Source organism: Bombus fervidus, chromosome 1 (assembly GCF_041682495.2).
Source record: "Bombus fervidus isolate BK054 chromosome 1, iyBomFerv1, whole genome shotgun sequence".
In the NCBI taxonomy this organism is placed as follows: domain Eukaryota; kingdom Metazoa; phylum Arthropoda; class Insecta; order Hymenoptera; family Apidae; genus Bombus; species Bombus fervidus.
The window spans coordinates 2,022,749-2,094,837 of NC_091517.1; positions in this window are offsets into that span (position 1 = coordinate 2,022,749).

A 72,089-nucleotide genomic window follows, 5' to 3' on the forward strand; every position below is an offset into this window, starting at 1 on the left:
ATAACGTTATACGTTATAAGGTAATAGTATATAACGTTATACGTTATAGCGTAATGCTGCATAACGTTATACGTTATAAGGTAACATTATATAACGTTATACGTTATAACGTAATGCTACATAACGTAATACGTCATAAGGTAACAGTATATAGCGTTATACGATATAACGTAGTGCTACATAACGTTATACGTTATAACGTGGTGCTACATAACGTTATACGTTATAAGGTAAGAGTATATAACGTTATACGTTATTACGTAATGCTACATAACGTTATACGTTATAAGGTAATAGTATATAACGTATAACGTTATAAGGTAACAATATATAACGAAATACGTTATAACGTAATGCTACATAACGTTATACGTTATAAGGTAAGCGTATATAACGTTATACGTTATGGCGTAATGCTACATAACATTATACGTTATAAGGTAATAGTATATAACGTTACACGTTATAACGTAGTGCTACATAACGTTATACGTTATAACGTAATAGTATACCACGTTATACGTTATAACGTAATGCTACATAACGTTATACGTTATAAGGTACTAGTATACCACGTTATACGTTATAACGTAATGCTACATAACGTTATACGTTATAACGTAATAGTATACAACGTTATACGTTATAACGTAATGCTACATAACGTTATACGTTATAAGGTAAGCGTATATAACGTTATACGTTATGGCGTAATGCTACATAACATTATACGTTATAAGGTAATAGTATATAACATTACACGTTATAACGTAGTGCTACATAACGTTATACGTTATAACGTAATAGTATAAAACGTTATACGTTATAACGTAATGCTACATAACGTCATACGTTATAAGGTAATAGTATATAACGTATAACGTTATATGGTAACTATATATAACGATATACGTTATAACGTAATGCTACATAACGTTATACGTTATAAGGTAACAGTATATAACGTTATACGTTAGAACGTAATGCTACATAACGTTATACGATATAAGGTAATTGTATATAACGATATACGTTATAACGTAGTGCTACATAACGTTATACGTTATAAGGTAAGAGTATATAACGGTATACGTTATTACGTAATGCTACATAACGTTGTACGTTATAAGGTAATAGTATATAACGTTATACGTTATAACGTAGTGCTACATAACTTTATACGTTATAACGTAATAGTATAGAACGTTATACGTTATAACGTAATGCTACATAACGTTATACGTTATAACGTAATAGTATACAACGTTATACATTATAACGTAATGCTACATAACGTTATACGTTATAAGGTAATAGTATACCACGTTATACGTTATAACGTAATGCTACATAACGTTATACGTTATAAGGTACTAGTATACAACGTTATACGTTATAACCTAATGCTACATAACGTTATACGTTATAAGGTAATAGTATACAACGTATAACGTTATAAGGTAACAATATATAAGGATATACGTTATAACGTAATGCTACATAACGTTATACGTTATAACGTAATAGTATACAACGAAATACGTTATAACGTAATAGTATACAACGAAATACGTTATAACGTAATGCTACATAACGTTATACGTTATAAGGTAATAGTATATAACGTTATACGTTATAGCGTAATGCTGCATAACGTTATACGTTATAAGGTAACATTATATAACGTTATACGTTATAACGTAATGCTACATAACGTAATACGTCATAAGGTAACAGTATATAGCGTTATACGATATAACGTAGTGCTACATAACGTTATACGTTATAACGTGGTGCTACATAACGTTATACGTTATAAGGTAAGAGTATATAACGTTATACGTTATTACGTAATGCTACATAACGTTATACGTTATAAGGTAATAGTATATAACGTATAACGTTATAAGGTAACAATATATAACGAAATACGTTATAACGTAATGCTACATAACGTTATACGTTATAAGGTAAGCGTATATAACGTTATACGTTATGGCGTAATGCTACATAACATTATACGTTATAAGGTAATAGTATATAACGTTACACGTTATAACGTAGTGCTACATAACGTTATACGTTATAACGTAATAGTATAAAACGTTATACGTTATAACGTAATGCTACATAATGTCATACGTTATAAGGTAATAGTATATAACGTATAACGTTATATGGTAACAATATATAACGATATACGTTATAACGTAATGCTACATAACGTTATACGTTATAAGGTAACAGTATATAACGTTATACGTTAGAACGTAATGCTACATAACGTTATACGATATAAGGTAATTGTATATAACGATATACGTTATAACGTAGTGCTACATAACGTTATACGATATAAGGTAATTGTATATAACGATATACGTTATAACGTAGTGCTACATAACGTTGTACGTTATAAGGTAATACTATATAACGTTATACGTTATAACGTAGTGCTACATAACGTTATACGTTATAACGTAATAGTATAGAACGTTATACGTTATAACGTAATGCTACATAACGTTATACGTTATAACGTAATAGTATACAACGTTATACATTATAACGTAATGCTACATAACGTTATACGTTATAAGGTAATAGTATACCACGTTATACGTTATAACGTAATGCTACATAACGTTATACGTTATAAGGTACTAGTATACAACGTTATACGTTATAACCTAATGCTACATAACGTTATACGTTATAAGGTAATAGTATACAACGTATAACGTTATAAGGTAACAATATATAAGGATATACGTTATAACGTAATGCTACATAACGTTATACGTTATAACGTAATAGTATACAACGTTATACGTTATAACGTAATGCTACATAACGTTATACGTTATAAGGTAATAGTATACCACGTTATACGTTATAACGTAATGCTACATGACGTTATACGTTATAACGTAGTAGTATACAACGTTATACGTTATGGCGTAATGCTACATAACATTATACGTTATAAGGTAATAGTATATAACGTTACACGTTATAACGTAGTGCTACATAACGTTATACGTTATAACGTAATAGTATAAAACGTTATACGTTATAACGTAATGCTACATAACGTCATACGTTATAAGGTAATAGTATATAACGTATAACGTTATATGGTAACAATATATAACGATATACGTTATAACGTAATGCTACATAACGTTATACGTTATAAGGTAACAGTATATAACGTTATACGTTAGAACGTAATGCTACATAACGTTATACGATATAAGGTAATTGTATATAACGATATACGTTATAACGTAGTGCTACATAACGTTATACGATATAAGGTAATTGTATATAACGATATACGTTATAACGTAGTGCTACATAACGTTGTACGTTATAAGGTAATACTATATAACGTTATACGTTATAACGTAGTGCTACATAACGTTATACGTTATAACGTAATAGTATAGAACGTTATACGTTATAACGTAATGCTACATAACGTTATACGTTATAACGTAATAGTATACAACGTTATACATTATAACGTAATGCTACATAACGTTATACGTTATAAGGTAATAGTATACCACGTTATACGTTATAACGTAATGCTACATAACGTTATACGTTATAAGGTACTAGTATACAACGTTATACGTTATAACCTAATGCTACATAACGTTATACGTTATAAGGTAATAGTATACAACGTATAACGTTATAAGGTAACAATATATAAGGATATACGTTATAACGTAATGCTACATAACGTTATACGTTATAAGGTAGTAGTATACAACGTTATACGTTATAGCGTAATGCTACATAACGTTATACGTTATAAGGTAATATTATATAACCTTATACGTTATAACGTAATGCTACATAACGTTATACGTTATAACGTAATAGTACACAATGTTATACGTCATAACCTAATGCTACATAACGTTATAGGTTATAAGGTAATAGTATACAACGTATAACGTTATAAGGTAACAATATATAAGGATATACGTTATAACGTAATGCTACATAACGTTATACGTTATAACGTAATAGTATACAACGAAATACGTTATAACGTAATGCTACATAACGTTATACGTTATAAGGTAATAGTATATAACGTTATACGTTATAACGTAATAGTATACAACGTTATACGTTAGAACGTAATGCTACATAACGTTATACGTTATAATGTAATAGTATACAACGTTATACGTTATAACGTAATGCTACATAACATTATACGTTATAAGGTTATAGTATATAACGTTATATGTTATAGCATAATGCTACATAACGTTATACGTTATAACGTAATGCTACATAACGTTATACGTTATAACGTAATAGTATACAACGTTATAAGTTATAACGTTATGCTACATAACGTTATACGTTATAACGTAATAGTATACAACGATATACGTTATAACGTAATGCTACATAACGTTATACGTTATAAGGCAATAGTAGACCACGTTATACGTTATAACGTAATGCTACATAACGTTATACGTTATAAGGTACTAGTATACCACGTTATACGTTATAACGTAATGCTACATAACGTTATACGTTATAACGAAATGCTACATAACGTTATACGTTATAACGTAATAGTATACAACGTTATACGTTATAACGTAATGCTACATAACGTTATACGTTATAACGTAATAGTATACAACGTTATACGTTATAACGTAATGCTACATAACGTTATACGTTATAAGGTAATAGTATACCACGTTATACGTTATAACGTAATGCTACATAACGTTATACGTTATAACGTAATAGTATACAACGTTACACGTTATAACGTAATGCTACATAACGTTATACGTTATAACGTAATAGTATATAACGATATACGTTATAACGTAATGCTACATAACATTATACGTTATAAGGTTATAGTATACAACGTTATATGTTATAGCATAATGCTACATAACGTTATACGTTATAACGTAATGCTACATACCGTTATACGTTATAAGGTAGTAGTATACAACGTTATACGTTATAACGTAATGCTACATAACGTTATACGTTATAACGTACTAGTATACAACGTTATACGTTATAACGTCGTGCTACATAACGTTATACGTTATAACGTAATAGTATAGAACGTTATACGTTATAACGTAATGCTACATAACGTTATACGTTATAACGTGGTGCTACATAACGTTATACGTTATAACGTCGTTCTACATAACGTTATACGTTATAACGTAATAGTATGCAACGAAATACGTTATAACGTAATGCTTCATAACGTTATACGTTATAAGGTAATAGTATATAACGTTATACGTTATAGCGTAATGCTACATAACGTTATACGTTATAAGGTAATATTATATAACGTTATACGTTATAACGTAATGCTACATAACGTTATACGTTATAACGTAATAGTACACAACGTTATACGTCATAACCTAATGCTACATAACGTTATACGTTATAAGGTAATAGTATACAACGTATAACGTTATAAGGTAACAATATATAAGGATATACGTTATAACGTAATGCTACATAACGTTATACGTTATAACGTAATAGTATACAACGAAATACGTTATAACGTAATGCTACATAACGTTATACGTTATAAGGTAATAGTATATAACGTTATACGTTATAACGTAATAGTATACAACGTTATACGTTAGAACGTAATGCTACATAACGTTATACGTTATAATGTAATAGTATACAACGTTATACGTTATAACGTAATGCTACATAACATTATACGTTATAAGGTTATAGTATATAACGTTATATGTTATAGCATAATGCTACATAACGTTATACGTTATAACGTAATGCTACATAACGTTATACGTTATAACGTAATAGTATACAACGTTATACGTTATAACGTTATGCTACATAACGTTATACGTTATAACGTAATAGTATACAACGATATACGTTATAACGTAATGCTACATAACGTTATACGTTATAAGGCAATAGTAGACCACGTTATACGTTATAACGTAATGCTACATAACGTTATACGTTATAAGGTACTAGTATACCACGTTATACGTTATAACGTAATGCTACATAACGTTATACGTTATAACGTAATGCTACATAACGTTATACGTTATAACGTAATAGTATACAACGTTATACGTTATAACGTAATGCTACACAACGTTATACGTTATAACGTAATAGTATACAACGTTATACGTTATAACGTAATGCTACATAACGTTATACGTTATAAGGTAATAGTATACCACGTTATACGTTATAACGTAATGCTACATAACGTTATACGTTATAACGTAATAGTATACAACGTTACACGTTATAACGTAATGCTACATAACGTTATACGTTATAACGTAATAGTATATAACGATATACGTTATAACGTAATGCTACATAACATTATACGTTATAAGGTTATAGTATACAACGTTATATGTTATAGCATAATGCTACATAACGTTATACGTTATAACGTAATGCCACATACCGTTATACGTTATAAGGTAGTAGTATACAACGTTATACGTTATAACGTAATGCTACATAACGTTATACGTTATAACGTACTAGTATACAACGTTATACGTTATAACGTCGTGCTACATAACGTTATACGTTATAACGTAATAGTATAGAACGTTATACGTTATAACGTAATGCTACATAACGTTATACGTTATAACGTGGTGCTACATAACGTTATACGTTATAACGTCGTTCTACATAACGTTATACGTTATAACGTAATAGTATGCAACGAAATACGTTATAACGTAATGCTTCATAACGTTATACGTTATAAGGTAATAGTATATAACGTTATACGTTATAGCGTAATGCTACATAACGTTATACGTTATAAGGTAATATTATATAACGTTATACGTTATAACGTAATGCTACATAACGTTATACGTTATAACGTAATAGTACACAACGTTATACGTCATAACCTAATGCTACATAACGTTATACGTTATAAGGTAATAGTATACAACGTATAACGTTATAAGGTAACAATATATAAGGATATACGTTATAACGTAATGCTACATAACGTTATACGTCATAACGTAATAGTATACAACGAAATACGTTATAACGTAATGCTACATAACGTTATACGTTATAAGGTAATAGTATATAACGTTATACGTTATAACGTAATAGTATACAACGTTATACCTTAGAACGTAATTCTACATAACGTTATACGTTATAATGTAATAGTATACAACGTTATACGTTATAACGTAATGCTATCTAACGATATACGTTATAACGTAATAGTATACAACGTTATACGTTATAACGTAATGCTACATATCGTTATACGTTATAACATAATAGTATACAACGTTATACGTTATAACGTAATGCTACATAACGTTATACGTTATAACGTAATAGTATACAACGTTATACGTTATAACGTAATGCTACATAACATTATACGTTATAAGGTTATAGTATATAACGTTATATGTTATAGCATAATGCTACATAACGTTATACGTTATAACGTAATGCTACATAACGTTATACGTTATAACGTAATAGTATACAACGTTATACGTTATAACGTTATGCTACATAACGTTATACGTTATAACGTAATAGTATACAACGTTATAAGTTATAACGTAATGCTACATAACGTTATACGTTATAAGGCAATAGTATACCACGTTATACGTTATAACGTAATGCTACATAACGTTATACGTTATAAGGTACTAGTATACCACGTTATACGTTATAACGTAATGCTACATAACGTTATACGTTATAACGTAATAGTATACAACGTTATACGTTATAACGTAATGCTACATAACATTATACGTTATAAGGTTATAGTATATAACGTTATATGTTATAGCATAATGCTACATAACGATATACGTTATAACGTAATGCTACATAACGTTATACGTTATAACGTAATAGTATACAACGTTATACGTTATAACGTTATGCTACATAACGTTATACGTTATAACGTAATAGTATACAACGATATACGTTATAACGTAATGCTACATAACGTTATACGTTATAAGGCAATAGTATACCACGTTATACGTTATAACGTAATGCTACATAACGTTATACGTTATAAGGTACTATTATACCACGTTATACCTTATAACGTAATGCTACATAACGTTATACGTTATAACGTAATAGTATACAACGTTATACGTTATAACGTAATACTACATAACGTTATACGTTATAACGTAATAGTATACAACGTTATACGTTATAACGTAATGCTACATAACGTTATACGTTATAAGGTAATAGTATACCACGTTATACGTTATAACGTAATGCTACATAACGTTATACGTTATAACGTAATAGTATACAACGTTACACGTTATAACGTAATGCTACATAACGTTATACGTTATAACGTAATAGTATAAAACGATATACGTTATAACGTAATGCTACATAACATTATACGTTATAAGGTTATAGTATACAACGTTATATGTTATAGCATAATGCTACATAACGTTATACGTTATAACGTAATGCTACATACCGTTATACGTTATAAGGTAGTAGTATACAACGTTATACGTTATAACGTAATGCTACATAACGTTATACGTTATAACGTACTAGTATACAACGTTATACGTTATAACGTCGTGCTACATAACGTTATATGTTATAACGTAATAGTATAGAACGTTATACGTTATAACGTAATGCTACATAACGTTATACGTTATAACGTGGTGCTACATAACGTTATACGTTATAACGTCGTTCTACATAACGTTATACGTTATAACGTAATAGTATACAACGAAATACGTTATAACGTAATGCTTCATAACGTTATACGTTATAAGGTAATAGTATATAACGTTATACGTTATAGCGTAATGCTACATAACGTTATACGTTATAAGGTAATATTATATAACGTTATACGTTATAACGTAATGCTACATAACGTTATACGTTATAACGTAATAGTACACAACGTTATACGTCATAACCTAATGCTACATAACGTTATACGTTATAAGGTAATAGTATACAACGTATAACGTTATAAGGTAACAATATATAAGGATATACGTTATAACGTAATGCTACATAACGTTATACGTTATAACGTAATAGTATACAACGAAATACGTTATAACGTAATGCTACATAACGTTATACGTTATAAGGTAATAGTATATAACGTTATACGTTATAACGTAATAGTATACAACGTTATACCTTAGAACGTAATGCTACATAACGTTATACGTTATAATGTAATAGTATACAACGTTATACGTTATAACGTAATGCTATCTAACGTTATACGTTATAACGTAATAGTATACAACGTTATACGTTATAACGTAATGCTACATATCGTTATACGTTATAACATAATAGTATACAACGTTATACGTTATAACGTAATGCTACATAACGTTATACGTTATAACGTAATAGTATACAACGTTATACGTTATAACGTAATGCTACATAACATTATACGTTATAAGGTTATAGTATATAACGTTATATGTTATAGCATAATGCTACATAACGTTATACGTTATAACGTAATGCTACATAACGTTATACGTTATAACGTAATAGTATACAGCGTTATACGTTATAACGTTATGCTACATAACGTTATACGTTATAACGTAATAGTATACAACGTTATACGTTATAACGTAATGCTACATAACGTTATACGTTACAAGGCAATAGTATACCACGTTATACGTTATAACGTAATGCTACATAACGTTATACGTTATAAGGTACTAGTATACCACGTTATACGTTATAACGTAATGCTACATAACGTTATACGTTATAACGTAATAGTATACAACGTTATACGTTATAACGTAATGCTACATAACGTTATACGTTATAAGGTAAGCGTATATAACGTTATACGTTATGGCGTAATGCTACATAACATTATACGTTATAAGGTAATAGTATATAACATTACACGTTATAACGTAGTGCTACATAACGTTATACGTTATAACGTAATAGTATAAAACGTTATACGTTATAACGTAATGCTACATAACGTCATACGTTATAAGGTAATAGTATATAACGTATAACGTTATATGGTAACTATATATAACGATATACGTTATAACGTAATGCTACATAACGTTATACGTTATAAGGTAACAGTATATAACGTTATACGTTAGAACGTAATGCTACATAACGTTATACGATATAAGGTAATTGTATATAACGATATACGTTATAACGTAGTGCTACATAACGTTATACGTTATAAGGTAAGAGTATATAACGGTATACGTTATTACGTAATGCTACATAACGTTGTACGTTATAAGGTAATAGTATATAACGTTATACGTTATAACGTAGTGCTACATAACTTTATACGTTATAACGTAATAGTATAGAACGTTATACGTTATAACGTAATGCTACATAACGTTATACGTTATAACGTAATAGTATACAACGTTATACATTATAACGTAATGCTACATAACGTTATACGTTATAAGGTAATAGTATACCACGTTATACGTTATAACGTAATGCTACATAACGTTATACGTTATAAGGTACTAGTATACAACGTTATACGTTATAACCTAATGCTACATAACGTTATACGTTATAAGGTAATAGTATACAACGTATAACGTTATAAGGTAACAATATATAACGAAATACGTTATAACGTAATGCTACATAACGTTATACGTTATAAGGTAAGCGTATATAACGTTATACGTTATGGCGTAATGCTACATAACATTATACGTTATAAGGTAATAGTATATAACGTTACACGTTATAACGTAGTGCTACATAACGTTATACGTTATAACGTAGTAGTATACAACGTTATACGTTATGGCGTAATGCTACATAACATTATACGTTATAAGGTAATAGTATATAACGTTATACGTTATTACGTAATGCTACATAACGTTATACGTTATAAGGTAATAGTATATAACGTATAACGTTATAAGGTAACAATATATAACGAAATACGTTATAACGTAATGCTACATAACGTTATACGTTATAAGGTAAGCGTATATAACGTTATACGTTATGGCGTAATGCTACATAACATTATACGTTATAAGGTAATAGTATATAACGTTACACGTTATAACGTAGTGCTACATAACGTTATACGTTATAACGTGGTGCTACATAACGTTATACGTTATAAGGTAAGAGTATATAACGTTATACGTTATTACGTAATGCTACATAACGTTATACGTTATAAGGTAATAGTATATAACGTATAACGTTATAAGGTAACAATATATAACGAAATACGTTATAACGTAATGCTACATAACGTTATACGTTATAAGGTAAGCGTATATAACGTTATACGTTATGGCGTAATGCTACATAACATTATACGTTATAAGGTAATAGTATATAACGTTACACGTTATAACGTAGTGCTACATAACGTTATACGTTATAACGTAATAGTATAAAACGTTATACGTTATAACGTAATGCTACATAATGTCATACGTTATAAGGTAATAGTATATAACGTATAACGTTATATGGTAACAATATATAACGATATACGTTATAACGTAATGCTACATAACGTTATACGTTATAAGGTAATAGTATATAACGTATAACGTTATAAGGTAACAATATATAACGAAATACGTTATAACGTAATGCTACATAACGTTATACGTTATAAGGTAAGCGTATATAACGTTATACGTTATGGCGTAATGCTACATAACATTATACGTTATAAGGTAATAGTATATAACGTTACACGTTATAACGTAGTGCTACATAACGTTATACGTTATAACGTAATAGTATAAAACGTTATACGTTATAACGTAATGCTACATAATGTCATACGTTATAAGGTAATAGTATATAACGTATAACGTTATATGGTAACAATATATAACGATATACGTTATAACGTAATGCTACATAACGTTATACGTTATAAGGTAACAGTATATAACGTTATACGTTAGAACGTAATGCTACATAACGTTATACGATATAAGGTAATTGTATATAACGATATACGTTATAACGTAGTGCTACATAACGTTATACGATATAAGGTAATTGTATATAACGATATACGTTATAACGTAGTGCTACATAACGTTGTACGTTATAAGGTAATACTATATAACGTTATACGTTATAACGTAGTGCTACATAACGTTATACGTTATAACGTAATAGTATAGAACGTTATACGTTATAACGTAATGCTACATAACGTTATACGTTATAACGTAATAGTATACAACGTTATACATTATAACGTAATGCTACATAACGTTATACTTTATAAGGTAATAGTATACCACGTTATACGTTATAACGTAATGCTACATAACGTTATACGTTATAAGGTACTAGTATACAACGTTATACGTTATAACCTAATGCTACATAACGTTATACGTTATAAGGTAATAGTATACAACGTATAACGTTATAAGGTAACAATATATAAGGATATACGTTATAACGTAATGCTACATAACGTTATACGTTATAACGTAATAGTATACAACGTTATACGTTATAACGTAATGCTACATAACGTTATACGTTATAAGGTAATAGTATACCACGTTATACGTTATAACGTAATGCTACATGACGTTATACGTTATAACGTAGTAGTATACAACGTTATACGTTATGGCGTAATGCTACATAACATTATACGTTATAAGGTAATAGTATATAACGTTACACGTTATAACGTAGTGCTACATAACGTTATACGTTATAACGTAATAGTATAAAACGTTATACGTTATAACGTAATGCTACATAACGTCATACGTTATAAGGTAATAGTATATAACGTATAACGTTATATGGTAACAATATATAACGATATACGTTATAACGTAATGCTACATAACGTTATACGTTATAAGGTAACAGTATATAACGTTATACGTTAGAACGTAATGCTACATAACGTTATACGATATAAGGTAATTGTATATAACGATATACGTTATAACGTAGTGCTACATAACGTTATACGATATAAGGTAATTGTATATAACGATATACGTTATAACGTAGTGCTACATAACGTTGTACGTTATAAGGTAATACTATATAACGTTATACGTTCTAACGTAGTGCTACATAACGTTATACGTTATAACGTAATAGTATAGAACGTTATACGTTATAACGTAATGCTACATAACGTTATACGTTATAACGTAATAGTATACAACGTTATACATTATAACGTAATGCTACATAACGTTATACGTTATAAGGTAATAGTATACCACGTTATACGTTATAACGTAATGCTACATAACGTTATACGTTATAAGGTACTAGTATACAACGTTATACGTTATAACCTAATGCTACATAACGTTATACGTTATAAGGTAATAGTATACAACGTATAACGTTATAAGGTAACAATATATAAGGATATACGTTATAACGTAATGCTACATAACGTTATACGTTATAACGTAATAGTATACAACGAAATACGTTATAACGTAATAGTATACAACGAAATACGTTATAACGTAATGCTACATAACGTTATACGTTATAAGGTAATAGTATATAACGTTATACGTTATAGCGTAATGCTACATAACGTTATACGTTATAAGGTAATATTATATAACGTTATACGTTATAACGTAATGCTACATAACGTTATACGTTATAACGTAATAGTACACAACGTTATACGTCATAACCTAATGCTACATAACGTTATACGTTATAAGGTAATAGTATACAACGTATAACGTTATAAGGTAACAATATATAAGGATATACGTTATAACGTAATGCTACATAACGTTATACGTTATAACGTAATAGTATACAACGGAATACGTTATAACGTAATGCTACATAACGTTATACGTTATAAGGTAATAGTATATAACGTTATACGTTATAACGTAATAGTATACAACGTTATACCTTAGAACGTAATGCTACATAACGTTATACGTTATAATGTAATAGTATACAACGTTATACGTTATAACGTAATGCTATCTAACGTTATACGTTATAACGTAATAGTATACAACGTTATACGTTATAACGTAATGCTACATATCGTTATACGTTATAACATAATAGTATACAACGTTATACGTTATAACGTAATGCTACATAACGTTATACGTTATAACGTAATAGTATACAACGTTATACGTTATAACGTAATGCTACATAACGTTATACGTTATAACGTAATGCTACATAACGTTATACGTTATAACGTAATAGTATACAACGTTATACGTTATAACGTTATGCTACATAACGTTATACGTTATAACGTAATAGTATACAACGTTATACGTTATAACGTAATGCTACATAACGTTATACGTTATAAGGCAATAGTATACCACGTTATACGTTATAACGTAATGCTACATAACGTTATACGTTATAAGGTACTAGTATACCACGTTATACGTTATAACGTAATGCTACATAACGTTATACGTTATAACGTAATAGTATACAACGTTATACGTTATAACGTAATGCTACATAACGTTATACGTTATAAGGTAAGCGTATATAACGTTATACGTTATGGCGTAATGCTACATAACATTACACGTTATAAGGTAATAGTATCTAACATTACACGTTATAACGTAGTGCTACATAACGTTATACGTTATAACGTAATAGTATAAAACGTTATACGTTATAACGTAATGCTACATAACGTCATACGTTATAAGGTAATAGTATATAACGTATAACGTTATATGGTAACAATATATAACGATATACGTTATAACGTAATGCTACATAACGTTATACGTTATAAGGTAACAGTATATAACGTTATACGTTAGAACGTAATGCTACATAACGTTATACGATATAAGGTAATTGTATATAACGATATACGTTATAACGTAGTGCTACATAACGTTATACGTTATAAGGTAAGAGTATATAACGGTATACGTCATTACGTAATGCTACATAACGTTGTACGTTATAAGGTAATAGTATATAACGTTATACGTTATAACGTAGTGCTACATAACGTTATACGTTATAACGTAATAGTATAGAACGTTATACGTTATAACGTAATGCTACATAACGTTATACGTTATAACGTAATAGTATACAACGTTATACATTATAACGTAATGCTACATAACGTTATACGTTATAAGGTAATAGTATACCACGTTATACGTTATAACGTAATGCTACATAACGTTATACGTTATAAGGTACTAGTATACAACGTTATACGTTATAACCTAATGCTACATAACGTTATACGTTATAAGGTAATAGTATACAACGTATAACGTTATAAGGTAACAATATATAAGGATATACGTTATAACGTAATGCTACATAACGTTATACGTTATAACGTAATAGTATACAACGAAATACGTTATAACGTAATAGTATACAACGAAATACGTTATAACGTAATGCTACATAACGTTATACGTTATAAGGTAATAGTATATAACGTTATACGTTATAGCGTAATGCTGCATAACGTTATACGTTATAAGGTAACATTATATAACGTTATACGTTATAACGTAATGCTACATAACGTAATACGTCATAAGGTAACAGTATATAGCGTTATACGATATAACGTAGTGCTACATAACGTTATACGTTATAACGTGGTGCTACATAACGTTATACGTTATAACGTCGTTCTACATAACGTTATACGTTATAACGTAATAGTATACAACGTTATACGTTAGAACGTAATGCTACATAACGTTATACGTTATACTGTAATAGTATACAACGTTATACGTTATAACGTAATGCTATCTAACGTTATACGTTATAACATAATAGTATACAACGTTATACGTTATAACGTAATGCTACATATCGTTATACGTTATAACGTAATAGTATACAACGTTATACGTTATAACGTAATGCTACATAACGTTATACGTTATAACGTAATAGTATACAACGTTATACGTTATAACGTAATGCTACATAACATTATACGTTATAAGGTTATAGTATACAACGTTATATGTTATAGCATAATGCTACATAACGTTATACGTTATAAGGTAGTAGTATACAACGTTATACGTTATAGCGTAATGCTACATAACGTTATACGTTATAATGTAATATTATATAACGTTATACGTTATAACGTAATGCTACATAACGTTATACGTTATAACGTAATAGTACACAACGTTATACGTCATAACCTAATGCTACATAACGTTATACGTTATAAGGTAATAGTATACAACGTATAACGTTATAAGGTAACAATATATAAGGATATACGTTATAACGTAATGCTACATAACGTTATACGTTATAACGTAATAGTATACAACGAAATACGTTATAACGTAATGCTACATAACTTTATACGTTATAAGGTAATAGTATATAACGTTATACGTTATAACGTAATAGTATACAACGTTATACGTTAGACCGTAATGCTACATAACGTTATACGTTATAATGTAATAGTATACAACGTTATACGTTATAACGTAATGCTATCTAACGTTATACGTTATAGCGGAATAGTATACAAGGTTATACGTTATAACGTAATGCTATCTAACGTTATACGTTATAACATAATAGTATACAACGTTATACGTTATAACGTAATGCTACATATCGTTATACGTTATAACATAATAGTATACAACGTTATACGTTATAACGTAATGCTACATAACATTATACGTTATAAGGTTATAGTATATAACGTTATATGTTATAGCATAATGCTACATAACATTATACGTTATAAGGTTATAGTATATAACGTTATATGTTATAGCATAATGCTACATAACGTTATACGTTATAACGTAATGCTACATAACGTTATACGTTATAACGTAATAGTATACAACGTTATACGTTATAACGTTATGCTACATAACGTTATACGTTATAACGTAATAGTATACAACGTTATACGTTATAACGTAATGCTACATAACGTTATACGTTATAAGGCAATAGTATACCACGTTATACGTTATAACGTAATGCTACATAACGTTATACGTTATAAGGTACTAGTATACCACGTTGTACGTTATAACGTAATGCTACATAACGTTATACGTTATAACGTAATAGTATACAACGTTACACGTTATAACGTAATGCTACATAACGTTATACGTTATAACGTAATAGTATACAACGTTATACGTTATAACGTAATGCTACATAACGTTATACGTTATAAGGTAATAGTATACCACGTTATACGTTATAACGTAATGCTACATAACGTTATACGTTATAACGTAATAGTATACAACGTTATACGTTATAACGTAATAGTATACAACGTTATACGTTATAACGTAATGCTACATAACGTTATACGTTATAACGTAATAGTATACAACGTTATACGTTATAACGTAATAGTATACAACGTTATACGTTATAACGTAATGCTACATAACGTTATACGTTATAACGTAATAGTATACAACGTTATACGTTATAACGTAATGCTACATAACGTTATACGTTATAAGGTAATAGTATACCACGTTATACGTTATAACGTAATGCTACATACCGTTATACGTTATAACGTAATAGTATACAACGTTATACGTTATAACGTAATAGTATACAACGTTATACGTTATAACGTAATAGTATACAACGTTATACGTTATAACGTAATGCTACATAACGTTATACGTTATAACGTAATAGTATACAACGTTATACGTTATAACGTAATGCTACATATCGTTATACGTTATAACGTAATGCTACATAACGTTATACGTTATAAGGTAATAGTATACCACGCTATACGTTATAACGTAATGCTACATAACGTTATACGTTATAACGTAGTAGTATACAACGTTATACGTTATAACGTAATGCTACATAACGTTATACGTTATAACGTAATAGTATACAACGTTATACGTTATAACGTAATGCTACATATCGTTATACGTTATAACGTAGTAGTATACAACGTTATACGTTATAACGTAATGCTACATAACGTCATACGTTATAAGGTAATAGTATATAACGTATAACGATATATGGTAACAATATATAACGATATACGTTAGAACGTAATGCTACATAACGTTATACGATATAAGGTAACAATATATAACGATATACGTTATAACGTAATGCTACATAACGTTATACGTTATAAGGTAACAGTATATAACGTTATACGTTAGAACGTAATGCTACATAACGTTATACGATATAAGGTAATTGTATATAACGATATACGTTATAACGTAGTGCTACATAACGTTATACGATATAAGGTAATTGTATATAACGATATACGTTATAACGTAGTGCTACATAACGTTGTACGTTATAAGGTAATACTATATAACGTTATACGTTATAACGTAGTGCTACATAACGTTATACGTTATAACGTAATAGTATAGAACGTTATACGTTATAACGTAATGCTACATAACGTTATACGTTATAACGTAATAGTATACAACGTTATACATTATAACGTAATGCTACATAACGTTATACGTTATAAGGTAATAGTATACCACGTTATACGTTATAACGTAATGCTACATAACGTTATACGTTATAAGGTACTAGTATACAACGTTATACGTTATAACCTAATGCTACATAACGTTATACGTTATAAGGTAATAGTATACAACGTATAACGTTATAAGGTAACAATATATAAGGATATACGTTATAACGTAATGCTACATAACGTTATACGTTATAACGTAATAGTATACAACGAAATACGTTATAACGTAATAGTATACAACGAAATACGTTATAACGTAATGCTACATAACGTTATACGTTATAAGGTAATAGTATATAACGTTATACGTTATAGCGTAATGCTACATAACGTTATACGTTATAAGGTAATATTATATAACGTTATACGTTATAACGTAATGCTACATAACGTTATACGTTATAACGTAATAGTACACAACGTTATACGTCATAACCTAATGCTACATAACGTTATACGTTATAAGGTAATAGTATACAACGTATAACGTTATAAGGTAACAATATATAAGGATATACGTTATAACGTAATGCTACATAACGTTATACGTTATAACGTAATAGTATACAACGAAATACGTTATAACGTAATGCTACATAACGTTATACGTTATAAGGTAATAGTATATAACGTTATACGTTATAACGTAATAGTATACAACGTTATACGTTAGAACGTAAAGCTACATAACGTTATACGTTATAATGTAATAGTATACAACGTTATACGTTATAACGTAATGCTATCTAACGTTATACGTTATAACGTAATAGTATACAACGTTATACGTTATAACGTAATGCTACATATCGTTATACGTTATAACGTAATGCTACATAACGTTATACGTTATAAGGTAATAGTATACCACGTTATACGTTATAACGTAATGCTACATAACGTTATACGTTATAAGGTACTAGTATACCACGTTATACGTTATAACGTAATGCTACATAACGTTATACGGAATAACGTAATAGTATACAACGTTATACGTTATAACGTAATGCTACATAACGTTATACGTTATAAGGTAATAGTATACCACTTTATACGTTATAACGTAATGCTACATGACGTTATACGTTATAACGTAGTAGTATACTACGTTATACGTTATAACGTAATGCTACATAACGTTATACGTTATAACGTAATAGTATACAACGTTATACGTTATAACGTAATGCTACATATCGTTATACGTTATAACGTAATAGTATACAACGTTATACGTTATAACGTAATGCTACATAACGTCATACGTTATAAGGTAATAGTATATAACGTATAACGATATATGGTAACAATATATAACGATATACGTTAGAACGTAATGCTACATAACGTTATACGATATAAGGTAACAATATATAACGATATACGTTATAACGTAGTGCTACATAACGTTATACGTTATAAGGTAAGAGTATATAACGTTATACGTTATTACGTAATGCTACATAACGTTATACGTTATAAGGTAATAGTATATAACGTATAACGTTATAAGGTAACAATATATAACGAATTATGTTATAACGTAATGCTACATAACGTTATACGTTATAAGGTAATTGTATATAACGATATACGTTATAACGTAGTGCTACATAACGTTATACGATATAAGGTAATTGTATATAACGATATACGTTATAACGTAGTGCTACATAACGTTGTACGTTATAAGGTAATACTATATAACGTTATACGTTATAACGTAGTGCTACATAACGTTATACGTTATAACGTAATAGTATAGAACGTTATACGTTATAACGTAATGCTACATAACGTTATACGTTATAACGTAATAGTATACAACGTTATACGTCATAACCTAATGCTACATAACGTTATACGTTATAAGGTAATAGTATACAACGTATAACGTTATAAGGTAACAATATATAAGGATATACGTTATAACGTAATGCTACATAACGTTATACGTTATAACGTAATAGTATACAACGAAATACGTTACAACGTAATGCTACATAACGTTATACGTTATAAGGTAATAGTATATAACGTTATACGTTATAACGTAATAGTATACAACGTTATACGTTAGAACGTAAAGCTACATAACGTTATACGTTATAATGTAATAGTATACAACGTTATACGTTATAACGTAATGCTATCTAACGTTATACGTTATAACGTAATAGTATACAACGTTATACGTTATAACGTAATGCTACATATCGTTATACGTTATAAGGTAATAGTATACAACGTATAACGTTATAAGGTAACAATATATAAGGATATACGTTATAACGTAATGCTACATAACGTTATACGTTATAACGTAATAGTATACAACGAAATACGTTACAACGTAATGCTACATAACGTTATACGTTATAAGGTAATAGTATATAACGTTATACGTTATAACGTAATAGTATACAACGTTATACGTTAGAACGTAAAGCTACATAACGTTATACGTTATAATGTAATAGTATACAACGTTATACGTTATAACGTAATGCTATCTAACGTTATACGTTATAACGTAATAGTATACAACGTTATACGTTATAACGTAATGCTACATATCGTTATACGTTATAACGTAATAGTATACAACGTTATACGTTATAACGTAATGCTACATATCGTTATACGTTATAACGTAATAGTATACAACGTTATACGTTATAACGTAATGCTACATAACGTCATACGTTATAAGGTAATAGTATATAACGTATAACGATATATGGTAACAATATATAACGATATACGTTAGAACGTAATGCTACATAACGTTATACGATATAAGGTAACAATATATAACGATATACGTTATAACGTAGTGCTACATAACGTTATACGTTATAACGTAATAGTATACAACGTTATACGTTATAACGTAGTGCTACATAACGTTATACGTTATAAGGTAAGAGTATATAACGTTATACGTTATTACGTAATGCTACATAACGTTATACGTTATAAGGTAATAGTATATAACGTATAACGTTATATGGTAACAATATATAACGATATACGTTATAACGTAATGCTACATAACGTTATACGTTATAAGGTAACAATATATAACGTTATACGTTAGAACGTAATGCTACATAACGTTATACGATATAAGGTAATTGTATATAACGATATACGCTATAACGTAGTGCTACATAACGTTATACGTTATAAGGTAGGAGTATATAACGTTATACGTTATTACGTAATGCTACATAACGTTATACGTTATAAGGTAATAGTATATAACGTATAACGTTATATGGTAACAATATATAACGATATACGTTATAACGTAATGCTACATAACGTTATAAGTTATAACGTAATAGTATACAACGTTATACGTTATAACGTAATGCTACATAACGTTATACGTTATAAGGCAATAGTATACCACGTTATACGTTATAACGTAATGCTACATAACGTTATACGTTATAAGGTAATAGTATATAACGTATAACGTTATATGGTAACAATATATAACGATATACGTTATAACGTAATGCTACATAACATTATACGTTATAACGTAATAGTATACAACGTTATACGTTATAACGTAATGCTACATAACGTTATACGTTATAAGGCAATAGTATACCACGTTATACGTTATAACGTAATGCTACATAACGTTATACGTTATAAGGTACTAGTATACCACGTTATACGTTATAACGTAATGCTACATAACGTTATACGTTATAACGTAATAGTATACAACGTTATACGTTATAACGTAATGCTACATAACGTTATACGTTATAACGTAATAGTACACAACGTTATACGTTATAACGTAATGCTACATAACGTTATACGTTATAAGGTAATAGTATACCACGTTATACGTTATAACGTAATGCTACATAACGTTATACGTTATAACGTAATAGTATACAACGTTATACGTTATAACGTAATAGTATGCAACGTTATACGTTATAACGTAATGCTACATAACGTTATACGTTATAACGTAATAGTATACAACGTTATACGTTATAACGTAATAGTATACAACGTTATACGTTATAACGTAACGCTACATAACGTTATACGTTATAACGTAATAGTATACAACGTTATACGTTATAACGTAATGCTACATAACGTTATACGTTATAAGGTAATAGTATACCACGTTATACGTTATAACGTAATGCTACATAACGTTATACGTTATAACGTAATAGTATACAACGTTATACGTTATAACGTAATAGTATACAACGTTATACGTTATAACGTAATAGTATACAACGTTATACGTTATTACGTAATGCTACATAACGTTATACGTTATAAGGTTATAGTATACAACGTTATATGTTATAGCATAATGCTACATAACGTTATACGTTATATCGTAATGCTACATAACGTTATACGTTATAAGGTAGTAGTATACAACGTTATACGTTATAACGTAATGCTACATAACGTTATACGTTATAACGTACTTGTGTACAACGTTATACGTTATAACGTCGTGCTACATAACGTTATACGTTATAACGTATTAGTATACAACGTTATACGTTATAACGTAATAGTATACAACGTTATACTTTATAACGTAATAGTATACAACGTTATACGTTATAACGTAATGCTACATAACGTTATACGGAATAACGTAATAGTATACAACGTTATACGTTATAACGTAATGCTACATAACGTTATACGTTATAAGGTAATAGTATACCACGTTATACGTTATAACGTAATGCTACATAACGTTATACGTTATAACGTAATAGTATACAACGTTATACGTTATAACGTAATGCTACATAACGTTATACGTTATAACGAAATAGTATACAACGTTATACGTTATAACGTAATGCTACATAACGTCATACGTTATAAGGTAATAGTATATAACGTATAACGATATATGGTAACAATATATAACGATATACGTTAGAACGTAATGCTACATAACGTTATACGATATAAGGTAACAATATATAACGATATACGTTAGAACGTAGTGCTACATAACGTTATACGTTATAAGGCAAGAGTATATAACGTTATACGTTATTACGTAATGCTACATAACGTTATACGTTATAAGGTAATAGTATATAACGAATAACGTTATAAGGTAACAATATATAACGAAATACGTTATAACGTAATGCTACATAACGTTATACGTTATAAGGTAAGCGTATATAACGTTATACGTTATGGCGTAATGCTACATAACATTATACGTTATAAGGTAATAGTATATAACGTTACACGTTATAACGTAGTGCTACATAACGTTATACGTTATAACGTAATAGTATAAAACGTTATACGTTATAACGTAATGCTACATAACGTCATACGTTATAAGGTAATAGTATATAACGTATAACGTTATATGGTAACAATATATAACGATATACGTTATGACGTAATGCTACATAACGTTATACGTTATAAGGTAACAGTATATAACGTTATACGTTAGAACGTAATGCTACATAACGTTATACGATATAAGGTAATTGTATATAACGATATACGTTATAACGTAGTGCTACATAACGGTATACGATATAAGGTAATTGTATATAACGATACACGTTATAACGTAGTGCTACATAACGTTGTACGTTATAAGGTAATACTATATAACGTTATACGTTATAACGTAGTGCTACATAACGTTATACGTTATAACGTAATAGTATAGAACGTTATACGTTATAACGTAATGCTACATAACGTTATACGTTATAACGTAATAGTATACAACGTTATACATTATAACGTAATGCTACATAACGTTATACGTTATAAGGTAATAGTATACCACGTTATACGTTATAACGTAATGCTACATAACGTTATACGTTATAAGGTACTAGTATACAACGTTATACGTTATAACCTAATGCTACATAACGTTATACGTTATAAGGTAATAGTATACAACGTATAACGTTATAAGGTAACAATATATAAGGATATACGTTATAACGTAATGCTACATAACGTTATACGTTATAACGTAATAGTATACAACGAAATACGTTATAACGTAATGCTACATAACGTTATACGTTATAAGGTAATAGTATATAACGTTATACGTTATAGCGTAATGCTACATAACGTTATACGTTATAAGGTAATATTATATAACGTTATACGTTATAACGTAATGCTACATAACGTTATACGTTATAACGTAATAGTACACAACGTTATACGTCATAACCTAATGCTACATAACGTTATACGTTATAAGGTAATAGTATACAACGTATAACGTTATAAGGTAACAATATATAAGGATATACGTTATAACGTAATGCTACATAACGTTATACGTTATAACGTAATAGTATACAACGAAATACGTTATAACGTAATGCTACATAACGTTATACGTTATAAGGTAATAGTATATAACGTTATACGTTATAACGTAATAGTACACAACGTTATACGTTAGAACGTAAAGCTACATAACGTTATACGTTATAATGTAATAGTATACAACGTTATACGTTATAACGTAATAGTATACAACGTTATACGTTATAACGTAATGCTACATATCGTTATACGTTATAACATAATAGTATACAACGTTATACGTTATAGCGTAATGCTACATAACGTTATACGTTATAACGTAATAGTATACAACGTTATACGTTATAACGTAATGCTACATAACATTATACGTTATAAGGTTATAGTATATAACGTTATATGTTATAGCATAATGCTACATAACGTTATACGTTATAACGTAATGCTACATAACGTTATACGTTATAACGTAATAGTATACAACGTTATACGTTATAACGTAATGCTACATAACGTTATACGTTATAACGTAATAGTATACAACGTTATACGTTATAACGTAATGCTACATAACGTTATACGTTATAACGTAATAGTATACAACGTTATACGTTATAACGTAATGCTACATAACGTTATACGTTATAACGTAATAGTATACAACGTTATACGTTATAACGTAATGCTACATAACGTTATACGTTATAATGTAATAGTATACAACGTTATACGTTATAACGTAATGCTATCTAACGTTATACGTTATAACGTAATAGTATACAACGTTATACGTTATAACGTAATGCTACATATCGTTATACGTTATAACATAATAGTATACAACGTTATACGTTATTACGTAATGCTACATAACGTTATACGTTATAAGGTAATAGTATATAACGTATAACGTTATATGGTAACAATATATAACGACATACGTTATAACGTAATGCTACATAACGTTATACGTTATAACGTAATAGTATACAACGTTATACGTTATAACATAATGCTACATAACGTTATACGTTATAAGGCAATAGTATACCACGTTATACGTTATATCGTAATGCTACATAACGTTATACGTTATAAGGTAGTAGTATACAACGTTATACGTTATAACGTAATGCTACATAACGTTATACGTTATAACGTACTTGTGTACAACGTTATACGTTATAACGTCGTGCTACATAACGTTATACGTTATAACGTATTAGTATACAACGTTATACGTTATAACGTAATAGTATACAACGTTATACTTTATAACGTAATAGTATACAACGTTATACGTTATAACGTAATGCTACATAACGTTATACGGAATAACGTAATAGTATACAACGTTATACGTTATAACGTAATGCTACATAACGTTATACGTTATAAGGTAATAGTATACCACGTTATACGTTATAACGTAATGCTACATAACGTTATACGTTATAACGTAATAGTATACAACGTTATACGTTATAACGTAATGCTACATAACGTTATACGTTATAACGAAATAGTATACAACGTTATACGTTATAACGTAATGCTACATAACGTCATACGTTATAAGGTAATAGTAGATAACGTATAACGATATATGGTAACAATATATAACGATATACGTTAGAACGTAATGCTACATAACGTTATACGATATAAGGTAACAATATATAACGATATACGTTAGAACGTAGTGCTACATAACGTTATACGTTATAAGGCAAGAGTATATAACGTTATACGTTATTACGTAATGCTACATAACGTTATACGTTATAAGGTAATAGTATATAACGAATAACGTTATAAGGTAACAATATATAACGAAATACGTTATAACGTAATGCTACATAACGTTATACGTTATAAGGTAAGCGTATATAACGTTATACGTTATGGCGTAATGCTACATAACATTATACGTTATAAGGTAATAGTATATAACGTTACACGTTATAACGTAGTGCTACATAACGTTATACGTTATAACGTAATAGTATAAAACGTTATACGTTATAACGTAATGCTACATAACGTCATACGTTATAAGGTAATAGTATATAACGTATAACGTTATATGGTAACAATATATAACGATATACGTTATGACGTAATGCTACATAACGTTATACGTTATAAGGTAACAGTATATAACGTTATACGTTAGAACGTAATGCTACATAACGTTATACGATATAAGGTAATTGTATATAACGATATACGTTATAACGTAGTGCTACATAACGGTATACGATATAAGGTAATTGTATATAACGATACACGTTATAACGTAGTGCTACATAACGTTGTACGTTATAAGGTAATACTATATAACGTTATACGTTATAACGTAGTGCTACATAACGTTATACGTTATAACGTAATAGTATAGAACGTTATACGTTATAACGTAATGCTACATAACGTTATACGTTATAACGTAATAGTATACAACGTTATACATTATAACGTAATGCTACATAACGTTATACGTTATAAGGTAATAGTATACCACGTTATACGTTATAACGTAATGCTACATAACGTTATACGTTATAAGGTACTAGTATACAACGTTATACGTTATAACCTAATGCTACATAACGTTATACGTTATAAGGTAATAGTATACAACGTATAACGTTATAAGGTAACAATATATAAGGATATACGTTATAACGTAATGCTACATAACGTTATACGTTATAACGTAATAGTATACAACGAAATACGTTATAACGTAATGCTACATAACGTTATACGTTATAAGGTAATAGTATATAACGTTATACGTTATAGCGTAATGCTACATAACGTTATACGTTATAAGGTAATATTATATAACGTTATACGTTATAACGTAATGCTACATAACGTTATACGTTATAACGTAATAGTACACAACGTTATACGTCATAACCTAATGCTACATAACGTTATACGTTATAAGGTAATAGTATACAACGTATAACGTTATAAGGTAACAATATATAAGGATATACGTTATAACGTAATGCTACATAACGTTATACGTTATAACGTAATAGTATACAACGAAATACGTTATAACGTAATGCTACATAACGTTATACGTTATAAGGTAATAGTATATAACGTTATACGTTATAACGTAATAGTACACAACGTTATACGTTAGAACGTAAAGCTACATAACGTTATACGTTATAATGTAATAGTATACAACGTTATACGTTATAACGTAATAGTATACAACGTTATACGTTATAACGTAATGCTACATATCGTTATACGTTATAACATAATAGTATACAACGTTATACGTTATAGCGTAATGCTACATAACGTTATACGTTATAACGTAATAGTATACAACGTTATACGTTATAACGTAATGCTACATAACATTATACGTTATAAGGTTATAGTATATAACGTTATATGTTATAGCATAATGCTACATAACGTTATACGTTATAACGTAATGCTACATAACGTTATACGTTATAACGTAATAGTATACAACGTTATACGTTATAACGTAATGCTACATAACGTTATACGTTATAACGTAATAGTATACAACGTTATACGTTATAACGTAATGCTACATAACGTTATACGTTATAACGTAATAGTATACAACGTTATACGTTATAACGTAATGCTACATAACGTTATACGTTATAACGTAATAGTATACAACGTTATACGTTATAACGTAATGCTACATAACGTTATACGTTATAATGTAATAGTATACAACGTTATACGTTATAACGTAATGCTATCTAACGTTATACGTTATAACGTAATAGTATACAACGTTATACGTTATAACGTAATGCTACATATCGTTATACGTTATAACATAATAGTATACAACGTTATACGTTATTACGTAATGCTACATAACGTTATACGTTATAAGGTAATAGTATATAACGTATAACGTTATATGGTAACAATATATAACGACATACGTTATAACGTAATGCTACATAACGTTATACGTTATAACGTAATAGTATACAACGTTATACGTTATAACATAATGCTACATAACGTTATACGTTATAAGGCAATAGTATACCACGTTATACGTTATAACGTAATGCTACATAACGTTATACGTTATAAGGTACTAGTATACCACGTTATACGTTATAACGTAATGCTACATAACGTTATACGTTATAACGTAATAGTATACAACGTTATACGTTATAACGTAATGCTACATAACGTTATACGTTATAACGTAATAGAATACAACGTTATACGTTATAACGTAATAGTATACAACGTTATACGTTATAACGTAATGCTACATAACGTTATACGTTATAACGTAATAGTATACAACGTTATACGTTATAACGTAATAGTATACAACGTTATACGTTATAACGTAATGCTACATAACGTTATACGTTATAACGTAATAGTATACAACGTTATACGTTATAACGTAATGCTACATAACGTTATACGTTATAAGGTAATAGTATACCACGTTATACGTTATAACGTAATGCTACATAACGTTATACGTTATAACGTAATAGTATACAACGTTATACGTCATAACGTAATAGTATACAACGTTATACGATATAACGTAATAGTATACAACGTTATACGTTATAACGTAATGCTGCATAACGTTATACGTTATAACGTAATAGTATACAACGTTATACGTTATAACGTAATGCTACATATCGTTATACGTTATAACGTAATGCTACATAACGTTATACGTTATAAGGTAATAGTATACCACGTTATACGTTATAACGTAATGCTACATAACGTTATACGTTATAAGGTACTAGTATACCACGTTATACGTTATAACGTAATGCTACATAACGTTATACGGAATAACGTAATAGTATACAACGTTATACGTTATAACGTAATGCTACATAACGTTATACGTTATAACGTAATAGTATACAACGTTATACGTTATAACGTAATGCTACATAACGTTATACGTTATAACGTAATAGTATACAACGTTATACGTTATAACGTAATGCTACATATCGTTATACGTTATAACGTAATAGTATACAACGTTATACGTTATAACGTAATGCTACATAACGTCATACGTTATAAGGTAATAGTATATAACGTATAACGATATATGGTAACAATATATAACGATATACGTTAGAACGTAATGCTACATAACGTTATACGATATAAGGTAACAATATATAACGATATACGTTATAACGTAGTGCTACATAACGTTATACGTTATAAGGTAAGAGTATATAACGTTATACGTTATTACGTAATGCTACATAACGTTATACGTTATAAGGTAATAGTATATAACGTATAACGTTATAAGGTAACAATATATAACGAAATACGTTATAACGTAATGCTACATAACGTTATACGTTATAAGGTAAGCGTATATAACGTTATACGTTATGGCGTAATGCTACATAACATTATACGTTATAAGGTAATAGTATATAACGTTACACGTTATAACGTAGTGCTACATAACGTTATACGTTATAACGTAATAGTATAAAACGTTATACGTTATAACGTAATGCTACATAACGTCATACGTTATAAGGTAATAGTATATAACGTATAACGTTATATGGTAACAATATATAACGATATACGTTATAACGTAATGCTACATAACGTTATACGTTATAAGGTAACAGTATATAACGTTATACGTTAGAACGTAATGCTACATAACGTTATACGATATAAGGTAATTGTATATAACGATATACGTTATAACGTAGTGCTACATAACGGTATACGATATAAGGTAATTGTATATAACGATATACGTTATAACGTAGTGCTACATAACGTTGTACGTTATAAGGTAATACTATATAACGTTATACGTTATAACGTAGTGCTACATAACGTTATACGTTATAACGTAATGCTACATAACGTTATACGTTATAACGTAATGCTACATAACGTTATACGTTATAACGTAATAGTATACAACGTTATACATTATAACGTAATGCTACATAACGTTATACGTTATAAGGTAATAGTATACCACGTTATACGTTATAACGTAATGCTACATAACGTTATACGTTATAAGGTACTAGTATACAACGTTATACGTTATAACCTAATGCTACATAACGTTATACGTTATAAGGTAATAGTATACAACGTATAACGTTATAAGGTAACAATATATAAGGATATACGTTATAACGTAATGCTACATAACGTTATACGTTATAACGTAATAGTATACAACGAAATACGTTATAACGTAATAGTATACAACGAAATACGTTATAACGTAATGCTACATAACGTTATACGTTATAAGGTAATAGTATATAACGTTATACGTTATAGCGTAATGCTACATAACGTTATACGTTATAAGGTAATATTATATAACGTTATACGTTATAACGTAATGCTACATAACGTTATACGTTATAACGTAATAGTACACAACGTTATACGTCATAACCTAATGCTACATAACGTTATACGTTATAAGGTAATAGTATACAACGTATAACGTTATAAGGTAACAATATATAACGATATACGTTAGAACGTAATGCTACATAACGTTATACGATATAAGGTAACAATATATAACGATATACGTTATAACGTAGTGCTACATAACGTTATACGTTATAAGGAAAGAGTATATAACGTTATACGTTATAACGTAATAGTATAGAACGTTATACGTTAGAACGTAAAGCTACATAACGTTATACGTTATAATGTAATAGTATACAACGTTATACGTTATAACGTAATGCTATCTAACGTTATACGTTATAACGTAATAGTATACAACGTTATACGTTATAACGTAATGCTACATATCGTTATACGTTATAACATAATAGTATACAACGTTATACGCTATAACGTAATGCTACATAACGTTATACGTTATAACGTAATAGTATACAACGTTATACGTTATAACGTAATGCTACATAGCATTATACGTTATAAGGTCATAGTATATAACGTTATATGTTATAGCATAATGCTACATAACGTTATACGTTATAACGTAATGCTACATAACGTTATACGTTATAACGTAATAGTATACAACGTTATACGTTATAACGTAATAGTATACAACGTTATACGTTATAACGTAATGCTACATAACGTTATACGTTATAACGTAATAGTATACAACGTTATACGTTATAACGTAATAGTATACAACGTTATACGTTATAACGTAATGCTACATAACGTTATACGTTATAACGTAATAGTATACAACGTTATACGTTATAACGTAATGCTACATAACGTTATACGTTATAAGGTAATAGTATACCACGTTATACGTTATAACGTAATGCTACATAACGTTATACGTTATAACGTAATAGTATACAACGTTATACGTTATAACGTAATAGTACACAACGTTATACGTCATAACCTAATGCTACATAACGTTATACGTTATAAGGTAATAGTATACAACGTATAACGTTATAAGGTAACAATATATAACGATATACGTTAGAACGTAATGCTACATAACGTTATACGATATAAGGTAACAATATATAACGATATACGTTATAACGTAGTGCTACATAACGTTATACGTTATAAGGAAAGAGTATATAACGTTATACGTTATAACGTAATAGTATAGAACGTTATACGTTAGAACGTAAAGCTACATAACGTTATACGTTATAATGTAATAGTATACAACGTTATACGTTATAACGTAATGCTATCTAACGTTATACGTTATAACGTAATAGTATACAACGTTATACGTTATAACGTAATGCTACATATCGTTATACGTTATAACATAATAGTATACAACGTTATACGCTATAACGTAATGCTACATAACGTTATACGTTATAACGTAATAGTATACAACGTTATACGTTATAACGTAATGCTACATAGCATTATACGTTATAAGGTCATAGTATATAACGTTATATGTTATAGCATAATGCTACATAACGTTATACGTTATAACGTAATGCTACATAACGTTATACGTTATAACGTAATAGTATACAACGTTATACGTTATAACGTAATAGTATACAACGTTATACGTTATAACGTAATGCTACATAACGTTATACGTTATAACGTAATAGTATACAACGTTATACGTTATAACGTAATAGTATACAACGTTATACGTTATAACGTAATGCTACATAACGTTATACGTTATAATGTAATAGTATACAACGTTATACGTTATAACGTAATGCTATCTAACGTTATACGTTATAACGTAATAGTATACAACGTTATACGTTATAACGTAATGCTACATATCGTTATACGTTATAACATAATAGTATACAACGTTATACGTTATTACGTAATGCTACATAACGTTATACGTTATAAGGTAATAGTATATAACGTATAACGTTATATGGTAACAATATATAACGACATACGTTATAACGTAATGCTACATAACGTTATACGTTATAACGTAATAGTATACAACGTTATACGTTATAACGTAATGCTACATAACGTTATACGTTATAAGGCAATAGTATACCACGTTATACGTTATAACGTAATGCTACATAACGTTATACGTTATAAGGTACTAGTATACCACGTTATACGTTATAACGTAATGCTATATAACGTTATACGTTATAACGTAATAGTATACAACGTTATACGTTATAACGTAATGCTACATAACGTTATACGTTATAACGTAATAGTATACAACGTTATACGTTATAACGTAATAGTATACAACGTTATACGTTATAACGTAATGCTACATAACGTTATACGTTATAACGTAATAGTATACAACGTTATACGTTATAACGTAATAGTATACAACGTTAGACGTTATAACGTAATGCTACATAACGTTATACGTTATAACGTAATAGTATACAACGTTATACGTTATAACGTAATGCTACATAACGTTATACGTTATAAGGTAATAGTATACCACGTTATACGTTATAACGTAATGCTACATAACGTTATACGTTATAACGTAATAGTATACAACGTTATACGTCATAACGTAATAGTATACAACGTTATACGTTATAACGTAATAGTATACAACGTTATACGTTATAACGTAATGCTGCATAACGTTATACGTTATAACGTAATAGTATACAACGTTATACGTTATAACGTAATGCTACATATCGTTATACGTTATAACGTAATGCTACATAACGTTATACGTTATAAGGTAATAGTATACCACGTTATACGTTATAACGTAATGCTACATAACGTTATACGTTATAAGGTACTAGTATACCACGTTATACGTTATAACGTAATGCTACATAACGTTATACGGAATAACGTAATAGTATACAACGTTATACGTTATAACGTAATGCTACATAACGTTATACGTTATAACGTAATAGTATACAACGTTATACGTTATAACGTAATGCTACATAACGTTATACGTTATAACGTAATAGTATACAACGTTATACGTTATAACGTAATGCTACATATCGTTATACGTTATAACGTAATAGTATACAACGTTATACGTTATAACGTAATGCTACATAACGTCATACGTTATAAGGTAATAGTATATAACGTATAACGATATATGGTAACAATATATAACGATATACGTTAGAACGTAATGCTACATAACGTTATACGATATAAGGTAACAATATATAACGATATACGTTATAACGTAGTGCTACATAACGTTATACGTTATAAGGTAAGAGTATATAACGTTATACGTTATTACGTAATGCTACATAACGTTATACGTTATAAGGTAATAGTATATAACGTATAACGTTATAAGGTAACAATATATAACGAAATACGTTATAACGTAATGCTACATAACGTTATACGTTATAAGGTAAGCGTATATAACGTTATACGTTATGGCGTAATGCTACATAACATTATACGTTATAAGGTAATAGTATATAACGTTACACGTTATAACGTAGTGCTACATAACGTTATACGTTATAACGTAATAGTATAAAACGTTATACGTTATAACGTAATGCTACATAACGTCATACGTTATAAGGTAATAGTATATAACGTATAACGTTATATGGTAACAATATATAACGATATACGTTATAACGTAATGCTACATAACGTTATACGTTATAAGGTAACAGTATATAACGTTATACGTTAGAACGTAATGCTACATAACGTTATACGATATAAGGTAATTGTATATAACGATATACGTTATAACGTAGTGCTACATAACGGTATACGATATAAGGTAATTGTATATAACGATATACGTTATAACGTAGTGCTACATAACGTTGTACGTTATAAGGTAATACTATATAACGTTATACGTTATAACGTAGTGCTACATAACGTTATACGTTATAACGTAATAGTATAGAACGTTATACGTTATAACGTAATGCTACATAACGTTATACGTTATAACGTAATAGTATACAACGTTATACATTATAACGTAATGCTACATAACGTTATACGTTATAAGGTAATAGTATACCACGTTATACGTTATAACGTAATGCTACATAACGTTATACGTTATAAGGTACTAGTATACAACGTTATACGTTATAACCTAATGCTACATAACGTTATACGTTATAAGGTAATAGTATACAACGTATAACGTTATAAGGTAACAATATATAAGGATATACGTTATAACGTAATGCTACATAACGTTATACGTTATAACGTAATAGTATACAACGAAATACGTTATAACGTAATAGTATACAACGAAATACGTTATAACGTAATGCTACATAACGTTATACGTTATAAGGTAATAGTATATAACGTTATACGTTATAGCGTAATGCTACATAACGTTATACGTTATAAGGTAATATTATATAACGTTATACGTTATAACGTAATGCTACATAACGTTATACGTTATAACGTAATAGTACACAACGTTATACGTCATAACCTAATGCTACATAACGTTATACGTTATAAGGTAATAGTATACAACGTATAACGTTATAAGGTAACAATATATAACGATATACGTTAGAACGTAATGCTACATAACGTTATACGATATAAGGTAACAATATATAACGATATACGTTATAACGTAGTGCTACATAACGTTATACGTTATAAGGAAAGAGTATATAACGTTATACGTTATAACGTAATAGTATAGAACGTTATACGTTAGAACGTAAAGCTACATAACGTTATACGTTATAATGTAATAGTATACAACGTTATACGTTATAACGTAATGCTATCTAACGTTATACGTTATAACGTAATAGTATACAACGTTATACGTTATAACGTAATGCTACATATCGTTATACGTTATAACATAATAGTATACAACGTTATACGCTATAACGTAATGCTACATAACGTTATACGTTATAACGTAATAGTATACAACGTTATACGTTATAACGTAATGCTACATAGCATTATACGTTATAAGGTCATAGTATATAACGTTATATGTTATAGCATAATGCTACATAACGTTATACGTTATAACGTAATGCTACATAACGTTATACGTTATAACGTAATAGTATACAACGTTATACGTTATAACGTAATAGTATACAACGTTATACGTTATAACGTAATGCTACATAACGTTATACGTTATAACGTAATAGTATACAACGTTATACGTTATAACGTAATAGTATACAACGTTATACGTTATAACGTAATGCTACATAACGTTATACGTTATAACGTAATAGTATACAACGTTATACGTTATAACGTAATGCTACATAACGTTATACGTTATAAGGTAATAGTATACCACGTTATACGTTATAACGTAATGCTACATAACGTTATACGTTATAACGTAATAGTATACAACGTTATACGTTATAACGTAATAGTATACAACGTTATACGTTATAACGTAATAGTATACAAGGTTATACGTTATATCGTAATGCTACATATCGTTATACGTTATAACGTAATGCTACATAACGTTATACGTTATAAGGTAACAGTATACCACGTTATACGTTATAACGTAATGCTACATAACGTTATACGTTATAAGGTACTAGTATACCACGTTATACGTTATAACGTAATGCTACATAACGTTATACGTTATAACGTAATAGTATACAACGTTATACGTTATAACGTAATGCTACATAACGTTATACGTTATAAGGTAATAGTATACCACGTTATACGTTATAACGTAATGCTACATAACGTTATACGTTATAACGTAATAGTATACAACGTTATACGTTATAACGTAATGCTGCATAACGTTATACGTTATAACGTAATAGTATACAACGTTATACGTTATAACGTAATGCTACATATCGTTATACGTTATAACGTAATAGTATACAGCGTTATACGTTATAACGTAATGCTGCATAACGTTATACGTTATAACGTAATAGTATACAACGTTATACGTTATAACGTAATGCTACATATCGTTATACGTTATAACGTAATAGTGTACAACGTTATACGTTATAACGTAATGCTACATAACGTTATACGTTATAACGTAATAGTATACAACGTTATACGTTATAACGTAATAGTATACAACGTTATACGTTATAACGTAATGCTACATAACGTTATACGTTATAACGTAATAGTATACAACGTTATACGTTATAACGTAATGCTACATAACGTTATACGTTATAAGGTAATAGTATACCACGTTATACGTTATAACGTAATGCTACATAACGTTATACGTTATAACGTAATAGTATACAACGATATACGTCATAACGTAATAGTATACAACGTTATACGTTGTAACGTAATAGTATACAACGTTATACGTTATAACGTAATGCTACATAACGTTATACGTTATAACGTAATAGTATACAACGTTATACGTTATAACGTAATGCTACATAACGTTATACGTTATAAGGTACTAGTATACCACGTTATACGTTATAACGTAATGCTACATAACGTTATACGTTATAACGTAACAGTATACCACGTTATACGTTATAACGTAATGCTACATAACGTTATACGTTATAAGGTACTAGTATACCACGTTATACGTTATAACGTAATGCTACATAACGTTATACGTTATAACGTAATAGTATACAACGTTATACGTTATAACGTAATGCTACATAACGTTATACGTTATAAGGTAATAGTATACCACGTTATACGTTATAACGTAATGCTACATAACGTTATACGTTATAACGTAATAGTATACAACGTTATACGTTATAACGTAATGCTGCATAACGTTATACGTTATAACGTAATAGTATACAACGTTATACGTTATAACGTAATGCTACATATCGTTATACGTTATAACGTAATAGTATACAACGTTATACGTTATAACGTAATGCTGCATAACGTTATACGTTATAACGTAATAGTATACAACGTTATACGATATAACGTAATGCTACATATCGTTATACGTTATAACGTAATAGTGTACAACGTTATACGTTATAACGTAATGCTACATAACGTTATACGTTATAACGTAATAGTATACAACGTTATACGTTATAACGTAATAGTATACAACGTTATACGTTATAACGTAATGCTACATAACGTTATACGTTATAACGTAATAGTATACAACGTTATACGTCATAACGTAATAGTATACAACGTTATACGTTATAACGTAATAGTATACAACGTTATACGTTATAACGTAATGCTACATATCGTTATACGTTATAACGTAATGCTACATAACGTTATACGTTATAAGGTAACAGTATACCACGTTATACGTTATAACGTAATGCTACATAACGTTATACGTTATAAGGTACTAGTATACCACGTTATACGTTATAACGTAATGCTACATAACGTTATACGTTATAACGTAATAGTATACAACGTTATACGTTATAACGTAATGCTACATAACGTTATACGTTATAAGGTAATAGTATACCACGTTATACGTTATAACGTAATGCTACATAACGTTATACGTTATAACGTAATAGTATACAACGTTATACGTTATAACGTAATGCTGCATAACGTTATACGTTATAACGTAATAGTATACAACGTTATACGTTATAACGTAATGCTACATATCGTTATACGTTATAACGTAATAGTATACAACGTTATACGTTATAACGTAATGCTACATAACATTATACGTTATAAGGTTATAGTATATAACGTTATATGTTATAGCATAATGCTACATAACGTTATACGTTATAACGTAATGCTGCATAACGTTATACGTTATAACGTAATAGTATACAACGTTATACGTTATAACGTAATGCTACATATCGTTATACGTTATAACGTAATAGTATACAACGTTATACGTTATAACGTAATGCTACATAACGTTATACGTTATAAGGTAATAGTATACAACGTTATACGTTATAACGTAATAGTATACAACGTTACACGTTATAACGTAATGCTACATAACGTTATACGTTATAACGTAATAGTATACAACGTTATACGTTATAACGTAATGCTACATAACGTTATACGTTATAAGGTAATAGTATACCACGTTATACGTTATAACGTAATGCTACATAACGTTATACGTTATAACGTAATAGTATACAACGTTATACGTCAGAACGTAATAGTATACAACGTTATACGTTATAACGTAATAGTATACAACGTTATACGTTATAACGTAATGCTACATAACGTTATACGTTATAACGTAATAGTATACAACGTTATACGTTATAACGTAATGCTACATATCGTTATACGTTATAACGTAATGCTACATAACGTTATACGTTATAAGGTAATAGTATACCACGTTATACGTTATAACGTAATGCTACATAACGTTATACGTTATAAGGTACTAGTATACCACGTTATACGTTATAACGTAATGCTACATAACGTTATACGGAATAACGTAATAGTATACAACGTTATATGTTATAACGTAATGCTACATAACGTTATACGTTATAAGGTAATAGTATACCACGTTATACGTTATAACGTAATGCTACATAACGTTATACGTTATAACGTAATAGTATACAACGTTATACGTTATAACGTAATGCTACATAACGTTATAAGTTATAACGTAATAGTATACAACGTTATACGTTATAGCGTAATGCTACATATCGTTATACGTTATAACGTAATAGTATACAACGTTATACGTTATAACGTAATGCTACATAACGTCATACGTTATAAGGTAATAGTATATAACGTATAACGTTATAAGGTAACAATATATAACGAAATACGTTAGAACGTAATGCTACATAACGTTATACGTTATAAGGTAAGCGTATATAACGTTATACGTTATGGCGTAATGCTACATAACATTATACGTTATAAGGTAATAGTATATAACGTTACACGTTATAACGTAGTGCTACATAACGTTATACGTTATAACGTAATAGTATAAAACGTTATACGTTATAACGTAATGCTACATAACGTCATACGTTATAAGGTAATAGTATATAACGTATAACGTTATATGGTAACAATATATAACGATATACGTTATAACGTAATGCTACATAACGTTATACGTTATAAGGTAACAGTATATAACGTTATACGTTAGAACGTAATGCTACATAACGTTATACGATATAAGGTAATTGTATATAACGATATACGTTATAACGTAGTGCTACATAACGGTATACGATATAAGGTAATTGTATATAACGATATACGTTATAACGTAGTGCTACATAACGTTGTACGTTATAAGGTAATACTATATAACGTTATACGTTATAACGTAGTGCTACATAACGTTATACGTTATAACGTAATAGTATAGAACGTTATACGTTATAACGTAATGCTACATAACGTTATACGTTATAACGTAATAGTATACAACGTTATACATTATAAAGTAATGCTACATAACGTTATACGTTATAAGGTAATAGTATACCACGTTATACGTTATAACGTAATGCTACATAACGTTATACGTTATAAGGTACTAGTATACAACGTTATACGTTATAACCTAATGCTGCATAACGTTATACGTTATAAGGTAATAGTATACAACGTATAACGTTATAAGGTAACAATATATAAGGATATACGTTATAACGTAATGCTACATAACGTTATACGTTATAACGTAATAGTATACAACGAAATACGTTATAACGTAATAGTATACAACGAAATACGTTATAACGTAATGCTACATAACGTTATACGTTATAAGGTAATAGTATATAACGTTATACGTTATAGCGTAATGCTACATAACGTTTTACGTTATGAGGTAATATTATATAACGTTATACGTTATAACGTAATGCTACATAACGTTATACGTTATTACGTAATAGTACACAACGTTATACGTCATAACCTAATGCTACATAACGTTATACGTTATAAGGTAATAGTATACAACGTATAACGTTATAAGGTAACAATATATAAGGATATACGTTATAGCGTAATGCTACATAACGTTATACGTTATAACGTAATAGTATACAACGAAATACGTTATAACGTAATGCTACATAACGTTATACGTTATAAGGTAATAGTATATAACGTTATACGTTATAACGTAATAGTATACAACGTTATACGTTAGAACGTAAAGCTACATAACGTTATACGTTATAATGTAATAGTATACAACGTTATACGTTATAACGTAATGCTATCTAACGTTATACGTTATAACGTAATAGTATACAACGTTATACGTTATAACGTAATGCTACATATCGTTATACGTTATAACATAATAGTATACAACGTTATACGTTATAACGTAATGCTACATAACGTTATACGTTATAACGTAATAGTATACAACGTTATACGTTATAACGTAATGCTATCTAACGTTATACGTTATAAGGTTATAGTATATAACGTTATATGTTATAGCATAATGCTACATAACGTTATACGTTATAACGTAATGCTACATAACGTTATACGTTATAACGTAATAGTATACAACGTTATACGTTATAACGTAATAGTATACAACGTTATACGTTATAACGTAATGCTACATAACGTTATACGTTATAACGTAATAGTATACAACGTTATACGTTATAACGTAATAGTATACAACGTTATACGTTATAACGTAATGCTACATAACGTTATACGTTATAACGTAATAGTATACAACGTTATACGTTATAACGTAATGCTACATAACGTTATACGTTATAAGGTAATAGTATACCACGTTATACGTTATAACGTAATGCTACATAACGTTATACGTTATAACGTAATAGTATACAACGTTATACGTTATAACGTAATAGTATACAACGTTATACGTTATAACGTAATAGTATACAAGGTTATACGTTATAACGTAATGCTACATATCGTTATACGTTATAACGTAATGCTACATAACGTTATACGTTATAAGGTAACAGTATACCACGTTATACGCTATAACGTAATGCTACATAACGTTATACGTTATAAGGTACTAGTATACCACGTTATACGTTATAACGTAATGCTACATAACGTTATACGTTATAACGTAATAGTATACAACGTTATACGTTATAACGTAATGCTACATAACGTTATACGTTATAAGGTAATAGTATACCACGTTATACGTTATAACGTAATGCTACATAACGTTATACGTTATAACGTAATAGTATACAACGTTATACGCTATAACGTAATGCTGCATAACGTTATACGTTATAACGTAATAGTATACAACGTTATACGTTATAACGTAATGCTACATATCGTTATACGTTATAACGTAATAGTATACAACGTTATACGTTATAACGTAATGCTACATAACATTATACGTTATAAGGTTATAGTATATAACGTTATATGTTATAGCATAATGCTACATAACGTTATACGTTATAACGTAATGCTACATAACGTTATACGTTATAAGGTAGTAGTATACAACGTTATACGTTATAACGTACTAGTATACAACGTTATACGTTATAACGTCGTGCTACATAACGTTATACGTTATAACGTAATAGTTTACAACGTTATACGTTATAACGTAATTGTATACAACGTTATACGTTATAACGTAATGCTACATAACGTTATACGTTATAACGTAATAGTATACAACGTTTTACGTTATAACGTAATGCTATCTAACGTTATACGTTATAACGTAATAGTATACAACGTTATACGTTATAACGTAATGACACATATCGTTATACGTTATAACGTAATAGTATACAACGTTATACGTTATAACGTAATGCTACATAACGTTATACGTTATAACGTAATAGTATACAACGTTATACGTTATAACGTAATGCTACATAACATTATACGTTATAAGGTTATAGTATACAACGTTATATGTTATAGCATAATGCTACATAACGTTATCCGTTATAACGTAATAGTATACAACGTTATACGTTATAACGTAATGCTACATAACATTATACGTTATAAGGTTATAGTATATAACGTTATATGTTATAGCATAATGCTACATAACGTTATACGTTATAACGTAATGCTACATAACGTTATACGTTATAAGGTAGTAGTATACAACGTTATACGTTATAGCGTAATGCTACATAACGTTATACGTTATAAGGTAATATTATATAACGTTATACGTTATAACGTAATGCTACATAACGTTATACGTTATAAGGTAATAGTATATAACGTTATACGTTATAACGTAATAGTATACAACGTTATACGTTAGAACGTAATGCTACATAACGTTATACGTTATAATGTAATAGTATACAACGTTATACGTTATAACGTAATGCTATCTAACGTTATACGTTATAGCGTAATAGTATACAAGGTTATACGTTATAACGTAATGCTACATATCGTTATACGTTATAACATAATAGTATACAACGTTATACGTTACAACGTAATGCTACATAACGTTATACGTTATAACGTAATAGTATACAACGTTATACGTTATAACGTAATGCTACATAACATTATACGTTATAAGGTTATAGTACATTACCTTATATGTTATAGCATAATGCTACATAACGTTATACGTTATAACGTAATGCTACATAACGTTATACGTTATAACGTAATAGTATACAACGTTATACGTTATAACGTTATGCTACATAACGTTATACGTTATAACGTAATAGTATACAACGTTATACGATATAACGTAATGCTACATAACGTTATACGTTATAAGGCAATAGTATACCACGTTATACGTTATAACGTAATGCTACATAACGTTATACGTTATAAGGTACTAGTATACCACGTTATACGTTATAACGTAATGCTACATAACGTTATACGTTATAACGTAATAGTATACAACGTTATACGTTATAACGTAATGCTACATAACGTTATACGTTATAACGTAATAGTATACAACGTTATACGTTATAACGTAATGCTACATAACGTTATACGTTATAAGGTAATAGTATACCACGTTATACGTTATAACGTAATGCTACATAACGTTATACGTTATAACGTAATAGTATACAACGTTATACGTTATAACGTAATAGTATACAACGTTATACGTTATAACGTAATGCTACATAACGTTATACGTTATAACGTAATAGTATACAACGTTATACGTTATAACGTAATAGTATACAACGTTATACGTTATAACGTAATGCTACATAACGTTATACGTTATAACGTAATAGTATACAACGTTATACGTTATAACGTAATAGTATACAACGTTATACGTTATAACGTAATGCTACATAACGTTATACGTTATAACGTAATAGTATACAACGTTATACGTTATAACGTAATGCTACATAACGTTATACGTTATAAGGTAATAGTATACCACGTTATACGTTATAACGTAATGCTACATAACGTTATACGTTATAACGTAATAGTATACAACGTTATACGTTATAACGTAATAGTATACAACGTTATACGTTATAACGTAATAGTATACAACGTTATACGTTATAACGTAATGCTACATAACGTTATACGTTATAACGTAATAGTATACAACGTTATACGTTATAACGTAATGCTACATATCGTTATACGTTATAACGTAATGCTACATAACGTTATACGTTATAAGGTAATAATATACCACGTTATACGTTATAACGTAATGCTACATAACGTTATACGTTATAAGGTACTAGTATACAACGTTATACGTTATAACGTAATGCTACATAACGTTATACGTTATAACGTAATAGTATACAACGTTATACGTTATAACGTAATGCTACATATCGTTATACGTTATAACGTAATAGTATACAACGTTATACGTTATAACGTAATGCTACATAACGTCATACGTTATAAGGTAATAGTATATAACGTATAACGATATATGGTAACAATATATAACGATATACGTTAGAACGTAATGCTACGTAACGTTATACGATATAAGGTAACAATATATAACGATATACGTTATAACGTAGTGCTACATAACGTTATACGTTATAAGGTAAGAGTATATAACGTTATACGTTATTACGTAATGCTACATAACGTTATACGTTATAAGGTAATAGTATATAACGTATAACGTTATAAGGTAACAATATATAACGAAATACGTTATAACGTAATGCTGCATAACGTTATACGTTATAAGGTAAGCGTATATAACGTTATACGTTATGGCGTAATGCTACATAACATTATACGTTATAAGGTAATAGTATATAACGTTACACGTTATAACGTAGTGCTACATAACGTTATACGTTATAACGTAATAGTATAAAACGTTATACGTTATACCGTAATGCTACATAACGTCATACGTTATGAGGTAATAGTATATAACGTATAACGTTATATGGTAACAATATATAACGATATACGTTATAACGTAATGCTACATAACGTTATACGTTATAAGGTAACAGTATATAACGTTATACGTTAGAACGTAATGCTACATAACGTTATACGATATAAGGTAATTGTATATAACGATATACGTTATAACGTAGTGCTACATAACGTTATACGATATAAGGTAATTGTATATAACGATATACGTTATAACGTAGTGCTACATAACGTTGTACGTTATAAGGTAATACTATATAACGTTATACGTTATAACGTAGTGCTACATAACGTTATACGTTGTAACGTAATAGTATAGAACGTTATACGTTATAACGTAATGCTACATAACGTTATACGTTATAGCGTAATAGTATACAACGTTATACATTATAACGTAATGCTACATAACGTTATACGTTGTAACGTAATAGTATAGAACGTTATACGTTATAACGTAATGCTACATAACGTTATACGTTACAAGGTACTAGTATACAACGTTATACGTTATAACCTAATGCTACATAACGTTATACGTTATAAGGTAATAGTATACAACGTATAACGTTATAAGGTAACAATATATAAGGATATACGTTATAACGTTATGCTACATAACGTTATACGTTATAACGTAATAGTGTACAACGAAATACGTTATAACGTAATGCTACATAACGCTATACGTTATAAGGTACTAGTATACAACGTTATACGTTATAACCTAATGCTACATAACGTTATACGTTATAAGGTAATAGTATACAACGTATAACGTTATAAGGTAACAATATATAAGGATATACGTTATAACGTTATGCTACATAACGTTATACGTTATAACGTAATAGTGTACAACGAAATACGTTATAACGTAATGCTACATAACGTTATACGTTATAAGGTAATAGTATATAACGTTATACGTTATAGCGTAATGCTACATAACGTTATACGTTATAAGGTAATATTATATAGCGTTATACGTTATAACGTAATGCTACATAACGTTATACGTTATAACGTAATAGTACACAACGTTATACGTCATAACCTAATGCTACATAACGTTATACGTTATAAGGTAATAGTATACAACGTATAACGTTATAAGGTAACAATATATAAGGATATACGTTATAACGTAATGCTACATAACGTTATACGTTATAACGTAATAGTATACCCCGAAATACGTTATAACGTAATGCTACATAACGTTATACGTTATAAGGTAACAGTATACCACGTTATACGTTATAACGTAATGCTACATAACGTTATACGTTATAAGGTACTAGTATACCACGTTATACGTTATAACGTAATGCTACATAACGTTATACGTTATAACGTAATAGTATACAACGTTATACGTTATAACGTAATGCTACATAACGTTATACGTTATAAGGTAATAGTATACCACGTTATACGTTATAACGTAATGCTACATAACGTTATACGTTATAACGTAATAGTATACAACGTTATACGCTATAACGTAATGCTGCATAACGTTATACGTTATAACGTAATAGTATACAACGTTATACGTTATAACGTAATGCTACATATCGTTATACGTTATAACGTAATAGTATACAACGTTATACGTTATAACGTAATGCTACATAACATTATACGTTATAAGGTTATAGTATATAACGTTATATGTTATAGCATAATGCTACATAACGTTATACGTTATAACGTAATGCTACATAACGTTATACGTTATAAGGTAGTAGTATACAACGTTATACGTTATAACGTACTAGTATACAACGTTATACGTTATAACGTCGTGCTACATAACGTTATACGTTATAACGTAATAGTTTACAACGTTATACGTTATAACGTAATTGTATACAACGTTATACGTTATAACGTAATGCTACATAACGTTATACGTTATAACGTAATAGTATACAACGTTTTACGTTATAACGTAATGCTATCTAACGTTATACGTTATAACGTAATAGTATACAACGTTATACGTTATAACGTAATGATACATATCGTTATACGTTATAACGTAATAGTATACAACGTTATACGTTATAACGTAATGCTACATAACGTTATACGTTATAACGTAATAGTATACAACGTTATACGTTATAACGTAATGCTACATAACATTATACGTTATAAGGTTATAGTATACAACGTTATATGTTATAGCATAATGCTACATAACGTTATCCGTTATAACGTAATAGTATACAACGTTATACGTTATAACGTAATGCTACATAACATTATACGTTATAAGGTTATAGTATATAACGTTATATGTTATAGCATAATGCTACATAACGTTATACGTTATAACGTAATGCTACATAACGTTATACGTTATAAGGTAGTAGTATACAACGTTATACGTTATAGCGTAATGCTACATAACGTTATACGTTATAAGGTAATATTATATAACGTTATACGTTATAACGTAATGCTACATAACGTTATACGTTATAAGGTAGTAGTATATAACGTTATACGTTATAACGTAATAGTATACAACGTTATACGTTAGAACGTAATGCTACATAACGTTATACGTTATAATGTAATAGTATACAACGTTATACGTTATAACGTAATGCTATCTAACGTTATACGTTATAGCGTAATAGTATACAAGGTTATACGTTATAACGTAATGCTACATATCGTTATACGTTATAACATAATAGTATACAACGTTATACGTTATAACGTAATGCTACATAACGTTATACGTTATAAGGTACTAGTATACCACGTTATACGTTATAACGTAATGCTACATAACGTTATACGTTATAACGTAATAGTATACAACGTTATACGTTATAACGTAATGCTACTTAACGTTATACGTTATAAGCTAATAGTATACCACGTTATACGTTATAACGTAATGCTACATAACGTTATACGTTATAACGTAATAGTATACAACGTTATACGCTATAACGTAATGCTGCATAACGTTATACGTTATAACGTAATAGTATACAACGTTATACGTTATAACGTAATGCTACATATCGTTATACGTTATAACGTAATAGTATACAACGTTATACGTTATAACGTAATGCTACATATCGTTATACGTTATAACGTAATGCTACATAACGTTATACGTTATAAGGTAACAGTATACCACGTTATACGTTATAACGTAATGCTACATAACGTTATACGTTATAAGGTACTAGTATACCACGTTATACGTTATAACGTAATGCTACATAACGTTATACGTTATAACGTAATGCTACATAACGTTATACGTTATAAGGTACTAGTATACCACGTTATACGTTATAACGTAATGCTACATAAAGTTATACGTTATAACGTAATAGTATACAACGTTATACGTTATAACGTAATGCTACATAACGTTATACGTTATAAGGTAATAGTATACCACGTTATACGTTATAACGTAATGCTACATAACGTTATACGTTATAACGTAATAGTATACAACGTTATACGTTATAACGTAATGCTGCATAACGTTATACGTTATAACGTAATAGTATACAACGTTATACGTTATAACGTAATGCTACATATCGTTATACGTTATAACGTAATAGTATACAACGTTATACGTTATAACGTAATGCTACATAACATTATACGTTATAAGGTTATAGTATATAACGTTATATGTAATAGCATAATGCTACATAACGTTATACGTTATAACGTAATGCTACATAACGTTATACGTTATAAGGTAGTAGTATACAACGTTATACCTTATAACGTAATGCTACATAACGTTATACGTTATAACGTACTAGTATACAACGTTATACGTTAGAACGTAAAGCTACATAACGTTATACGTTATAATGTAATAGTATACAACGTTATACGTTATAACGTAATGCTATCTAACGTTATACGTTATAACGTAATAGTATACAACGTTATACGTTATAACGTAATGCTACATATCGTTATACGTTATAACATAATAGTATACAACGTTATACGTTATAACGTAATGCTACATAACGATATACGTTATAACGTAATAGTATACAACGTTATACGTTATAACGTAATGCTACATAACATTATACGTTATAAGGTTATAGTATATAACGTTATATGTTATAGCATAATGCTACATAACGTTATACGTTATAACGTAATGCTACATAACGTTATACGTTATAACGTAATAGTATACAACGTTATACGTTATAACGTAATGCTACATAACGTTATACGTTATAACGTAATAGTATACAACGTTATACGTTATAACGTAATGCTACATAACGTTATACGTTATAAGGTAATAGTATACCACGTTATACGTTATAACGTAATGCTACATAACGTTATACGTTATAACGTAATGCTACATAACGTTATACGTTATAAGGTAGTAGTATACAACGTTATACCTTATAACGTAATGCTACATAACGTTATACGTTATAACGTACTAGTATACAACGTTATACGTTAGAACGTAAAGCTACATAACGTTATACGTTATAATGTAATAGTATACAACGTTATACGTTATAACGTAATGCTATCTAACGTTATACGTTATAACGTAATAGTATACAACGTTATACGTTATAACGTAATGCTACATATCGTTATACGTTATAACATAATAGTATACAACGTTATACGTTATAACGTAATGCTACATAACGATATACGTTATAACGTAATAGTATACAACGTTATACGTTATAACGTAATGCTACATAACATTATACGTTATAAGGTCATAGTATATAACGTTATATGTTATAGCATAATGCTACATAACGTTATACGTTATAACGTAATGCTACATAACGTTATACGTTATAACGTAATAGTATACAACGTTATACGTTATAACGTAATGCTACATAACGTTATACGTTATAACGTAATAGTATACAACGTTATACGTTATAACGTAATGCTACATAACGTTATACGTTATAAGGTAATAGTATACCACGTTATACGTTATAACGTAATGCTACATAACGTTATACGTTATAACGTAATAGTATACAACGTTATACGTTATAACGTAATAGTATACAACGTTATACGTTATAACGTAATGCTACATAACGTTATACGTTATAACGTAACAATATATAACGATATACGTTATAACGTAGTGCTACATAACGTTATACGTTATAAGGTAAGAGTATATAACGTTATACGTTATTACGTAATGCTACATAACGTTGTACGTTATAAGGTAATAGTATATAACGTTATACGTTATAACGTAGTGCTACATAACGTTATACGTTATAACGTAATAGTATACAACGTTATACGTTATAACGTAATTGTATACACCGTTATACGTTATAACGTAATGCTACATAACGTTATACGTTATAACGTAATAGTATACAACGTTTTACGTTATAACGTAATGCTATCTAACGTTATCCGTTATAACGTAATAGTATACAACGTTATACGTTATAACGTAATGATACATATCGTTATACGTTATAACGTAATAGTATACAACGTTATACGTTATAACGTAATGCTACATAACGTTATACGTTATAAGGTAATAGTATACCACGTTATACGTTATAACGTAATGCTACATAACGTTATACGTTATAACGTAATAGTATACAACGTTATACGTTATAACGTAATAGTATACAACGTTATACGTTATAACGTAATAGTATACAACGTATTACGTTATAACGTAATGCTACATAACGTTATACGTTATAACGTAACAATATATAACGATATACGTTATAACGTAGTGCTACATAACGTTATACGTTATAAGGTAATAGTATACAACGTTATACGTTATAACGTAATGATACATATCGTTATACGTTATAACGTAATAGTATACAACGTTATACGTTATAACGTAATGCTACATAACGTTATACGTTATAACGTAATAGTATACAACGTTATACGTTATAACGTAATGCTACATAACATTATACGTTATAAGGTTATAGTATACAACGTTATATGTTATAGCATAATGCTACATAACGTTATACGTTATAACGTAACAATATATAACGATATACGTTATAACGTAGTGCTACATAACGTTATACGTTATAAGGTAATAGTATACAACGTTATACGTTATAACGTAATGATACATATCGTTATACGTTATAACGTAATAGTATACAACGTTATACGTTATAACGTAATGCTACATAACGTTATACGTTATAACGTAATAGTATACAACGTTATACGTTATAACGTAATAGTATACAACGTTATACGTTATAAGGTACTAGTATACCACGTTATACGTTATAACGTAATGCTACATAACGTTCTACGTTATAACGTAATAGTATACAACGTTATACGTTATAACGTAATGCTACATAACGTTATACGTTATAACGTAATAGTATACAACGTTATACGTTATAACGTAATGCTACATAACGTTATACGTTATAAGGTAATAGTATACCACGTTATACGTTATAACGTAATGCTACATAACGTTATACGTTATAACGTAATAGTATACAACGTTATACGTTATAACGTAATAGTATACAACGTTATACGTTATAACGTAATGCTACATAACGTTATACGTTATAACGTAATAGTATACAACGTTATACGTTATAACGTAATAGTATACAACGTTATACGTTATAACGTAATGCTACATAACGTTATACGTTATAACGTAATAGTATACAACGTTATACGTTATAACGTAATAGTATACAACGTTATACGTTATAACGTAATGCTACATAACGTTATACGTTATAACGTAATAGTATACAACGTTATACGTTATAACGTAATGCTACATAACGTTATACGTTATAAGGTAATAGTATACCACGTTATACGTTATAACGTAATGCTACATAACGTTATACGTTATAACGTAATAGTATACAACGTTATACGTTATAACGTAATGCTACATAACGTTATACGTTATAACGTAATAGTATACAACGTTATACGTTATAACGTAATGCTACATATCGTTATACGTTATAACGTAATAGTATACAACGTTATACGTTATAACGTAATGCTACATAACGTCATACGTTATAAGGTAATAGTATATAACGTATAACGATATATGGTAACAATATATAACGATATACGTTAGAACGTAATGCTACATAACGTTATACGATATAAGGTAACAATATATAACGATATACGTTATAACGTAGTGCTACATAACGTTATACGTTATAAGGTAAGAGTATATAACGTTATACGTTATTACGTAATGCTACATAACGTTATACGTTATAAGGTAATAGTATATAACGTATAACGTTATAAGGTAACAATATATAACGAAATACGTTATAACGTAATGCTACATAAGGTTATACGTTATAACGTAATAGTATAAAACGTTATACGTTATACCGTAATGCTACATAACGTCATACGTTATGAGGTAATAGTATATAACGTATAACGTTATAACGTAATAGTATACAACGTTATACGTTATAACGTAATGCTACATATCGTTATACGTTATAACATAATAGTATACAACGTTATACGTTATAACGTAATGCTACATAACGTTATACGTTATAACGTAATAGTATACAACGTTATACGTTATAACGTAATGCTACATAACATTATACGTTATAAGGTTATAGTATATAACGTTATATGTTATAGCATAATGCTACATAACGTTATACGTTATAACGTAATGCTACATAACGTTATACGTTATAACGTAATAGTATCCAACGTTATAGGTTATAACGTAATGCTACATAACGTTATACGTTATAACGTAATAGTATACAACGTTATACGTTATAACGTAATGCTACATAACGTTATACGTTATAAGGTAATAGTATACGACGTTATACGTTATAACGTAATGCTACATAACGTTATACGTTATAACGTAATAGTATACAACGTTATACGTTAGAACGTAATAGTATACAACGTTATACGTTATAACGTAATGCTACATAACGTTATACGTTATAACGTAATAGTATACAACGTTATACGTTATAACGTAATAGTATACAACGTTATACGTTATAACGTAATGCTACATAACGTTATACGTTATAACGTAATAGTATACAACGTTATACGTTATGACGTAATGCTACATAACGTTATACGTTATATGGTAATAGTATACCACGTTATACGTTATAACGTAATGCTACATAACGTTATACGTTATAACGTAATAGTATACAACGTTATACGTTATAACGTAATGCTACATATCGTTATACGTTATAACGTAATGCTACATAACGTTATACGTTATAAGGTAACAGTATACCACGTTATACGTTATAACGTAATGCTACATAACGTTATACGTTATAAGGTACTAGTATACCACGTTATACGTTATAACGTAATGCTACATAACGTTATACGTTATAACGTAATGCTACATAACGTTATACGTTATAACGTAATAGTATACAACGTTATACGTTATAACGTAATGCTACATAACGTTATACGTTATAAGGTAATAGTATACCACGTTATACGTTATAACGTAATGCTACATAACGTTATACGTTATAACGTAATAGTATACAACGTTATACGTTATAACGTAATGCTACATAACGTTATACGTTATAACGTAATAGTATACAACGTTATACGTTATAACGTAATGCTACATATCGTTATACGTTATAACGTAATAGTATACAACGTTATACGTTATAACGTAATGCTACATAACGTCATACGTTATAAGGTAATAGTATATAACGTATAACGATATATGGTAACAATATATAACGATATACGTTAGAACGTAATGCTACATAACGTTATACGATATAAGGTAACAATATATAACGATATACGTTATAACGTAGTGCTACATAACGTTATACGTTATAAGGTAAGAGTATATAACGTTATACGTTATTACGTAATGCTACATAACGTTATACGTTATAAGGTAATAGTATATAACGTATAACGTTATAAGGTAACAATATATAACGAAATACGTTATAACGTAATGCTACATAAGGTTATACGTTATAACGTAATAGTATAAAACGTTATACGTTATACCGTAATGCTACATAACGTCATACGTTATGAGGTAATAGTATATAACGTATAACGTTATAACGTAATAGTATACAACGTTATACGTTATAACGTAATGCTACATATCGTTATACGTTATAACATAATAGTATACAACGTTATACGTTATAACGTAATGCTACATAACGTTATACGTTATAACGTAATAGTATACAACGTTATACGTTATAACGTAATGCTACATAACATTATACGTTATAAGGTTATAGTATATAACGTTATATGTTATAGCATAATGCTACATAACGTTATACGTTATAACGTAATGCTACATAACGTTATACGTTATAACGTAATAGTATCCAACGTTATAGGTTATAACGTAATGCTACATAACGTTATACGTTATAACGTAATAGTATACAACGTTATACGTTATAACGTAATGCTACATAACGTTATACGTTATAAGGTAATAGTATACGACGTTATACGTTATAACGTAATGCTACATAACGTTATACGTTATAACGTAATAGTATACAACGTTATACGTTAGAACGTAATAGTATACAACGTTATACGTTATAACGTAATGCTACATAACGTTATACGTTATAACGTAATAGTATACAACGTTATACGTTATAACGTAATAGTATACAACGTTATACGTTATAACGTAATGCTACATAACGTTATACGTTATAACGTAATAGTATACAACGTTATACGTTATGACGTAATGCTACATAACGTTATACGTTATATGGTAATAGTATACCACGTTATACGTTATAACGTAATGCTACATAACGTTATACGTTATAACGTAATAGTATACAACGTTATACGTTATAACGTAATGCTACATATCGTTATACGTTATAACGTAATGCTACATAACGTTATACGTTATAAGGTAACAGTATACCACGTTATACGTTATAACGTAATGCTACATAACGTTATACGTTATAAGGTACTAGTATACCACGTTATACGTTATAACGTAATGCTACATAACGTTATACGTTATAACGTAATGCTACATAACGTTATACGTTATAACGTAATAGTATACAACGTTATACGTTATAACGTAATGCTACATAACGTTATACGTTATAAGGTAATAGTATACGACGTTATACGTTATAACGTAATGCTACATAACGTTATACGTTATAACGTAATAGTATACAACGTTATACGTTAGAACGTAATAGTATACAACGTTATACGTTATAACGTAATGCTACATAACGTTATACGTTATAACGTAATAGTATACAACGTTATACGTTATAACGTAATAGTATACAACGTTATACGTTATAACGTAATGCTACATAACGTTATACGTTATAACGTAATAGTATACAACGTTATACGTTATGACGTAATGCTACATAACGTTATACGTTATATGGTAATAGTATACCACGTTATACGTTATAACGTAATGCTACATAACGTTATACGTTATAACGTAATAGTATACAACGTTATACGTTATAACGTAATGCTACATATCGTTATACGTTATAACGTAATGCTACATAACGTTATACGTTATAAGGTAACAGTATACCACGTTATACGTTATAACGTAATGCTACATAACGTTATACGTTATAAGGTACTAGTATACCACGTTATACGTTATAACGTAATGCTACATAACGTTATACGTTATAACGTAATGCTACATAACGTTATACGTTATAACGTAATAGTATACAACGTTATACGTTATAACGTAATGCTACATAACATTATACGTTATAAGGTTATAGTATATAACGTTATATGTTATAGCATAATGCTACATAACGTTATACGTTATAACGTAATGCTACATAACGTTATACGTTATAACGTAATAGTATCCAACGTTATAGGTTATAACGTAATGCTACATAACGTTATACGTTATAACGTAATAGTATACAACGTTATACGTTATAACGTAATGCTACATAACGTTATACGTTATAAGGTAATAGTATACGACGTTATACGTTATAACGTAATGCTACATAACGTTATACGTTATAACGTAATAGTATACAACGTTATACGTTAGAACGTAATAGTATACAACGTTATACGTTATAACGTAATGCTACATAACGTTATACGTTATAACGTAATAGTATACAACGTTATACGTTATAACGTAATAGTATACAACGTTATACGTTATAACGTAATGCTACATAACGTTATACGTTATAACGTAATAGTATACAACGTTATACGTTATGACGTAATGCTACATAACGTTATACGTTATATGGTAATAGTATACCACGTTATACGTTATAACGTAATGCTACATAACGTTATACGTTATAACGTAATAGTATACAACGTTATACGTTATAACGTAATGCTACATATCGTTATACGTTATAACGTAATGCTACATAACGTTATACGTTATAAGGTAACAGTATACCACGTTATACGTTATAACGTAATGCTACATAACGTTATACGTTATAAGGTACTAGTATACCACGTTATACGTTATAACGTAATGCTACATAACGTTATACGTTATAACGTAATGCTACATAACGTTATACGTTATAAGGTACTAGTATACCACGTTATACGTTATAACGTAATGCTACATAAAGTTATACGTTATAACGTAATAGTATACAACGTTATACGTTATAACGTAATGCTACATAACGTTATACGTTATAAGGTAATAGTATACCACGTTATACGTTATAACGTAATGCTACATAACGTTATACGTTATAACGTAATAGTATACAACGTTATACGTTATAACGTAATGCTGCATAACGTTATACGTTATAACGTAATAGTATACAACGTTATACGTTATAACGTAATGCTACATATCGTTATACGTTATAACGTAATAGTATACAACGTTATACGTTATAACGTAATGCTACATAACATTATACGTTATAAGGTTATAGTATATAACGTTATATGTAATAGCATAATGCTACATAACGTTATACGTTATAACGTAATGCTACATAACGTTATACGTTATAAGGTAGTAGTATACAACGTTATACCTTATAACGTAATGCTACATAACGTTATACGTTATAACGTACTAGTATACAACGTTATACGTTAGAACGTAAAGCTACATAACGTTATACGTTATAATGTAATAGTATACAACGTTATACGTTATAACGTAATGCTATCTAACGTTATACGTTATAACGTAATAGTATACAACGTTATACGTTATAACGTAATGCTACATATCGTTATACGTTATAACATAATAGTATACAACGTTATACGTTATAACGTAATGCTACATAACGATATACGTTATAACGTAATAGTATACAACGTTATACGTTATAACGTAATGCTACATAACATTATACGTTATAAGGTTATAGTATATAACGTTATATGTTATAGCATAATGCTACATAACGTTATACGTTATAACGTAATGCTACATAACGTTATACGTTATAACGTAATAGTATACAACGTTATACGTTATAACGTAATGCTACATAACGTTATACGTTATAACGTAATAGTATACAACGTTATACGTTATAACGTAATGCTACATAACGTTATACGTTATAAGGTAATAGTATACCACGTTATACGTTATAACGTAATGCTACATAACGTTATACGTTATAACGTAATGCTACATAACGTTATACGTTATAAGGTAGTAGTATACAACGTTATACCTTATAACGTAATGCTACATAACGTTATACGTTATAACGTACTAGTATACAACGTTATACGTTAGAACGTAAAGCTACATAACGTTATACGTTATAATGTAATAGTATACAACGTTATACGTTATAACGTAATGCTATCTAACGTTATACGTTATAACGTAATAGTATACAACGTTATACGTTATAACGTAATGCTACATATCGTTATACGTTATAACATAATAGTATACAACGTTATACGTTATAACGTAATGCTACATAACGATATACGTTATAACGTAATAGTATACAACGTTATACGTTATAACGTAATGATACATATCGTTATACGTTATAACGTAATAGTATACAACGTTATACGTTATAACGTAATGCTACATAACGTTATACGTTATAAGGTAATAGTATACCACGTTATACGTTATAACGTAATGCTACATAACGTTATACGTTATAACGTAATAGTATACAACGTTATACGTTATAACGTAATAGTATACAACGTTATACGTTATAACGTAATAGTATACAACGTATTACGTTATAACGTAATGCTACATAACGTTATACGTTATAACGTAACAATATATAACGATATACGTTATAACGTAGTGCTACATAACGTTATACGTTATTAGGTAATAGTATACAACGTTATACGTTATAACGTAATGATACATATCGTTATACGTTATAACGTAATAGTATACAACGTTATACGTTATAACGTAATGCTACATAACGTTATACGTTATAACGTAATAGTATACAACGTTATACGTTATAACGTAATGCTACATAACATTATACGTTATAAGGTTATAGTATACAACGTTATATGTTATAGCATAATGCTACATAACGTTATACGTTATAACGTAATGCTACATATCGTTATACGTTATAACGTAATAGTATACAACGTTATACGTTATAACGTAATGCTACATAACATTATACGTTATAAGGTTATAGTATATAACGTTATATGTTATAGCATAATGCTACATAACGTTATACGTTATAACGTAATGCTACATAACGTTATACGTTATAAGGTAGTAGTATACAACGTTATACGTTATAACGTAATGCTACATAACGTTATACGTTATAACGTACTAGTATACAACGTTATACGTTATAACGTCGTGCTACATAACGTTATACGTTATAACGTAATAGTTTACAACGTTATACGTTATAACGTAATGCTACATAACGTTATACGTTATAACGTAATAGTATATAACGTATAACGTTATATGGTAACAATATATAACGATATACGTTAGAACGTAATGCTACATAACGTTATACGATATAAGGTAACAATATATAACGATATACGTTATAACGTAGTGCTACATAACGTTATACGTTATAAGGTAAGAGTATATAACGTTATACGTTATTACGTAATGCTACATAACGTTGTACGTTATAAGGTAATAGTATATAACGTTATACGTTATAACGTAGTGCTACATAACGTTATACGTTATAACGTAGTGCTACATAACGTTATACGTTATAACGTAATAGTATACAACGTTATACGTTATAACGTAATTGTATACAACGTTATACGTTATAACGTAATGCTACATAACGTTATACGTTATAACGTAATAGTATACAACGTTTTACGTTATAACGTAATGCTATCTAACGTTATACGTTATAATGTGATAGTATACAACGTTATACGTTATAACGTAATGCTACATATCGTTATACGTTATAACGTAATGCTACATAACGTTATACGTTATAAGGTAACAGTATACCACGTTATACGTTATAACGAAATGCTACATAACGTTATACGTTATAAGGTACTAGTATACCACGTTATACGTTATAACGTAATGCTACATAACGTTATACGTTATAAGGTACTAGTATACCACGTTATACGTTATAACGTAATGCTACATAACGTTATACGTTATAACGTAATAGTATACAACGTTATACGTTATAACGTAATGCTACATAACGTTATACGTTATAAGGTAATAGTATACCACGTTATACGTTATAACGTAATGCTACATAACGTTATACGTTATAACGTAATAGTATACAACGTTATACGTTATAACGTAATGCTGAGTAACGTTATACGTTATAACGTAATAGTATACAACGTTATACGTTATAACGTAATGCTACATATCGTTATACGTTATAACGTAATAGTATACAACGTTATACGTTCTAACGTAATGCTACATAACATTATACGTTATAAGGTTATAGTATATAACGTTATATGTAATAGCATAATGCTACATAACGTTATACGTTATAACGTAATGCTACATAACGTTACACGTTATAAGGTAGTAGTATACAACGTTATACCTTATAACGTAATGCTACATAACGTTATACGTTATAACGTACTAGTATACAACGTTATACGTTAGAACGTAAAGCTACATAACGTTATACGTTATAATGTAATAGTATACAACGTTATACGTTATAACGTAATGCTATCTAACGTTATACGTTACAACGTAATAGTATACAACGTTATACGTTATAACGTAATGCTACATATCGTTATACGTTATAACATAATAGTATACAACGTTATACGTTATAACGTAATGCTACATAACGATATACGTTATAACGTAATAGTATACAACGTTATACGTTATAACGTAATGCTACATAACATTATACGTTATAAGGTTATAGTATATAACGTTATATGTTATAGCATAATGCTACATAACGTTATACGTTATAACGTAATGCTACATAACGTTATACGTTATAACGTAATAGTATACAACGTTATACGTTATAACGTAATGCTACATAACGTTATACGTTATAACGTAATAGTATACAACGTTATACGTTATAACGTAATGCTACATAACGTTATACGTTATAAGGTAATAGTATACCACGTTATACGTTATAACGTAATGCTACATAACGTTATACGTTATAACGTAATAGTATACAACGTTATACGTTATAACGTAATAGTATACAACGTTATACGTTATAACGTAATGCTACATAACGTTATACGTTATAACGTAACAATATATAACGATATACGTTATAACGTAGTGCTACATAACGTTATACGTTATAAGGTAAGAGTATATAACGTTATACGTTATTACGTAATGCTACATAACGTTGTACGTTATAAGGTAATAGTATATAACGTTATACGTTATAACGTAGTGCTACATAACGTTATACGTTATAACGTAATAGTATACAACGTTATACGTTATAACGTAATGCTACATAACGTTATACGTTATAACGTAATTGTATACACCGTTATACGTTATAACGTAATGCTACATAACGTTGTACGTTATAAGGTAATAGTATATAACGTTATACGTTATAACGTAGTGCTACATAACGTTATACGTTATAACGTAATAGTATACAACGTTATACGTTATAACGTAATGCTACATAACGTTATACGTTATAACGTAATTGTATACACCGTTATACGTTATAACGTAATGCTACATAACGTTATACGTTATAACGTAATAGTATACAACGTTTTACGTTATAACGTAATGCTATCTAACGTTATACGTTATAACGTAATAGTATACAACGTTATACGTTATAACGTAATGATACATATCGTTATACGTTATAACGTAATAGTATACAACGTTATACGTTATAACGTAATGCTACATAACGTTATACGTTATAACGTAATAGTATACAACGTTATACGTTATAACGTAATGCTACATAACATTATACGTTATAAGGTTATAGTATACAACGTTATATGTTATAGCATAATGCTACATAACGTTATACGTTATAACGTAATGCTACATATCGTTATACGTTATAACGTAATAGTATACAACGTTATACGTTATAACGTAATGCTACATAACATTATACGTTATAAGGTTATAGTATATAACGTTATATGTTATAGCATAATGCTACATAACGTTATACGTTATAACGTAATGCTACATAACGTTATACGTTATAAGGTAGTAGTATACAACGTTATACGTTATAACGTAATGCTACATAACGTTATACGTTATAACGTACTAATATACAACGTTATACGTTATAACGTCGTGCTACATAACGTTATACGTTATAACGTAATAGTTTACAACGTTATACGTTATAACGTAATGCTACATAACGTTATACGTTATAACGTAATAGTATATAACGTATAACGTTATATGGTAACAATATATAACGATATACGTTAGAACGTAATGCTACATAACGTTATACGATATAAGGTAACAATATATAACGATATACGTTATAACGTAGTGCTACATAACGTTATACGTTATAAGGTAAGAGTATATAACGTTATACGTTATTACGTAATGCTACATAACGTTGTACGTTATAAGGTAATAGTATATAACGTTATACGTTATAACGTAGTGCTACATAACGTTATACGTTATAACGTAGTGCTACATAACGTTATACGTTATAACGTAATAGTATACAACGTTATACGTTATTACGTAATTGTATACAACGTTATACGTTATAACGTAATGCTACATAACGTTATACGTTATAACGTAATAGTATACAACGTTTTACGTTATAATGTAATGCTATCTAACGTTATACGTTATAATGTGATAGTATACAACGTTATACGTTATAACGTAATGCTACATATCGTTATACGTTATAACGTAATAGTATACAACGTTATACGTTATAACGTAATGCTACATAACGTTATACGTTATAACGTAATAGTATACAACGTTATACGTTATAACGTAATGCTACATAACATTATACGTTATAAGGTTATAGTATACATCGTTATATGTTATAGCATAATGCTACATAACGTTATACGTTATAACGTAATGCTACATAACGTTATACGTTATAAGGTAGTAGTATACAACGTTATACGTTATAACGTAATGCTACACAACGTTATACGTTATAACGTAATAGTATACAACGTTATACGTTATAACGTAATGCTACATAACGTTATACGTTATAAGGTAATAGTATACCACGTTATACGTTATAACGTAATGCTACATATCGTTATACGTTATAACGTAATAGTATACAACGTTTTACGTTATAATGTAATGCTACATAACGTTATACGTTATAACGTAATAGTATACAACGTTATACGTTATAACGTAATGCTACATAACGTTATACGTTATAACGTAATAGTATACAACGTTATACGTTATAACGTAATGCTACATAACGTTATAAGTTATAACGTAATAGTATACAACGAAATACGTTATAACGTAATGCTACATAACGTTATACGTTATAAGGTAATAGTATATAACGTTATACGTTATAGCGTAATGCTACATAACGTTATACGTTATAAGGTGATAGTATATAACGTTATACGTTATAACGCAATGCTACATAACGTAATACGTTATAAGGTAACAGTACATAGCGTTATACGATATAACGTAGTGCTACATAACGTTTTACGTTATAACGTGGTGCTACATAACGTTATACGTTATAACGTCGTGCTACATAACGTTATACGTTATAACGTAATAGTATACAACGTTATACGCTATAGCGTAATGATACATAACGTTATACGTTATAAGGTAATAGTATACAACGTATAACGTTATAAGGTAACAATATATAAGGATATACGTTATAACGTAATGCTACATAACGTTATACGTTATAACGTAATAGTATACAACGAAATACGTTATAACGTAATAGTATACAACGAAATACGTTATAACGTAATGCTACATAACGTTATACGTTATAAGGTAATAGTATATAACGTTATACGTTATAGCGTAATGCTACATAACGTTATACGTTATAAGGTAATATTATATAACGTTATACGTTATAACGTAATGCTACATAACGTTATACGTTATAACGTAATAGTACACAACGTTATACGTCATAACCTAATGCTACATAACGTTATACGTTATAAGGTAATAGTATACAACGTATAACGTTATAAGGTAACAATATATAAGGATATACGTTATAACGTAATGCTACATAACGTTATACGTTATAACGTAATAGTCTACAACGAAATACGTTATAACGTAATGCTACATAACGTTATACGTTATAAGGTAATAGTATATAACGTTATACGTTATAACGTAATAGTATACAACGTTATACGTTAGAACGTAAAGCTACATAACGTTATACGTTATAATGTAATATTATACAACGTTATACGTTATAACGTAATGCTATCTAACGTTATACGTTATAACGTAATAGTAAACAACGTTATACGTTATAACGTAATGCTACATATCGTTATACGTTATAACATAATAGTATACAACGTTATACGTTATAACGTAATGCTACATAACGTTATACGTTATAACGTAATAGTATACAACGTTATACGTTATAACGTAATGCTACATAACATTATACGTTATAAGGTTATAGTATATAACGTTATATGTTATAGCATAATGCTACATAACGTTATACGTTATAACGTAATGCTACATAACGTTATACGTTATAACGTAATAGTATACAACGTTATACGTTATAACGTAATGCTACATAACGTTATACGTTATAACGTAATAGTATACAACGTTATACGTTATAACGTAACGCTACATAACGTTATACGTTATAAGGTAATAGTATACCACGTTATACGTTATAACGTAATGCTACATAACGTTATACGTTATAACGTAATAGTATACAACGTTATACGTTATAACGTAATAGTATACAACGTTATACGTTATAACGTAATGCTACATAACGTTATACGTTATAACGTAATAGTATACAACGTTATACGTTATAACGTAATAGTATACAACGTTATACGTTATAACGTAATGCTACATAACGTTATACGTTATAACGTAATAGTATACAACGTTATACGTTATAACGTAATGCTACATAACGTTATACGTTATAAGGTAATAGTATACCACGTTATACGTTATGACGTAATGCTACATAACGTTATACGTTATAACGTAATAGTATACAACGTTATACGTTATAACGTAATAGTATACAACGTTATACGTTATAACGTAATAGTATACAAGGTTATACGTTATAACGTAATGCTACATATCGTTATACGTTATAACGTAATGCTACATAACGTTATACGTTATAAGGTAACAGTATACCACGTTATACGTTATAACGTAATGCTACATAACGTTATACGTTATAAGGTACTAGTATACCACGTTATACGTTATAACGTAATGCTACATAACGTTATACGTTATAACGTAATAGTATACAACGTTATACGTTATAACGTAATGCTACATAACGTTATACGTTATAAGGTAATAGTATACCACGTTATACGTTATAACGTAATGCTACATAACGTTATACGTTATAAGGTAATAGTATACAACGTATAACGTTATAAGGTAACAATATATAAGGATATACGTTATAACGTAATGCTACATAACGTTATACGTTATAACGTAATAGTATACAACGAAATACGTTATAACGTAATGCTACATAACGTTATACGTTATAAGGTAATAGTATATAACGTTATACGTTATAACGTAATAGTATACAACGTTATACGTTAGAACGTAAAGCTACATAACGTTATACGTTATAATGTAATAGTATACAACGTTCTACGTTATAACGTAATGCTATCTAACGTTATACGTTATAACGTAATAGTATACAACGTTATACGTTATAACGTAATGCTACATATCGTTATACGTTATAACATAATAGTATACAACGTTATACGTTATAACGTAATGCTACATAACGTTATACGTTATAACGTAAGAGTATACAACGTTATACGCTATAACGTAATGCTACATAACGTTATAAATTATAACGTAATAGTATACAGCGTTATACGTTATAACGTAATGCTACATAACGTTATACGTTATAACGTAATAGTATACAATGTTATACGTTATAACGTAATGCTACATAACGTTATACGTTATAAGGTAATAGTATACCACGTTATACGTTATAACGTAATGCTACATAACGTTTTACGTTATAACGTAATAGTATACAACGTTATACGTTATAACGTAATAGTATACAACGTTATACGTTATAACGTAATGCTACATAACGTTATACGTTATAACGTAACAATATATAACGATATACGTTATAACGTAGTGCTACATAACGTTATACGTTATAAGGTAAGAGTATATAACGTTATACGTTATTACGTAATGCTACATAACGTTGTACGTTATAAGGTAATAGTATATAACGTTATACGTTATAACGTAGTGCTACATAACGTTATACGTTATAACGTAATAGTATACAACGTTATACGTTATAACGTAATTGTATACAACGTTATACGTTATAACGTAATGCTACATAACGTTATACGTTATAACGTAATAGTATACAACGTTTTACGTTATAACGTAATGCTATCTAACGTTATACGTTATAACGTAATAGTATACAACGTTATACGTTATAACGTAATGATACATATCGTTATACGTTATAACGTAATAGTATACAACGTTATACGTTATAACGTAATGCTACATAACGTTATACGTTATAACGTAATAGTATACAACGTTATACGTTATAACGTAATGCTACATAACATTATACGTTATAAGGTTATAGTATACAACGTTATATGTTATAGCATAATGCTACATAACGTTATACGTTATAACGTAATGCTACATATCGTTATACGTTATAACGTAATAGTATACAACGTTATACGTTATAACGTAATGCTACATAACATTATACGTTATAAGGTTATAGTATATAACGTTATATGTTATAGCATAATGCTACATAACGTTATACGTTATAACGTAATGCTACATAACGTTATACGTTATAAGGTAGTAGTATACAACGTTATACGTTATAACGTAATGCAACATAACGTTATACGTTATAACGTAATAGTATACAACGTTATACGTTATAACGTAATTGTATACAACGTTATACGTTATAACGTAATGCTACATAACGTTATACGTTATAACGTAATAGTATACAACGTTTTACGTTATAAAATAATGCTATCTAACGTTATACGTTATAACGTGATAGTATACAACGTTATACGTTATAACGTAATGCTACATATCGTTATACGTTATAACGTAATAGTATACAACGTTATACGTTTAACGTAATGCTACATAACGTTATACGTTATAACGTAATAGTATACAACGTTATACGTTATAACGTAATGCTACATAACATTATACGTTATAAGGTTATAGTATACATCGTTATATGTTATAGCATAATGCTACATAGCGTTATACGATATAACGTAATGCTACATAACGTTATACGTTATAAGGTAGTAGTATACAACGTTATACGTTATAACGTAATGCTACACAACGTTATACGTTATAACGTAATAGTATACAACGTTATACGTTATAACGTAATGCTACATAACGTTATACGTTATAAGGTAATAATATACCACGTTATACGTTATAACGTAATGCTACATAACGTTATACGTTATAACGTAATAGTATACAACGTTATACGTTATAACGTAATGCTACATAACGTTATACGTTATAACGTAATAGTATACAACGTTATACGTTATAACGTAATGCTATATAACGTTATAAGTTATAACGTAATAGTATACAACGAAATACGCTATAACGTAATGCTACATAACGTTATACGTTATAAGGTAATAGTATATAACGTTATACGTTATAGCGTAATGCTACATAACGTTATACGTTATAAGGTAATAGTATATAACGTTATACGTTATAACGCAATGCTACATAACGTAATACGTTATAAGGTAACAGTACATAGCGTTATACGATATAACGTAGTGCTACATAACGTTTTACGTTATAACGTGGTGCTACATAACGTTATACGTTATAACGTCGTGCTACATAACGTTATACGTTATAACGTAATAGTATACAACGTTATACGCTATAGCGTAATGCTACATAACGTTATACGTTATAAGGTAATAGTATATAACGAAATACGTTATAACGTAATGCTACATAACGTTATACGTTATAAGGTAACAGTATATAACGTTATACGTTATTACGTAATGCTACATAACGTTGTACGTTATAAGGTAATAGTATATAACGTTATACGTTATAACGTAGTGCTACATAACGTTATACGTTATAACGTAGTGCTACATAACGTTATACGTTATAACGTAATAGTATACAACGTTATACGTTATAACGTAATTGTATACAACGTTATACGTTATAACGTAATGCTACATAACGTTATACGTTATAACGTAATAGTATACAACGTTTTACGTTATAACGTAATGCTATCTAACGTTATACGTTATAACGTGATAGTATACAACGTTATACGTTATAACGTATTGCTACATATCGTTATACGTTATAACGTAATAGTATACAACGTTATACGTTATAACGTAATGCTACATAACGTTATACGTTATAACGTAATAGTATACAACGTTATACGTTATAACGTAATGCTACATAACATTATACGTTATAAGGTTATAGTATACATCGTTATATGTTATAGCATAATGCTACATAACGTTATACGTTATAACGTAATGCTACATAACGTTATACGTTATAAGGTAGTAGTATACAACGTTATACGTTATAACGTAATGCTACACAACGTTATACGTTATAACGTAATAGTATACAACGTTATACGTTATAACGTAATGCTACATAACGTTATACGTTATAAGCTAATAGTATACCACGTTATACGTTATAACGTAATGCTACATAACGTTATACGTTATAACGTAATAGTATACAACGTTATACGTTATAACGTAATGCTACATAACGTTATACGTTATAACGTAATAGTATACAACGTTATACGTTATAACGTAATGCTACATAACGTTATAAGTTATAACGTAATAGTATACAACGAAATACGTTATAACGTAATGCTACATAACGTTATACGTTATAAGGTAATAGTATATAACGTTATACGTTATAGCGTAATGCTACATAACGTTTTACGTTATAACGTGGTGCTACATAACGTTATACGTTATAACGTCGTGCTACATAACGTTATACGTTATAACGTAATAGTATACAACGTTATACGCTATAGCGTAATGCTACATAACGTTATACGTTATAAGGTAATAGTATATAACGGTATACGTTATAACGTAATGCTACATAACGTTATACGTTATAACGTAATAGTATACAACGTTATACGTTATAACGTAATGCTACATAACGTCATACGTTATAAGGTAATAGTATATAACGTATAACGTTATATGATAACAATATATAACGATATACGTTATAACGTAATGCTACATAACGTTATACGTTATAAGGTAACAGTATATAACGTTATACGTTATTACGTAATGCTACATAACGTTGTACGTTATAAGGTAATAGTATATAACGTTATACGTTATAACGTAGTGCTACATAACGTTATACGTTATAACGTAGTGCTACATAACGTTATACGTTATAACGTAATAGTATACAACGTTATACGTTATAACGTAATTGTATACAACGTTATACGTTATAACGTAATGCTACATAACGTTATACGTTATAACGTAATAGTATACAACGTTTTACGTTATAACGTAATGCTATCTAACGTTATACGTTATAACGTGATAGTATACAACGTTATACGTTATAACGTAATGCTACATATCGTTATACGTTATAACGTAATAGTATACAACGTTATACGTTATAACGTAATGCTACATAACGTTATACGTTATAACGTAATAGTATACAACGTTATACGTTATAACGTAATGCTACATAACATTATACGTTATAAGGTTATAGTATACATCGTTATATGTTATAGCATAATGCTACATAACGTTATACGTTATAACGTAATGCTACATAACGTTATACGTTATAAGGTAGTAGTATACAACGTTATACGTTATAACGTAATGCTACACAACGTTATACGTTATAACGTAATAGTATACAACGTTATACGTTATAACGTAATGCTACATAACGTTATACGTTATAAGGTAATAGTATACCACGTTATACGTTATAACGTAATGCTACATAACGTTATACGTTATAACGTAATAGTATACAACGTTATACGTTATAACGTAATGCTACATAACGTTATACGTTATAACGTAATAGTATACAACGTTATACGTTATAACGTAATGCTACATAACGTTATAAGTTATAACGTAATAGTATACAACGAAATACGTTATAACGTAATGCTACATAACGTTATACGTTATAAGGTAATAGTATATAACGTTATACGTTATAGCGTAATGCTACATAACGTTATACGTTATAAGGTAATAGTATATAACGTTATACGTTATAACGCAATGCTACATAACGTAATACGTTATAAGGTAACAGTACATAGCGTTATACGATATAACGTAGTGCTACATAACGTTTTACGTTATAACGTGGTGCTACATAACGTTATACGTTATAACGTCGTGCTACATAACGTTATACGTTATAACGTAATAGTATACAACGTTATACGCTATAGCGTAATGCTACATAACGTTATACGTTATAAGGTAATAGTATATAACGGTATACGTTATAACGTAATGCTACATAACGTTATACGTTATAAGGTAATAGTATATAACTTTATACGTTATAACGTAGTGCTACATAACGTTATACGTTATAACGTAATGCTACATATCGTTATACGTTATAACGTAATAGTATACAACGTTATACGTTATAACGTAATGCTACATAACGTTATACGTTATAACGTAATAGTATACAACGTTATACGTTATAACGTAATGCTACATATCATTATACGTTATAAGGTTATAGTATACATCGTTATATGTTATAGCATAATGCTACATAACGTTATACGTTATAACGTAATGCTACATAACGTTATACGTTATAAGGTAGTAGTATACAACGTTATACGTTATAACGTAATGCTACACAACGTTATACGTTATAACGTAATAGTATACAACGTTATACGTTATAACGTAATGCTACATAACGTTATACGTTATAAGGTAATAGTATACCACGTTATACGTTATAACGTAATGCTACATAACGTTATACGTTATAACGTAATAGTAT